At 46.6% G+C, this 69,881-nt stretch overlaps 5 protein-coding genes across 7 annotated transcripts; 2 read left to right on the top strand and 3 right to left on the bottom strand.

The window, feature by feature from the left end:
• The first annotated feature begins 145 nt into the window (after positions 1–145).
• LOC135386103 (uncharacterized) lies at positions 146–21,935 on the top strand. The gene is made up of 22 exons (XM_064615831.1): positions 146–246; positions 1,104–1,211; positions 2,995–3,104; positions 3,169–3,216; positions 5,324–5,473; positions 7,987–8,049; positions 12,148–12,425; positions 12,481–12,663; positions 12,718–12,828; positions 13,975–14,129; positions 15,922–16,168; positions 16,225–16,335; positions 17,447–17,521; positions 18,082–18,230; positions 18,289–18,347; positions 18,402–18,453; positions 18,622–18,689; positions 19,621–19,721; positions 19,776–19,838; positions 21,491–21,598; positions 21,652–21,716; positions 21,770–21,935. The coding sequence occupies exons 2-22, from the start codon at positions 1,117–1,119 to the stop codon at positions 21,918–21,920; spliced, it is 2,442 nt and encodes an 813-aa protein (XP_064471901.1). The 5' UTR covers positions 146–246; positions 1,104–1,116; the 3' UTR covers positions 21,921–21,935.
• A 17,084-nt stretch (positions 21,936–39,019) lies between these two features.
• LOC135386102 (serine/threonine-protein phosphatase 2A 65 kDa regulatory subunit A alpha isoform-like) lies at positions 39,020–50,657 on the bottom strand. Of its 2 annotated transcripts, none has more exons than XM_064615829.1 (13): positions 50,509–50,657; positions 49,704–49,794; positions 49,382–49,482; positions 49,172–49,313; positions 48,957–49,047; positions 47,632–48,050; positions 45,293–45,449; positions 44,118–44,340; positions 43,928–43,988; positions 43,696–43,850; positions 42,301–42,443; positions 42,143–42,234; positions 39,020–39,652 (listed from the first exon to the last, which is right to left on the bottom strand). In XM_064615829.1, the coding sequence occupies exons 1-13, from the start codon at positions 50,590–50,592 to the stop codon at positions 39,642–39,644; spliced, it is 1,770 nt and encodes a 589-aa protein (XP_064471899.1). In that variant the 5' UTR covers positions 50,593–50,657; the 3' UTR covers positions 39,020–39,641. The 2 variants fall into 2 exon arrangements, with proteins under 2 accessions (XP_064471899.1, XP_064471900.1); XM_064615830.1 differs by having other exon boundaries at positions 39,020–39,710; positions 50,509–50,656.
• Positions 50,658–51,935: 1,278 nt separating this feature from the next.
• On the bottom strand, positions 51,936–54,021 carry LOC135386104 (small ribosomal subunit protein eS19-like). The gene is made up of 4 exons (XM_064615832.1): positions 53,986–54,021; positions 53,675–53,745; positions 53,122–53,222; positions 51,936–52,239 (listed from the first exon to the last, which is right to left on the bottom strand). Exons 2-4 carry the CDS (start codon positions 53,743–53,745, stop codon positions 51,968–51,970), a joined length of 444 nt encoding a protein of 147 aa, XP_064471902.1. The 5' UTR covers positions 53,986–54,021; the 3' UTR covers positions 51,936–51,967.
• Positions 54,022–54,261: 240 nt separating this feature from the next.
• LOC135386101 (large ribosomal subunit protein mL37-like) lies at positions 54,262–64,901 on the top strand. Of its 2 annotated transcripts, none has more exons than XM_064615827.1 (8): positions 54,262–54,336; positions 55,068–55,276; positions 57,596–57,711; positions 58,626–58,848; positions 61,237–61,355; positions 63,805–63,990; positions 64,334–64,479; positions 64,577–64,901. In XM_064615827.1, exons 2-8 carry the CDS (start codon positions 55,098–55,100, stop codon positions 64,814–64,816), a joined length of 1,209 nt encoding a protein of 402 aa, XP_064471897.1. In that variant the 5' UTR covers positions 54,262–54,336; positions 55,068–55,097; the 3' UTR covers positions 64,817–64,901. The 2 variants fall into 2 exon arrangements, with proteins under 2 accessions (XP_064471897.1, XP_064471898.1); XM_064615828.1 differs by lacking the exon at positions 54,262–54,336 and adding an exon at positions 54,392–54,683.
• A 1,020-nt stretch (positions 64,902–65,921) lies between these two features.
• LOC135384034 (transmembrane protein 218-like) lies at positions 65,922–68,757 on the bottom strand. The gene is made up of 2 exons (XM_064613285.1): positions 68,642–68,757; positions 65,922–67,734 (listed from the first exon to the last, which is right to left on the bottom strand). Exons 1-2 carry the CDS (start codon positions 68,749–68,751, stop codon positions 67,428–67,430), a joined length of 417 nt encoding a protein of 138 aa, XP_064469355.1. The 5' UTR covers positions 68,752–68,757; the 3' UTR covers positions 65,922–67,427.
• Positions 68,758–69,881: the final 1,124 nt, after the last annotated feature.

The raw sequence follows: 69,881 nt of genomic DNA, 5'->3' as shown, positions 1-69,881 counted from the left end.
ACCATATAGTACGAGCAATCAATCAATCGATGAATCTATCAATAATCTCCTACATATCATCTATACACCGCGTTTTCCATAGTGTGCTAATCCTGTGATTCAATCAGTGTTCTGTGGCCAATTGCCAGTGAGCTATGCGCCACTTCTGACGGAGAAGAAGACGACGAAGCACACGCTCCCGTAGTCTGCGATATACACGCGTACATTCCTGGACCGCTCTCAGTCTGATCGGACCGAGCACCAAGGGCAAGTACACCCTTCTCTTTCTGTGGCAGGCCTTCCAATTGATGCCAATACACACTTCTCTTTCTAGCTTTCGTTGGCTACTGTCTACTGTCCATTCTACTGTCTTGCCAGAAATGCATTTTTAGAGCGCATTTAGTGATTCATGCTCTTGCTTCTTTCTCGGCCTCCTTCTCATAACCTTGCAGTCGAGGGCCTCTAGGATCTGCCGAGGTTTATTTCTTGGATTGCCAAATTTGGGGCATGATGGGAATCTGGGGGGACGGGGGTGCAGCACGTGCAGACGTTCGATGTTGTGACTGCTGCGAACAGCGCGCCGAGCCTAATGCGATTAATGGTTGTCTTTAGTTAAAGTCGCTCAATTTTACCTGGGATGATAGTTTTGTCGATCTTCGACTAGTGTTAGACGTGTGTATGGCCCTTACATTGATTGACATTTATTACATGTGGTCCCTGACTACAAATTTTACAGCTAGCGTGTTGACCTTACGCGTTCATTAAATTTCGCTTCGTTCGTACAACGCCCTTTCGTAGAAGCGGGGAGGATTTGTGAGATTTAACGAGGGGATAGCAGAATTCAGGCCCATCGTGTCCAAATACGCTAGCAGTTTGTTGTCAATGACAACAGGCCCAATCGTCGTCGTTTTTCTTAGTTCACTTTCAACTGTGAATGCAAAGTGACGTGCCTTCTCTGACCTGTGGCAACCGTACACGCTGCATGCTCAGCCAAAACGTCTATCTTCCTGTCCCCTGGCTAAAGTATCGCTGCATTTGTGAAACTAGCTAGTGTTATCAGCTTTTGTGGATCCGCCCTGGGTCCCCGTGATGTTGGCGCCGTAATTTTGTGCCGTAACACACAGGCTACCCAAGAACATGGGGGACGAGTCCGCCATGTCAGGCGTGTCTGGGATGTCCGGCATGGAGCCAGGACCAGGTGGGGCACCTGGTGCTGGGGCACCCACAGCAGAGTAAGTCATATCGTGCTATTTTGTTGTGTAGCGTGCTGGGGGTTGAAAAGGTCGCGCATGATATTTAACCATTCTCCTCATGCACTACCCTCTTAAAAAAAGGGTGTACTTTAACTCCTTTCCTTGCCACATATATAACGCCCTTTTGGATAGTACAATTACGCTGAAAAGGGTGTCCTCCTCACTCCCTCAAGGGAGTAGCATAACACCTTCTCCCTGTCGGGGAGTAATATTTCTCTCCAGTAGGGAGAAAGGTGTTATGCTACTCCCTTGAGGGAGTGAGGAGACACCCTTTTGAGCGTAATTTTACTCTCCAAAAGGGTGTTAAAAAGGAGTTAAAGTACACCCTTTTTTTACGAGTGTATGGAGAGATACACACTATGTATATGGATACACCCTGAGAAAAGTGTGAAAAGCTGGTAGGTGGGTTGACCTATAGGTCAGCATAACGTCAAATTGCTACAAAAAGGCGTACGCACCACTCGCTTCCCGAATCTGAGGGGGTAACCCTAGCAATCGTGGTGCCAGAGAGCGAGGTAGCAGGCAGGGCCGGCGTCTGCTTTTTTTGTCCTGGGCCCCTCTCCGAGATTTGCGTCCCCCGTCCGCCCGTGCGTTCCGTGGGTGATGAAAAGCGAAAATGAATTGAAACTGTACCATACGGCATCCATGAAACCTTTATTGCTATTCTATCGAAAAGATAGGCTCGTACACAATGGCTTAATATATGCCTCGCAAATACGGGCTAATAATGCATCCATCTTGCAATGCAGCAGAGGTTCACAGACTGTCATCGGTTTGTAGAACGGCAAACACCGTGAACTCCCAGCCACAGTTTTTGTTACCCCTCGGCGTACGTCTGAGGAGGCAATCGTCCCCCCACCCCCCACCCCTGCCACTCCCGCCCACTTAGACGCCGGCCCCTGTAGCAGGCAGAACTTTGCAACCATTTAGGCACCACATATGCCGCACCTATTAGGATAGGCTTGCCTATCCACCAGCTAGCCAGCATCTACGCATTCTATCCAACTATTACCTCCTAAAAGGTTTATTGCTCCACCCTCTTTTCTAATGTAAAATATTGTATTGTATTGTATTGTATTGTAACTATCTTCCAGAGCAGGCACACTCTTAAAAATGAACTTCACCACATAGCACGCTCCTAGCCAACCATCACCCCGAATGATAACGTTCTCGCCTTAGATTTGTTGAAAACGGGAGGAGGAGCCTATTTTGTGCCGTGCATAATGGCACAAAATAGGCTCCTCCTCCCGTTTTCAGCAAATCAGGGGCGAGAACGTTGTCATTCGGGATGATGGTTGGCTAGGAGCGTGCTATGTGGTGAAGTTCATTGTTATGTGGTGAAGTTGGTTGTGGTGAAGCTATGTGGTGAGTGCAGCTTATGCTACATGAAAGGCGCGTGGAATTTAATTGGCAGCAGATTAGCGGGGACTATTTGGATTTGATTGGGTTTGGATTGCGAGAGGTTCAGATTCAATTCTGGATCCGAATCGCCTTAGGCATGTGGATTTCGACCGTGCGCCTTCGATTTGCTGTTCTATGGTACGGCTCCGGCTTACTCGAACCCAATAACCAGATGTGATAACGCCGCGTGAGAGATGCCCGTTCCATGTCGCGTGTTGTAGCTGGCTCAGGGTTTCTCATTCCAACGGCAATGGAAGTAGACAACCTCCCACGGACTGCCCATATATTCGAGATTCAGAACATCGGGAGCATAAGGGACCTTGCTTATGCACGTCCCTTTGTGATTCTCTTATTTCGCCAGGGGCATCGTAAAAAAGATGTCTACGTACTGGTTCTTGATTGGAGCGGTACCACTCGTGTTGTTTCTCCTCGTTGCCATACCAAATGTTCTCATCGTTCACCATGCCTCATGTACGTACCTCTTACCTATACCTCCTATAGGTACGCATCTCCTCAATTCGTGTTTCTGTTCCAGCTTACGTAAACGCGTTCTACTGCAACACACCCGCCTGCGCGCAGATGGGTAAGTTCAAGGTAGCAGAGTATGCATATCACTAGCACCAATCACTTGCCCAGACCGCTGCATCATGCGACCACCTGGGGACAGGAATATTTGGAATGACCAGGCAGCTTTCGCTTGCATTAAGCAAGAGGCGCGGCACACTTAATGCAGAAACTTCTCCCCCTAACCAACCAAATCGTAGACTCTTTAGGTTCTCGCATTATACGGATGCGCCCGGTAGACCTGCGCCCTGCCTCATCGCGGTTGCTAATTTCTCCGTTTCTGGATCATCCACACTCTTAAAAATGAACTTCACCACATAGCACGCTCCTAGCCAACCACCATCCCGAATGACAACGTTCTCGTCCCTGATTTGTTGAAAACAGGAGGAGGAGCCTATTTTGTGCCGTGCATAATGGGCACAAAATAGGCTCCTCCTCCCGTTTTCAACAAATCTAGCGCGAGAACGTTGTCATTCGGGGTGATGGTTGGCTAGGAGCGTGCTATGTGGTGAAGTTCATTTTTAAGAGTGCATGTGTACGCATAGCACGCACCTATAGACAACCATCTCGAATAATATCGATATCTGCACTGATTTGTTGAAAACTGGATGCGTAAGCTATTTTATGACGTATGAACAGCGTGACGACGCGGAGCGCATCACGTACTGCGCGTCGCGAGCTACCGCTGCTCGTGACACGCGGCGCACGTGAAGCGCTCCTCGGCGACGCGCAATACGTCAGCCGCCGTCGGGGGAGTAAGGAGTGCTCTACACTTTGCGGTGGCCAGCGAGTTGTGACTCCAGCTGACTTTCTTCTTGGGCCTACACTCTTAGAAATGAACTTCACCACATAGCACGCAGCTAGCCAACCATAATCTCGAATGATATCGTTATCTGCCCTGATTTGTTCAAAACGGGAGGCGTACGTCTCTTTTGTGACACTTATGCTGTTTATAATTGCCACAAAAAATGCGTACGCCTCCCGTTTTCAGCAAATCAGTGCAGATAACGATATCATTGGAGGTGATGGTTGGCTAGGAGCGTGCTGTGCGGTGCATTTTTAAGAGTGTACGTTTGAGGGTACCAACCGTACTACACTCTTAAAAATGAACTTCACCGCATAGCACGCTCATAGCCAACCATCATCTCGAATGATATCGTTATCTGCCCTGATTTGTTCAAAACGGGAGGCGTACGCCTTTTTGTGACAATTATGAACAGCATAAGTGTCACAAAAAAGGCGTACGCCTCCGGTTTTCAACAAACCAGGGCAGATAACGATATCATTCGAGATGACGGTTGGTTAGGAGCGTGCTGTGCGGTGAAGTTCATTTCTAGTGAGTGTACAGTAGCACCAACCAAGGGAGCACGGATTGTCTCTAATCAGATTCCAACACGCGGGTATGGTTGTCCACTACAAAATCTCGGGTGGTATTTCTGTTGCGCTGCGCCGAATCGCGTCCGACTATGATGAAAGGCGTATACCGGTGATCATTTTTAAGTGTGCTTCTTGTATCGTATCGGTGTGCATGGTATCGTAAACCGGTACCGGAATTCCGCTGCCGTTATGTAATTCATCGGTGTAGTCATGCCCACAACGGACGTCAGTTTGCATTCGGCCACTATCGGTAGCTGGAAACCATTTCTTTTCATTTTACGTTTCAGTATTACGTTTAGTATTAAACGCACTGAAGCAACGCAATGTGTGCAGTCGATAGATATATCGACATCGATAATGCATCCACAGCGTGTCGCCAACGGATGTACAATGCAGTGAAAAGCATGATGTCATCGGGAATGGTGATTGGCAGTACACTCTTAGAAATGAACTTCACCACATAGCACGCTCCTAGCCAACCATCATCCCGAATGACAACGTTCTCGCCCCTGATTTGCTGAAAACGGGAGGAGGAGCCTATTTTGCCCATTATGCACGGCACAAAATAGGCTCCTCCTCCCGTTTTCAACAAATCTGAGGCGAGAACGTTGTCATTCGGGGTGATGGTTGGCTAGGAGCGTGCTATGTGGTGAAGTTCATTTTTAGATGCATCAAAGCGTCGGAGAAACTATTTTGATGCCGGTGTGCCGCAGGAATAAGCACTTACTTGACCCTTTCTATTTTTCTAGCTGGCTACATCGAAAAGGCTGAAAAAGGCGCTAAACCTTGCGATGATTTCTTTGCACACGTCTGCGACGCCGTCGACAAGGATATCTCCATGGATGATGCTTTAGTACACAGCTACGACCAAAAGAACCTGAACACTGACAAAGACGCTTGTAAGTATTCCTACGCTCTCGGTAATATACAGCTTTAGTGCCGCATACCGTGATATATAAGCTGCCTCCCGTTGTCGCATTCCACCCAATGTGTCTGTCCCACTGAAGGCGTGCTTGTAATGTTATGGCAAGTTCAGGCGCGAGCTCGTAATAATGCAACGCGTGGCAATTGCACGTGGCCACAGCATACTATGGCGCCCAGTGAACCAACGCGAGGCTAGATACCGGCAGTGCTGGCAGGAGCAATACAGAGGACCACAGGACGATCGAGTGCGGTCGTCGCATTGCAGCCAATATGGATATTAATCCGACGTAATAACCGGCCGGACGTTGGCCATAACCGGCATACTGCACGGGAAAGGGTAAGAAAAGGTGGGAACATCTGTAGTGGGCCAACATACTCTTAAAAATGAACTTCACCGCATAGCACGCTCCTAACCAACCATAATCTCGAATGATATCGTTATTTGCCGTGATTTGTTGGAAACGGGAGGCGTACGCCTTTTCTGTGACACTTATGCTACGCAAAAAAAGGCGTACGCCTTTTCTGTGACACTTATGCTACGCAAAAAAAAAGCGTACGCCTCCAGTTTCCAACAAATCACAGCAAATAACGATATCATTCGAGATTATGGTTGGCTAGGAGCGTGCTATGCGGTGAAGTTCATTTTTAAAAGTGTAGTGTCTGATAGAGGGTGTAAAAGTGAGGGAAAAGCAATTATCATATATCCAAATTGCTACAAAAAGGCGTATACGCCCCTCATTCACCGCTATCCTAGCATTGTCGAATAAGGCGGGGATTCATCGGACAAAAGCTGTGAATGCATACTGCACCTGCTACCAACAGAACCGGGGCAACGGGGTAGTGTAGAGCACATGTATTCTGATCGCTATGCCATGGCAGCAGGAGGCGAAGGTAATGTGACGGGACAGGCCTTGTGCGTGGCTATGCTTTGCCAAGAAAGCCAGCGATGTGGTGATATCCTGATATGATATCGATATCATTACGGACGCTCCCCCTATGTCAGACGTTGGGACTGGAGTAACATTAGTTCTCTGCTGGTTGCACGTCGAAAATCCTCTTGGACGCTTGCCAAAAGGAACTTTTACAGCAGTTGTTCCCGAACTGTGGATCGCGACCACGCCGTGTCGCTATACACTCTTAAAAATGAACTTCACCGCATAGCACGCTCCTAGCCAACCATCATCTCGAATGATATCCTTATCTGCCCTGATTTGTTGGAAACGGGAGGCGGACGCATTTTTTGACAATTATGAACCGCATAAGTGTCACAAAAAAGGCGTACGCCTCCCGTTTTCAACAAATCGGGGCAAATAACGATGTCGTTCGAGATGATGGTTGGCTAGGAGCGTGCTATGCGGTGAAGTTCATTTTTAAGAGTGTACTGCGTTACAGCAGCAGCACGCCAGGAGGTATACATGCAGGGTATAGGATGCTTTCGATGCATCACACGCCCGCCCCGCCTTCTCGCCTGCTTTCGCCCTTGTGTACGAGTACCAAAACCGTCCGTACCCAACCGTCTATCGCGGCACACACCGACGCCCCGCTTTTCATTTTCTTACGCTCGTGGACCAAACGAAAACCATCTTTCCGTGCCGGAAGCGCAGCGTGAGACGGCGCTCCTATCATTGCGGGAGAACTCTCGCTCGTTTGATAACATACATGCACTGAGATCGGCAGCGTTCATAGCTGAATTTACTTCACAAGGGTTCTCACTGTGTCGGTTAGGCTGACCCTCTGTTCTTAGTTGTGCCGAAGACTCTCTCGGCGATGCAGGCAATGGCAATGCGGTGTTGTAGTCAACGAAGATGGCTTACAGCAGTTAGCAACAGTTAGCTTGTACACAAGACAGACTAGTGTACCACAAAGTATCATGAGAACAGGAAGATTGTCCGGAGGGTGGGGATTCTCCAAGGACACAAACCGCTAGAACCGATGTCAATTACCAGTAACTCACCACTGTAATGACATTACTACTTGCAGGTATGCTGACACTGACATTGTTGTAGGATTTTGTATGCGACAGCTATAAACAGCTACGACTACAAGAACCGATGCGCATGCCACGGCCTTCACGAAGCCTTTCGCGCAGTCAATTCAGTTACTACACTCTTAAAAATGAACTTCACCGCATAGCACGCTCTTAGCCAACCGTCATGTCGATTGATATCGTTATCTGCCCTGATTTGTTGAAAACGGGAGGCGTACGCCTTTTTTGTGACACTTATGCTGTTCATAATTGTCACAAAAAAGGCGTACGCCTCCCGTTTTCAACAAACCAGGGCAGATAACGATATCAATCGACATGACGGTTGGCTAAGAGCGTGCTATGCGGTGAAGTTCATTTTTGTGTAAGGCATTATGAGGCGCGCAGGGGTTTTCCGCTTGAGTTTATGCGGTTGCAGTCGTCCCGTGGTCTATAGTCGTGGTGCTTTCACGTAGAATGCATCGCATGTATCATTAGACCCATGTTACCATTTTCTGTTTACAGTTAAAGCAACTCCTCCACATATTGCCTCTTTCATCGGACAGCAACCTATTACCAGAAACTGTGGTAAGTACTCGGGTAACCCTACGCGTGCCAGAGTATAGGACAAGGGCTGCTCGGTCGCACGAAACTACGCGCGTTTACGTTTCGACGGTCTGCATTTACAGCGAACCAGCGAAACTTTTGAAGCATCTCTCATTGATGGTGCGGAATGGGTTTGTTGTGTAGCGACCGTGACCCAGGAAGGACTGAACGACGTGGACGAGTGGGCGTAATTCTCCTGTGTTACTGGGTGGCGGGGCGTTGTTCGAATGGGATCTCACGATCTACGATATCTCATTGGGCACCTATTTCGTGTGTACTTGACGTCACCGTTACCGTATTCGGTATGAAAATCACAATAAGGCGTACGCCCACCTCTCAGAAGCGATAAACCTGTCATTCCTGCACTCTTAAAAAAACTTCACCACATAGCACGGTCCTAGACAACCATCATCCCGAATGACAACGTTCTCGCCCTAGATTTGTTGAAAACGGGAGGCGGAGCCTATTTTGTGCTCATTATGCACGGCACAGAATAGGCTCCGCCTCCCGTTTTCAACAAATCAGGGGCGAGAACGTTGTCATTCGGGATGATGGCTGGCTAGGAGCGTGCTATGCGGTGAAGTTCATTTTTAAAGAGTGTGGCAACGCACAGCGTGCTATGCTGAGTTTTCGCTTTATTGATTTGAGGAGGTACAGCGGTTGGCGCAGAATGTTTTTGTTGGGGAACCGGATGTGGTTTGGCGAACCAAGTGGCCGTCCAAGATACCAAGTAGTGTTCCTTGGTGACTTCGGTGTGGGAATCGATGACATCGCTCTGGTTAATAATGTCGGCGCTATAATGTGCCACAACTCGGAACAGAAACATCACATCACATCATGGCACGCTGTACGCCAACCCTGCCACGAATGAAACCTCCTCGAATAAGAAGCGATAATATCATTCGGGGCAACGGTTGGCGCACAACTGTGCTATGCGGTGCTGTTTTTACAGTGCTGGAAAGAGCGGCTTCCGCGGGGAGGCGGGCAGGGGAGGCGTACACCCCCTCTCTTCGCACACAGACGCGCGCAGTAATGATGTCATCAAATCGCCGCAGACCAATGCTCTGGCAGCCTATGCGGCTGGTCGTTATACGGCTGTCGAAAGTCGTTATGCGGCTGCGCTGTGACGTTGCCGACTACGGTGAGCAGCATCACCAACCACCTTGTGGAAAACGCGGGGCGTATACGTAAGTAAACATGGCCTACTCGTCAGAGCGATGTATTCGGGATGGTGATTGGCTACACGCATACACTCTTAGCCAGTCCGCACCTGTGAACTGGAGGCGTACGTGCAGACTTCGCTGACGCTGATCGGTGCTATCGCATATCGAAGCCCGTATTTACCTGTTAACGCGGGCAAACGCACCGCGGGCGAAGTGCCTGCACGCTGCTCCCCTGATTCGTACGCCTTTTTACGAGGCGCACGCCCAGCGCTTTCCGCAATTCAAGGGGGGTAACACGGGATGATGGTTCGGTAGGAGCGAGCTATGCGGTGCATCATCACAATCACCATCAGAGCCATCCGCATGCATTGGCACACAGGGTTGAGTGAATAGCGAAAGCAGGAAAGGACATGGAAAGGACCATCATATGAGCATACTACGCTCATCTCATATACTGCATAGCACGCTCCTAGCCAACCATAATCTCGAATGTAAGTCTTTTTACCCAAAAAAAGTGGGTTAAGAATCAGGCTTGAACGATGTCATTCGAGATTATGGCAACACTCTTAAAAATGAACTTCACCACTTTTCTGTGACACTTATCCTGTTCATAATTGTCACAAAAAAGGCGTACGCCTCCCGTTTTCAACAAATCAGGGCAGATGTAATCCGGTATGATGGCTGGCTAGGATTGTGCTACGTGGTAAAGTGAAGAGAAGGAACATCAAAGCATCTCCTGCGGGCTTGCGGCTCTTCCTTACCTTCCGTCACCCTCGTGTGTCCACGGATGAACGTGAACCGGATGAACCACGCGGATGAACGTGAAATTGACTGTCGGATAGCTGATTCAAAGAGCGCATTGGTGCACTGCTCCGCGCAAGAAACATGTAAACCGAAACCAACTACTCTTCACCACATACCACGCTCCTAGCCAATCATAATCTCGAATGATATCGTTATCTGCCCAGATTTTTTGAAAACGGGAGGCGTACGCATATTATGAACAGCATAAGCGTCACAAAAAAGGCGTACGCCTCCCGTTTTCAACAAATCGGGGCAGATAACGATATCATTCGAGATGATGGTTGGCTACGAGCGTGCTATGCAGTGAAGTTCATTTTTAAGAGTGTAATTACTCTAAAGTCAACGCGGTTTTTATAGGCGATATCCCAAGGCCACCTAGCGCCACCTGTTCACGAACTACTCAGCCGGGGAATTTTCGTGAACACCCTGTATAACATGTAGCGTATATGTTATAGTAGGGTTCGGATTTTTAGACCTAAATGTCGTGATCGGGATCGGAATGGTCTCCATTACATAACAGCCTTTTTTGTTGAGTGGTGCATTTTGCTTTTCGTTTCTGCCCGTTTGCGCCCTTTGTTTTGCTCGCAGTTATTTTTTACGTTTGCGTTGGTTCGCTCAGAAGGAGCTCATGTATGTTTGTAGATTTGGCCTCTCTGGGCTTTTTCAAGATCTTCGAGGGCGGGGAACTAAAATTATTATTCAGTATACAGGGTGTTTCAAAAAACGTGTCATTCGGACTTTATAATAAAAACGGGGCAACGGAAAAATACGGGGTAAACGGCATTTGTGTGGAAACTGAATTTGCCATCTTGCAAAAATATTTTCATTTGATTTTAATTAAAATAAATTTCTTTAATTGAACTTCAAAATTTCCCAAGTCAAACCTAACGTTTTTTTTTTTTTTTTTTTACAGAATTAGAGAGCCCGTAGCGAACTTAGTCAGATCCACCAAGAAATCCGGTCGATGTTGCAAATGGAACTGCCCAAAAAAAGTCCCGAAATTGAGGCTCAAGTTTCGGGTATTCAACGGCGCACGAAATCAGACGCAAAGATTCGTGAAGAGGAGGACTTGCTCCTGCCCCCATGAAAGATAGAAGATAAAAAGAGCGGGAAAAAAGAGGCGGAATCATTTTTGTTTTGCCGCTTATCAACGTATGGTGGAATGTCACCCGCCTTGTTATCGGCGCGTTTTGTGCTGCACGCCGGTCCGGCGATAGCTTCATGGGGGCAGGAACATGTCCTGCCCTCCGCGCATCTATGCGACTGATTTGGTGCGCTGTTGAATACCCGAAACTCCGAAGCCTCAACTTCGGGACTTTTTTTGGGCAGTTCCCTTTGCAATATCGAGTGAATTTCTTGGTGGTTCTGAGTTCGCTACGGGCTCTCTAATTCCGTAAAAAAAACATGAGGTTGACTTGGGAAATTTTGAAGTTAAATTAAAGATTCAATTTCTTTTAATTAAAATCAAATGAAAATATTTTTGCAAGATGGCAAATTCAGTTGCCACACAAGTGCCGTTTACCCCGTATTTTTCCGTCGCCCCGTTTTTCGTCCGTCGCCCCGTTTAAGTCCGAATGACACGTATGTTACGGGAATGTGGACACATTTTTGACGCAGATGTGTACGCCAAGATATCCGCGAACTGAACCTGCGGTGCTGTCGCCATTGTGGATTTTGTTCAAGCATTTGCGCGCGCATACAGCCGCTCAGTTTAGCGCTCCTCTGGGTTCTGCGCTCTCAGATCCGCTCTGGCAGCTTTTTCCAAATCGCTGGAGTCTCCAATGGCTTATGACGTTGCAGACTGACTCATATTTGTTCGCGAATCTTTCCATGTTCGTTCTGTCTTTATCGTCGGCCGATGCCGCACATAGTGGTGTCGCAGATGGTGGTGGTTGGCGGTGGTGGTGTCCCGGATATCGAATGCAGTGTGCGCAGCATGGTGTGCAGCGCAACCTTCCCCCTCTCCTAACAGGTTGTCAAGCAAGCAGGTCTTTCGATGGGGGGTAGTTAGTGACCACGTTCTCCCCTCGGTTGTCCTGCTGCATATGGACATGGGTAGCTTAAGGTTTCGGCGTTTGGTGGATATGAGGTGGATTTTTTTCTGCTGTTTCAGATAGTAAATCAATCGCCGTGATCGTGAAATGGCTTGAAAGCTTGAGCTTCTCGAAGGTGAAAACTATCAAGACACTACCAGCAGCATCAAAACCACCCTACAGCTTCCCCTATGTTCTTCCCTTGTCTGGCCCTCCCCCCCTAAGTTTTGAAAAAGCTTTGGTCACGGCGCACCAGTATGGCGTCGACATTTTCTACCGCCTGTCCCTGGTACATAGTCCGTGGAAAGACGTGGGCGCCGGCATCAACTACCCCCAGCCAGCCACAGTGGAAATTGAAGTAAGCCTGATTCTATAAACTAAACTAAACTAAATATGTGACAATATTCTTGCAGATTAGCGCACCAAGCGAAGAGTTCGATGCAATGCATCTAGCACAAACTAAGAAACTGACCCCTACCATAAAAGCTGTGCTGGAGAAAATGCTTCGTGCGGCAACCGGGAAAGGGATTAATGATGTAACAGAAGCTAATACTCTGGCCAATGCGATTGATGCGTTCGACAAGTCCCTAGAGCCGGTAAGGAATCTACTGCACATGATATAATTGACCTCACCAATGCGGTTTCTACAGCTCATCGCCAACTCGACGGATTTCGATTCCAGAGCTGCGCCCGTGGTTTGGACCTTAGATGAACTGGCTAAGAGCAACATAGAAGGAGCGACGAAAGGAGGCCCCGTCGAAGTGAGTCACTGCAGGGGGGTGCGACCACATTCTTGGTCGGCACCTGACGCCCCCACCGGAAAAAGCGTTGTGGTGTCCCACTCTTAAAAATGAACTTCACCACATAGCACGCTCCTAACCAACCATCATCCCGAATGACAACGTTCTCGCCCCTGGACAACGTTCTCGCCCCTGAATCAGGGGCGAGAACGTTGTCATTCGGGATGATGGTTGGCTAGGAGCGTGCTATGTGGTGAAGTTCATTTCTAAGAGTGCAGGGCCCTAGTGCGACGTAGTCTCCTGTAAACATACGTAAGACCCATAGAGCAACCGGTCAAAGCGTCACTTCCCGCTTCTCGGCGCCACCTGACGCCGGAGAGACTTTTAAGCCTTGTATAGGGTGGAGTTGCGTGGAGTGAGGCGTACAGACCCTGCCAGTGGTTTCTTCAGTAGTGGCCTGCGTGGGCCCCCAAGCAAAGAAATGCTCTGCGCACGGTCATGGCTCTGTCATTGGGCTTATGAACTGGCGCGACACCAGCGTACGTAATACCTGTTCAGTAGACCTGTTCCTCTCCCGAGAGTGCACGAGGCTACCCCGAGGACAGAAATTAGTTCGGGACCTCTGTTCTAGAGCGTCAAATCATATGCAAAATGGAAATGAATGCGAATGCTACGGAGCTAGCTGCGTGGCCCGGGGTACAGAAGCCCGCACTGTAAACTGAAAAACACCCTTATGGGTGTAAATGGCTTGTCCTATAACTGACACCTCTTTTTACACCACATGGTCTTAGAACACCCTTTTCAGAGGGTGTATTCTGTGTAAGACACCCTTTGAAAGGGTGCTTTTCCTTGAAAATGCTTTCTTTTGCACCCTTTAAACACCCTTTTAGAAGGGTGTAAAGTTGTTAAACACCCTCCTAAAAGGGTGTCTAAAGGGTGCAAAAGAAGGCATTTTCAAGGAAAAGCACCCTTTCAAAGGGTGTCTTACACAGAATACACCCTCTGAAAAGGGTGTTCTAAGACCATATGGTGTAAAAAGAGGTGTCAGTTATAGGACAAGCCATTTACACCAATAAGGGTGTTTTTCAGTTTACAGTGCGGGTCGGGCCCGTGCTGAGCTGAGGTTATGGTATCTGCACTGTTAATTGCTGCGCACTTTCGTTGCAGCTAAACCTCGCTAGTTTCATCAGTTCTGTCACCGGCAAAAAAATCGAAAGGGTAATTGTGAGACATCCGAAGTACGTGGTAGGCCTTGCAGACAACATGAAACAATTCATGGCTAAGCATTCGGGTACAACGTTGCCCAGCAAGGACTTTCTTTGGTAAGTGCCTTCGTATTCCCTACGCAAGTCAATGCTGCTATGCTCTAACGCGTCCTACGGCCGGTTCATTTAGAGCTAGCATAACCGTAATCAGTTTGTTTGTACGTCTCTGTGCACAGTATATAATATATATATATATATAATATAAATAAAATAATGGACGACACGACACGACGACGGACGACAAGATTATAGGAAAGTTATATTGACGTCTCGACAGTGGCACTGTCTTCGTCAGGACAAGAGGTGCAAGGGTTGCATGTTGCTTAAATAGGTTCGGTAAGTGACGTACCCTTGCACCTCTTTTGTCCTGACGAAGACAGTGCCACTGTCGAAACGTCGACCGTTCTTTACCCAGGTTAATATAGAGCTTTCCTGTAATCTGTCGTCCACGTAGCCGTCTGATATATTTACCTCTTTGACCTAAAAATAATAATAATTATATATTATATTATAATATATATTATTATATATAATATAGTATATACATAAACTTTCCTTTCCTTCCTTCACCCCCAGTGTGAGTGAAAGAGCACAGTGCCGCCTCATGCGTCGAAGATTAGCTTTAACCTGTGGAAACAAAACAAATCCATCGGGTGACTCTATCGCAACTTCCCTTATCTTGGGCTGCATCCATGACGCCAAGAGGCGGTAGTGTGCTCTTTCATCCTCTCGTATTGGGGACGTATTGGGACTTAGGAAAGACTCGTCTCGAGATGCGCAACGAATAACGCACGCATTAAGACGCATGCATTAACGCACATTACACACTAGGTTCACATTACACGCTACATTAAAACGCAGTAAGGTCTCAAATGAATTCTAAACATAGAAATGATTTGATAAAACAAATGAAATGATATACTAGGGGCAGTCAAAAATGGCACGTCGAAGCTAGTTGTCTTTGTGACGTCATACTTTGTGACGCCATGTCCAAGATGTAAGTCTCCTTGGAGGTTTGCACCTGAGCAACATACCATTCTCGTGTTCCTGACCAGCGAGGGCAAAAAACCTCAAAACATTTATTGGAGGATGAAGAGACTGTAGAGGACGCTTGCATGTCGCTTCGGCAGGTTTATGGATGTTGCACAAAGTTCAAATCTGGCTTTCAAACTTTCACTGCTGCATGTCGCTCTGAGCGACCACGTGCTGTAGACGTTGTCGCTGGAGTAAAGGTGACCGTGCGCAAAAACCGGCGGGTGGCTATTGAAGTAGTTGTCTAAGAATTGTCACATTATTGTCTACATTAGTCATGGCTAGACCCACCAGAAGGTTCATGACGAGCTGCACTGCTGTGAAGTCTCCACCAGGTAGGTACCAAGGCAGCTCACCGCGCCAAACTGACATCAGTGAGGCCGCAATATGGTGCCAAGAAGCTCTTGGGGATAGCCCTGACGGCGGTGCATGACTGAACGCTATGGACTATATTGAAAAATGATCGATATTTTTTTTTCTATTTTGTGTTTATCTGCGTCTGAACAAAGCGGTTCATATCCAATGTCTGAAGATTCATGGTGTTTGCAGCTAGCCAAGTGCAACTAGTGTGCTTTATTTTTCAGAACCCATACACCCATATACACACCCATACACTCATAGGGGTTTAAAAAATTAAAAGGATGCGGTGTAGTTCATTTGTGTTGCTTCATAGTTAACACTATAGTGTTCACCATAGTGTAGGGGCCCCATCGCCATTAGGGCCCGACGGTCAGTGTGTAGGGGAGAGCCATCGTCATTCAGGATGTGGCGAGATCGGTTCTGTGTCGACTGCTGCTAATGATTACTGCTGTTTCAGGAACATTTTCGTCACTTACATCGGCATACGAATGGTTTTGGGCGTGTTTGGGATGCAGAGTGACCTAACCGGTGTCAAACTGGACTCTCCGGCAGCAAAGTACTTTTGCTATTACCAGATGGACGCCCTGATACCCACTTTGTTCGCCTCTGTCGTTGAACCTGCAATAGCGAAGCGTTGGACAGCCTATAATGGGATCTTAACATACGACGCCAAAAGACGAGCACCCTATGCAGCACCGTTAAAAGTTTGTATGTTTGTGCCTCCCTTCTATGAAGTGAAAGTTGCGTCATTCTTTAATAGCCTCATGCCGCGGTACGGATACTGGTCGAGGACGTGCGTGATTCAATAGCAAAAAGCTTTGCGTTGTCGACGACGTCCAACGAGAAGTCTCGGATGAACTTGTACCTCAAGGTGAGTAATCTATGCGTCAACCTCGGGGATGTTGCATGTGAGCGACGTAGCCGGCCTGGTGCTGTCGTCCAAAGCCGCTGGAAGGTATCCAGAAAGGGGGGGGGGGGGGGGGGGCAGTGGAGTGATCGCTTTCCTATGCACAGTATGAGACGGCCGATATAGGACCATGTAGATGAATCCCGTTCGGCTACCCCGCTCACCCTAACCCCAATAACTGTGCCCCCTAACCAACCGTAACCAACTACCCTAACCTGCAGTGCCCCCGCATTGCATTGTCTGGGCATTGTCAGGGTACAGGACACGACAGATGAGACTGCGGGGCTTGTTCGGGATGGGGTGTGCTGGTGCGATGGTTTTGCGTGCGGTGCTATTCCTATACAGTCTAAACTCGTTATTATGACACTCGTTAATACGACATCCTCACTTTTTAGGGAACCGTTCTTCATCCCATAGAAACACCATGTAACTCACCCTCGTTATTATGACAACTCGTTAATCCGACTGTGACCGAAATTTTGAGGACGGACCAAGGAAAACGAGTGTATTCTGCCCTCGTTATTATGACCGCAGACTGTTATGACCGACCTCGTCGACCATGAAGTTTCGAGAAGGAACGGCGGAAAACCCCGATGTTCTGCCCCAATCGTGACCACCGACTGTTGACCCCGCGGCTACCAAGAATATCAAGTGGCCCCGGGCGATGCATGTGTGCACGCAATGTCGTACGAAGCACACCCCCGTCTTCAGAATTCGTTAGTCAGTCATATACATAGTCGTAGACACAAGCAGTGAAGAGGAATTATGTGCACCTGCTCGCGTCAACGTAAGGGATGCGACCCAAGCGCTCAAGATGGCTTTGCAATTCTTCGAGCAGCAGAAGGACATTCAAAATGTGCATGCTATTTGTAACGCAACAGTGGAGAGCTTGTGCTACGAAACAGACAGTTCTGCCGGATTTCTTTCGCAAATTGTAAATGAGCAACTGAATCGTCTTCACTTTGGGGGGGGGGGGGGTTTCGTGTTTCTCGTTAATAATTTCGCTTTATGTCCAAAATCGGCGGGAACGGATTTGGTCATATTAATGTGTGTGTGTGTGTTTTTTTTTTTTCAGCTCAAGTCAATGAATCTGGTAGTGTTCTATTTGAACACTACAGGTGACAAGCAAGACCTGTCTGCGTTCGAGACGGTATGTGTCCATGGAAGCACTAACCCCTGTGTACCTTGCACGCGCAATTTGCACGCGCATGTTGCTCAGTAGTGGTATAGAACTATGTATACGTATGTAGTGTACGTACGTGTATTACGTTTGCTATGTATACGTATGTTATGCTATGTATACGTATGTTATGCTATGTATACGTATGTTATGCTATGTATACGTATGTTATGCTATGTATACGTAGGCGTATACGTAGTGTGGCGTATGGCGTGCTGTGTGCATGTAACGATCTGATTTTCGTGTTCACTCACTACTACTGTTCTACCACTACCTGCATAGCAAGTTTGTGCTGATTTAGGGTATACACATAGCAAACATAGCTATGTTTGAGCTTGTCTTTGTTTTGTAGCGGTTCAGTTGTTGTGCAGTTTCGCCTATGCGCTGCATTGACGCTTGTTTGACGTTTTGCCTAGCCATTTCGAGCCGGGAGGTATAGAGAGCAGATACACACATGCGCAGCTTCTAATCCCCAGGACTGATGTGGACTTGATCTTGCTAACGTGCTAACGGGTAACTGTTCAAAACAGGAGATCGACGGCGTAGCTGGCGGCAAAGCTACGGACGATGGAGTTCCAAAGATGCGAAAGAAACTTATGGAAGCGTACTGGAAGATCGCCTCGAAGAACACGCCTGCACTACTCGCTGATCCCGGATTTCTTCAGACTTCACTCTTCAAGTCAAGTCTTCAGTTTTCTAGATTTTTGAAACTAAATATTCTAAATTTTCTCCAACAGACACAGACTGATGGCCACACGATTATTCGGAGCCTACAGCTACGGCACTAACTCATTATGTGAGTCCTTTTCATTATGTGAGGCTGTGGTCAAAACCCACACTTTCTCTACAGATGTTTCCCCTGGGGTATTCTCAACGTTGCACTTCAAAGACAGCTACTCATTGTGAGTTGCTATAGATCTTGTTGTTGTTGGCATCGCCATCTAGTCCATCTTGTGAGACAGTTGGACCAGCACTGTAGTAAGACGCTAACCAAACCTTGTGCCCTCAGCAATAGGCGTATACGTCTCTGGCACCGCAACGGAGTGATGCGGTGATTACGTTTTTCGCAGCATGCTTAACTACGCACGAATAGGATACTTCGTGGGAAGAAACATGCTCAAGGCCCTTGATCAGAGAGGTAGGTATGTTGAAGCTTTTTAACCATGCAAGGCGCACTGCCCCCACCAGCCAGACTTCAAGATACCTTGAAAAGTATTTGAAATAAGTAGCAAGATAAGTAGTAGTAGATACCTTTGGTTGGCGTCGTAGAAAAGAACGTGAACGTGAGTGGTTGAAAGCATATTATCGGTTTCCCAAATCGTCCGAAAGTTTGGCTAGGGGAGTGAACGCGGCTCTTTCGTATGACTGACCATTGTTGCAAAGTAAAAGCATGTCAAGCAGGGGTGTCCTAGAAGGCTAGAACAGATATTTAGGTCAGAACTCTGCTGCAGCTGCAGGGCACCCATGATAAAACCTTGCGGGTCAACGCCAGTGAAAAGAAGCGATCCGAAAAAACATACCACAAATATACAATACCTCAAATATACCACAATATACGATGCACAATAGAACCCTAGCCCAACCAACAGTTACGTTAGGATGAGACCGCTGGGATCTCACGACTCCGCGTTGGGCATCGCCAAGTAAGAACTGGCTCTTCCTCCGTCGTAAGGCGCGTAATTTCTAGGCGACTTAGTCATCACTGCCCGATCCATGCCCGACTTGTACCCGAACGGGAACGCTCACGTCAGCGCAGTGATTTGGAGCGATGGAGAGGCGCCGATTTTCCTACCAGGTAAACCGCTTTCCGCCTTCGTCGGCGTAGCTTTCGAGGAGCGCCTCTTCGGTTTCGGTCGAATTCAGCGATGGATATTTCAAGATTACACACCGATCTGTATCTCACGCCTGTATCTCGCCACATTACGGTCAGCATTGGGGTGTCGCCCCTGGCGTTGTTGTTCCGAGAGAGCGAACCGATGTGTAGCGGTACGCGGGGGCTCTTTCATACCTGGAGCATCGTCCCCGCCGTACCATGCTTCTCGTCCATACTATCTGTGCTTTCTGCGTAGGGGGAAACGTGTATCCCGGCGTTCATCTGCCTGGAGACTGGAGAGGCTCTCACACAGCAAAGAAGTTCGTTGACGTACTTGAGTGTTTTGCCCTGAAAAAGGTGAGTGGCCACCATGCTGCTTGTCACGCTTCTATGTCACGTATTCCTACGTAGCTTCCAGTCGGATCGTTATACGATACAGTCATGGACTCAATAGCTGTGTCACCAGCTCTCAGGGTATGTCGCCATCTCTCTATACAGTATTCTTGTTAGCCACGCGCCCTACCTTACCTACCTTTGTAGTGCATTTGTGTGCATTACCAGTGTAATACTATACAGGGTGTCCCAGCTAAATGCCTCGAGTGCCCTTCAGTATATGCTATATTGCAATTGATTTCAATTGCAATATAGCATATACTGAAGGGCACTCGAGGCGATGTCGAGGCTTATAAAAGCTACGCAGTTGTCCCAATGAGAACATCTGGTCCCTTCATTGATCATTGCGGTCTTTCCTTCACCTCCAGTATGAGTGTGAAGTATGCCGCATCATGCGTCGAAGATCAAACCGGTGAACTGACCTTACCCTGGGTAGCAATTTCTGCATGGTGTTGGGGTATTTTTTTGCGGATCACGGATTTTTGTTCAGAAAACTGCTCCGGTATCAGGCGAGTCAGGGGACCAGATGTTCTCATTGGGACAACTTCGTCGCTTTTGTTGCCTTAGGAGTTGCCTTCAGCGTATGCTATATCTCGGAAAAAGTTCGGAAAATATGTTCGTGTTTAGCTGGGACACCCTGTATACCATGAGCGGCGCCGCACAAATGGCAGAGGAGAGGAACCGAGAATCCGGCCGAACCGAATGTTACCTGCGACTCAATCCGTTCATCGTAGCAGTCCGCGGTCCCGACGAAGAAACAGTTCCATGCCACGGTTACTATACGGTACCGTCTCACATGCGCCATCGCATACCAGATAAATGGAACTAAACCGGCACCTACCGATGGTACCTCGCGATGTCCAGTTAACATGTCCATCGTTTGGACGTGCGACTAGACAGTACAACGCTAAGCACATCACACATCGAAGCACATCAGCGTGCGCGCCTCGAAAACATCATCGGGAACCGCTGGAACAACGTCCGGGTGTGGTGCACGGGACCTCTTCGGTGAGGCCCGGCGTAGGGACAGCGCGACGGTCAGTGTAGGCAACGACGTTACCTGGCTCCTGTTTGATCTGGATGTCGGCTGAGCTGGCCCACACTGTAACTGGCGTCCACTCTGCAGTAGTACAGCTTGGGACAAAAGTTTACGGAACACCGGGATCTCCAATGGAGCGGCAAACTAGCAGCAAAAAGGAGTGGACATACGTGGAGAGATGGATAGAATAGCCCGCCACCCGTTTCCAGACATGCACAAGATACTCAAACGTATTTAAGATAAGATAATAAATGTATAAATACATGAAAATTAAAGTAATTAAGATACAAATACTAGTACAAAATACTTCAAAAATATTTGAAATACAAGTAAAATACTATTTATCCTTGAACGCAAAAAGTCATCGGTCACTGGTCAATGCGGCAAGTTCCCGCTATGTCATAGCCATGACCAGCTCCGGTGGCGCAGCGGTAACGCGTGCGCTTGGAGACTGGGAGGTCCGCGGTTCGAATCCGCGTGTTTCTCGAATCGAACCTGAAGTCGGCCGCTGACTTCTATTCCTCGTCTTCCTATTCGATCGCTTCTGATAGATAGCAGGGAAGGGCTCCGATGAAGAAATACGCAGGTGCCGTGTTCCGTAAACTTTTGTCCCAAGCTGTACATGGTGCCTTGCGTAGTGCAGTAGGAGGCCGTGTTATGTGCGAATACAGATTCTATATCTTCTCTCATTTAGTACTACCGGACGATAGCGCTGCAGCGAGCGTTTCCTCAGCCGGAATATCGTTTGGATAAAGTAGAACCAGTTTCACAAAATGCGCTCTTTTTCTACGGCATGATGACGGTAAGAAATGCCATAGTGTAAATTTTAACGTGAACTGACAAGGTCCCTTACAGCCTCTATGCGAGCTCAAAACATCGCTCGATTTCACGGGGGCCAAACCGGGGTCTTTCCCGGCGAGGTAGGCGTCCAATAGATAACCTTATAGCAATGACAAGTGTGCTTCACTTTCAGAGTGAACGTAATGCTTTCTGGTGACAAGTATTTCCAAGAGACCTTCTGCAAGGAGACACCTGGGAAACTCGCCAGCGACATGAAGGCACTGCTCGGGACCAGTGATAAACCAGGATGTTACTTCTGGAATAGTACAAGAAAGAACTATTAAAGGTCCGACACTGTATCTGTCATTGTGACTGTCCTGGTTCAGGCATAGTAACTACGACCTTGTGGTTGTTCTGTACCAAGGCGTTGGATGCTATGCGTAGCTACAATAGCCACAACAGCGGCTTCGTTGACGGTATCGGTTGACATGACGATGACGTTGCCATACCACGCAATACACGCAGGATATCTGCCCCCTCTATGGCATGCATGCATGGCAGTGCATGGCGTAGGCATGTGCGTATATTACTACGGTGCTTAAATACTCCGAATACAACTTAGGACAATTTCTCCCGCTTGGGGCGATCGCGTCTTTCGGGGGGAGACACCTTCATGGAGCAGACATCTTCGCAGCACTGTGTGAACATTTAGTAGCGGAGATTCTCGATTCTCGAAGCGGTACCGGTACATTTCAGTTCAGTAAATTTTGCAGATTTGCCGCATATATTCCGCGTACTTCCGTGGCTGTGATGGTCGCACAATCGCTCAATCCAGTGATATATTGTAGGCTAATGACTCCATCCGTAGGTATTGCGTGAGGGCGACACTTCCGAACGCGAGGTTTTCCTCGTAGCAGTAACTTATCAGGTGATTCTATTCCAGCGCAGACAGAAGACTTCAGAAGTAGTACGTAATAGAAATCCTGGAGGTATGAGAGCCGAGGGATACACATGCTATAAATCGTATGGCTCGATCGTTAATAATCTTGCCATGCACAAGGTTTAACGTACCGTAGAGAGCAATGTTTACGCACTCGTTGTGAGACACAAAACCAGCAGGCACAATGATTGGTGCCTCCTGAATGTTCCTTTGCAGAGTCCAACAAGATTCAAGCCGAGTTATTAAATAGAATTTCCTGTTGCTGAATTGTGGCCTTGAATTTGACTGACAAGATTCAGATGTCAACTTCAACGGCCACACTACACTGAACTTTCCACCGCATTGCACACTCGTAGCCAAACATCATCTCGAATGATATCGTTATCTGCCCTGATTTGTTGAAAACGGTAGGCGTACGCTTTTTTTGTGACAATTATGCAGAGCATCAGTGTCACAAAAATGGCGTACGCTTCCATTCTGGCATTCTGGACGATGGTTGGCTAGGAGCGTGCTGTGCGGTGAAGTTCATTTTTAAGAGTGTATCATCGCGTTAAAATATGGAATGGAGTTTCATTTGGTGTTCAGAATGGAGAACAACACTGTGGTATCTGGTAAAAAAGCTGGAAAGAGATAAGCAGTGGGAAGAAAATCTCGTGTGTTAGCCTTTCTCAAGGAAATCGCACTATACATGCACAGCCATGAATGGGCTCTAGAGTCCGCAATTTATGGTCCGCAGAAGCTTTTGACGCATTGCAGAAGCATTGCAGGAAGAAAAAAAAATGCAAAAGAGAAACAGAACAGAAAAGAAACATCACCCCTCCCTCTACCTGCTACCGGTGCAGCAAAAACTAATAGGTATGAGCGGACTTCCTTTACTAAGCCGACTTTGCATTACATCTTTCGTCCCAAGTTGTTACATGTTATTGTATTGATGTCATGTTGAATGATATAGATTTGAAAATTTTACGGTTCTTAGTGTTTGATGCTATACATGTCACACAGTGAAGGAGCTCAACAAATCACTCTCATCGTCGTACGTCAAGTTCCCCTTCCAAGAGGAACACACAGCCATCACGAAATACTGCACGCTCGAATCAGGCGAAGTCTCCTTTATATGTGTAGATCATTCTTGTAGATAAACTTCAAGGATATTTAAAAAAGAACCTCTGTTTACGCACTCAAAACGCAAGCACAAAGGAACACCCATAGAAACACTATGCAAGCCACTCGTGCAGGCACCAGCAGACACTAAAGTTTCCCCCCGAACGAATGAAGTTCTCCCGCGAGTGTCCTGACCAGAAAGAGTATTGAGTGACCGTGGTATTACCGTTCTCGGCCAAAGTCGTAATCTGTCTTGGGTGTGTACACCCAGGCACATTGCCGCACCGTTGCCATCATAGACAGGACTCAAGCACCCAGCAGTGTTTGTTTGAGCTAAGCAGTAATTTCGCTTACGGAAAGCACTTTATTACAGGGTAAACGTACCAGGTGCATCATGGTGTGTTGAGTGAAGCATAAATTCAAGCTTATCCGATTCAGTGTTCCCCACACACCTTGAAGAACAGTTTGAGCAATATGCTCATCAAGAAATATAGTTCATCTGTCCTGTTATTTCTTGTTTCTTAATTTCGCGTGCCAATGACATTGCATGCAGATAATTTCCTGCCATATATCAATAAAATAAATTGAATACGCAATATTGTGTTTTGGTTGCTGCGTAGCTCATTCGCTGTTCGCGGGTACGTAGTGCCCAAGCACCACACAAATTTTCAGCACAGGTACTCACGAGGAAATATAAGTTATGTCCGAAGTCAATTTCGAAGTAGCAACTGACGTTTAATCGAAAAGCACTACCAAAGCATCATAAAAGGCAATTTAGGAAAAACAATTGACAGTCAATGAAAAAGCATTGGCCAAGCATCAATTGACAGCCAATCAAAAGACATTGGCCAAGCATCATAAAATGCAATTAAGAAAAGTCTATTGACAGTCAATCAAAAGACGTAAACAACGAGATTTGGCCGAGGCAGACCACACTTAGGGACGACACAAACATGTAAGCCTCAGCGCCTAAATCAAAAGACGCTGGCCAAATATCAATCAAAAACAAGTCGGAAGTCAATCACCTTGCGATGGGTGGCCAATTGACATCTCACTGCGTCCTGTTGAGTGAGACATTTAGCCAGTGAATTGAAAGCACATTCGCATTTTTGTAAGGGGTTACGCTAGCTGATAGTTCCATTAACGTTACTCTGATACGCACCTAACTTGTGAAATACAAGTTATTTGTGCTCGATGTAAAGGTTACAGCCCATTCAAAGGTTACATGCGGACGTGCGATAGCGGCATATGCAGTGAACGATATTTAGTTCCGTGAGGTTTTTGGAAACTCGTGACATGCGTTTAATTTGTTTTCAGTGGTTCCATTCTTACTCGTTTTTTTTTGCAACTGAGCTCCACAATTTTTTTTAGTATTGTGATTTTTTTTATTTTTCCAAAAAGATGCGCGTGTCGAGCTTACTCTGCTTCAGGTACAGGCAAATCGGCATCCGCGAGTGCATAGTTATGATTACCCAATACTGTTAGGACACATTTCTCTGTGGTGTGCTTCTTTTATTAGGAGTTCGTGCAATGTTCTTAGGGACGCCTCACCTCGCCTTCCTGTGTAGATGGCTTCACTGAATAACTTTAAGATAAAGGTTACAAACCTAGCAACGCAGTGGGTGGGTATAGGTTATGCTTTAACCTCTGTGTAAGAGTTACATGGGCAGCAACGTGGAAAGTGACTACAGGTTATGCTTTAACCTGTGTACAAGGGTTATTCAGAGTATAGGTAACATAGTTACCTCTAGAAATAGAGGTAAAAAGTTTGCAAGTTTTTTACTTCTATTTATGGGTTACGGACTTTAGAGTGTAGTAATGGCTGTAGTGTACCGTTGCTGCCATGTGGTCTGTCCGCCTTTTTATATCATGTATGTTTCTTTTGATGCTTCACAATTTTTCCTCATACATTCTAAAAACAGGAACTTCAACGCATAGCACGCTGTGCTCCAACCATTGCCAAGAATGATAGGGGCCAAGAGGGGGGCGTACGCCTATTTGTGGCAAAAAAGGCGTACGCCCCTCTCTCTCGAAATCGAAAGCGATAACCCTATCATTCTTGACAATGGTTGGAGCACAGCGTGCTATGCGGTGAAGTTCTGTTTTTAGAGTGTAGCACCATGGCGAAGCTTGGTTGCCACCAGTATGAAATTTGATGGGTACCTTGAGTTCGTCACCAGACAAATTCTCTTACTCTCACAAAACCTCGACTGAGAGCTCGTATATTTTCGTATATAACGCTATATTCCTATTTAGGAGAAGCGAACGCAAGGCAGGTTCTTCATGCGTATACTTATGTCGGCGCGCGCGGGAGCATGCTTAAATTGTGCATGGCCGAGCCGTTGCGCCTATGCCTTCCGGCAGCGTCATTCACAAACAAAATGTAAATGCAGCGTTGTACCCGTTACCGAAATAATGTATCGCGATACCGATACTGGTTACCTGAGTAAAAAGTATCGAAAGTGAACGAAGTACCGTTACTAAAAAAAGTAACGCGATACGAAAATGATGCAAAATAGAAATATCGCTTACGTGTACAGTTTTGCAGTAAAAAGACAGCATGTTTCATATGTAGCTTGGACACGTTATGCTTGACTTCGAAATCGTCTTCTGCCAACCTTGCAGGCCGTGGTCTCTCCAGCAGCTGACAGAGGCTAGTGTGACACTTATGTTAGGGTCAGGAACACACATACCGTGGAGTGCAATGACCAAGGACTCCTATCCGAATGAAAAAAATGGCTAGGAAGCAAGCGAGCTGGTGAAGATGATGCATAATGTAAAAAACCCCGAGACTAGGGAACACGAAGGGACAGACACAAACACGAAGTCTCAATGAACACGAAGTCGACGACGAATGAACACGAATGAACACGAAGTCTTTTGAGACTTCGTGTTTGTGTCTGTCCCTTCGTGTTCCCTAGTCTCGGGGTTTTTTACATTATGCATCCTATCCGAAGTTCACAATACACAATATATGTGAGCGTGGTTCAGTGCGACACAGCAGCTTAGCTGTGGAATCCAGAGCGCGCTATCAAAGACTTGACCTGTGTTCGTTGACCTCAACTATCTTGTTGAACCACGACGTGCAGTCTCAAAGAAGCACAGTGGACATGTGTTACGGAGCACGTAGGAGTGTCCACTTTTTGTCGAGGGCTAAGCGGACCATTCACAATGAATAAGAGTGAGAAATATGGTCAGTGAAGAAACGGGGGGAGGGGGGGGATAATAAAAGTATCGGTAACGATAGAGAGATCGCGTTACCATAAAATTGTAACGGAAATACTTTTCCGATACCGATTTGAAAAAGTATCACGATACCCACTCCGATACCGAAAAAGTTACTGTAACGGCGATACGTACAAACACTGCGTAATGTCATCCAAGTACATCCAACGCAACCGGGTCCTTGCAGGCATGATCAATGTGTCAATGTTTTCTTGACTTCAAGCCGATCATGGCGACGTACCTGCGCAGACACTTCAATAAATTGCCAAAAGCGAGCTTTTTGGTCCTTGTTTTAAGCAAATGCTCGCAGACATCCCCCATTCTGTGCAACTGACTCCTTATTTTGGCGGCATGTTTTGAAATTGTGCACCCTGCACTCTTAAAACAAAGCTTCACCGCATAGCACGCGGAAAGGCCAATCATTGTACAGATTGATACCTCTATCACTCTTGATTTGTGGGAAACGCAGGGCGTACGCCATTTTGTGACAATTAACATTTCTGCATACGTGTCACAAAAAGGCGTACGCCCCCTTTTTCAACAAATCAAGGGACAGAACGATGTCACTCGGGCTGATGGTTGGCTAGGAGCGTGCTATGTGGCGAAGTTCATTTTTAAGAGTGTGGCCGATTTTTGCAACACTCGAGGTGACGTATATAGTACTTCGCCTTCGACAAAGTACTGTCAATAGCCCAGACTTGTGCCCGTTACTCGAAAAAAGTAATTGATTACCGTTACCGTTACTTGTACGGAAAAGTAACTGATTACCGTTACCAATTACTGGACTCCAAATGTAATTGAGCAACGAGTAGAAAAGTAACGCGTTACTCCGGTCGTTACTCTGCATTCACGCTAATTATACCCGTCTTTGTGTGCCTCAGAGGGGGGGAAAGAAAGAAAGAAATCGTTCAACAGCGGAACGACTGAAATAACACGAAAAACAAAAAACGCGCAGGACAAGTAGATCTGTATGTCTACTGTATTTATCGCCTGGGAAGACGTTGACCCGATTGTGGAAGAGCATTGCGTGGATCTTCCCATGACTCACTACACCTCCAAAGCTACCACAATGGTACCACCACACTGGTGTAGTAAGAGATTAGGGAGAGAGACCCTGAAATTCCATAACCTTATTACAATGACCTCCGCTTGGTATAGTAGAACGGTCCAAAAAAGGCTCACTGCACGACGGTCTTGACTTGGGGCAGAACATCTGAAAGATGAGTTAATCTCTACCGGAAAAGTAATCAATTACTGAGTAATCGATTACTCAGAAAAGTAATTGATTACTCGAAAAATTACTTTGACAGTAAAGTAACTGATTACTCTAAAAATTACTCATAAAGGTAATTGATTACAAGTAACGCAATTACTAGTAACGCGTTACGCACAAGTCTGCAATAGCCTAAGATAACGTTGCCCCATTATACCCATTACCTGCTCAAATTCACTCTGGAAATCACCGATCCTGTACCGGTCAGTTTCTGATAGCTTTGTCATCAGCCAAGACTTCGTAAGCAACGCAGAGGCAGACAGAAGATGTCGAACTTTCAACTTACTATCATAATAGCAGAGCAGTCATGGGCAGTATGTATCTTCGATACTATCTTTCGATACATTTTGTGTATCGGAGTATCGGTATCGAAAATACGTTTTTAGTGTATCGTGTATTTTAACGATACTCGATACTAAGAAAATACTCAAATATTGAGGCTGCTGTGAGACTTAGGGTCGGCGGCGCTCGCTCAGGCGGTAGTACAAGCCCGGCCGCAGCGGCGTAGGCATGTAGACCATAAATTCGCTCGAAGCTTACGTCCGCGTGCGCTCCATCTTCAAGGACGCCAGGAGAGAAGGCCCTGGCCCTGGTCCGTGCTCTGGGACGCGGGCGCGCGCGGCTTCTAGTTGGTTCCAGTTGGTTGGTTGGTTGGCGCACTGAAAACGCTCGGCGTCATCCATATCGGCTTAAAGAGGACCAACCTCACGGCTTCTGGAGCTGCGCTGCCCGATGTCCCCCTGCTCAGTGCGCAAGGGCACGTCCACTTAACTTGTGGATTCCACGTCTGTTATGCCGAAAGAATAGCCGCCAGCTTAGTTTGAGCACTGTAGCCCGTTGTACAGCTCAAAATTCACAACGACCAACTAAGAAAATCAAGTATGTATCAGCTATGGCTGACAAAACTCCGGTGCGCCATTTTGGATGAAAAATATTTTACTGTCACGTCGTCAGAATGTGTCGTCGTCTCACGTGCCAAAAATGGAAGCGATCGTTTCAACGTACCCATGGCTTCAGTCCTAAAGTTCTAACAAGGCTAGCTGCTCAAACAGTGCAGCTTCATTAAATCCGTGCGGTCGGAAACGTTTAAGTCCTTTCAGAAAGAGTGCGCTATAAAAATACACTAAAAGTTCCGGAGAATTGTTTCTTTTCTTTTTTTACTTCCCTAATCATATTACCAGCTTTATTATATTCGGGATTTCAATTATGTATCGAAGTATCGACGCTACAGTATCGAGTATCTGTATCGAAAATCAATTTTGGTTCTGTATCTTGTATCGATATCAGAAATACAATTTTTGAGCGTATCGAGTATCAGTATCGAAGATACTTTTTTGAAGTATCGTGCCCAGCTCTGTATCAGAGGTTGTATCAGGGGTTCTGCGCAACGCAGAACGAAGAAATCGTTTGATTGTGAATCGTTTGTGTGTGTTGGAATCGTTTTAATCAAGCAAACGCCCAAGCAGCACAATGTACCGAAAGTCGAGTGCAATAGGGGTGGACGGTATGCGTCTTAGCAATGTTCTTTAGTTTCACTAGTCTGTTCAAGGCCTTGCACCTACCCGTCCACCCCTATTGCACTCGACTTTCAGTACATTGTGCTGCTTGGGCGGAAAGATCCCCTGAGATCGCATTTGTGAGATTCCCTCGCGATACCTGTGTACGAATAAACGACGCTAACATGAACCGGTGCACCACAGTAAATCAGCACTGTTTTCAGAAACTCCCCGATCAAGCGGCTCGCCTATAAGGTGAAGTAATCGCGTGTTTCCAGCGGCTTGTACGCTTGCACGATATCAGCTGTGCACTGGCTCCGCGAAAATATTATGAAAAAGTACAATTATAAACTACAATGAGATTGAGATCGGCGGCACACTCTTAAAAATGAACTTCACCACATAGCACGCACCTAGCCAATCATCACCCCGTATGACAACGTTCTCGCCCTAGATTTGTTGAAAACGGGAGGAGGAGCCTATTTTGTGCCGTGCATAATGGCACAAAATAGGCTCCTCCTCCCGTTTTCAACAAATCAGGGGCGAGAACGTTGTCATTCGGGGTGATGATTGGCTAGGTGCGTGCTATGTGGTGAAGTTCATTTCTAAGAGTGCATGTCTTGTGGCTATAGGCTGCCCAGTTGTCGAAGTAAAGTGCAAAGAGATCGTCATGTTGTATGCTGTTCATAAACAACTTGGTCGTGTAGCGACACTTGTCTGATTCCTTCATAGCTCAAAATTATTCGGGTATTGTGGGAGGGGAGCGGTGTAGCAGTGCAACACAGCCGATGTCGCACTTTCGGAAAGCATTCACCCGGCTGCATTCAGTGTGTTTTGATGCCATCAACTCTGCGCATGCGCAGATGGCGCGTCTTGTTTGTAAACAGTAAAGTGGTGTATACATTTTAAACGAACGAAGAGATCACTTCTTTCCGTGAGCGTTTGCGCTGCTGTCGTGCGGGATTTCGAAACTTCAGGCGCGTTATTTTTTTTTTTTTAACCAGGAAAAAAAAAAAGAAGCTGAGTGTTGCTACATAATCACGGATAAGATAATCGAAGACCCTCTTCCCCCTCTACAACTCCGCCATTGACAGTTTTCCTGTAGTTCCTGTAGTTAAAAGGATCACCAATTAATTTCAATACTCGAAACAAGGAAGGAAAAAAAAAAGATTTACTAACATTACACGCTAAGTCTCGTTCTAGTGCAATGCACCATTTTTATAAATGAAACGCCCTGCAATAATAGTGAAAACAGAAAGTGTCTGAGGTATGACGGCATTGTGAACGCCATTTGTACCAGCGATACTCGTCTAAAAATAAGTCTGGCATTTGAAAGCGATGAAACACTTTAAGAATCCTTATCAAGCTCGTCACGCAGTGCACGGTATCACCAATAAAAAGGAAGTGACCCGTGATAGGTGTTCGCTGTCTCCTATCTTCCTCCTTCCTTTCGCATTTCATGCCTCCTCTCACACATACACGCGTACAAACGTAAAGTTGTCTTACTTACACAACACGTGCTATTAGGCTAAGCGCACTTTAAGGAGAAATGTCCGCGAATCTTGGGCGTGGTAGGCAATGTTACGAGTGCTTGGTTGCCACGGTGCCGTCTTATGTATGTATCATAGGCGTACCGAGAGGGGCCAAGGCGCGCCATGGCCCCCCACCTGGAACTCCAGGTCGCTTCTCAAAATTCTGCACTTTTTTAGTCATATTGCCACGAATCATCATCGCGAAACTTCCAGGGCAGGCACGAAACGGTACATCTCATCCCGGTGCATGCTGAAGAAGAAGCAAGAAGCTTCCAGACACATCGCCTGCTCTCTGGCAAACGCACGTACTGTTTCTAGACTTTTCGGCGCGACGCTTAAATGCTTGTGCGCTCCAAGCTGGAGCATTCATTCTTTGGACTCAGTTGTGTTCAGAGAGCTATCACTCTTGTGCTTTTGCTACCAAGTAGTTTAATAAACCGTTTGCTGTTTATTCGACGACTCGCCGGCCCATTTCGCTTCGTGACATTTCTGGTGGAGGTGCGGGGCATTCCTTGTCCAACGGCCTGGAAGACCAACTGCGACAAAGCAGAAGACAGCTTGGTCTGCCTGCAGAATTCGCTCCATTAGAACCCCCTAAACGCAAGAAGATGACTGCGGAGACCAGTACCCAAGTGGCGCAAACTGTTGCCACGCCCATAGCCCCTGCACGGTCGCCGAAGACATTCAGCGGGGAGTATTACGACGACGCGGACGATTGGGTCGACCACTATGAGCGGGTCGCCAAGTTCAACAACTGGAGTGACGACCAGAAGCTCGTCAACGTCTATTTCTCCCTGGAAGGCACCGCGAAGACATGGTTCGAGAACCGGGAGACTTCGCTCACGTCCTGGGACGTCTTCAAAAGCAAACTCCGCGAGGCGTTCGCTTTTCAACAACGAGCTGAACGCGCTGAACATCTGCTCCAGAGACGGATCCAGCTGCCAAACGAAAGCGTTACAGGCTTCGTCGAAGATGTGTTGCGGCTCTTCCGGCGAGCTGACCTCAAAGCATCCCAGGAGAAGAAGATTCAGCGACTCATGAGGGGCGTAAAAGAAGAAATTTTTCGCGCCCTGTCCCGGGATCCACCCGCTACGACCGACTCTTTTCTGGACGAAGCCGTCCGCATTGAGAGGACCCTGCTCTCTCGCGCTACCGTCAACGAACGACACCAGGGCTACGAGGCTTTCTCCACGACCGCTGGCCTCGACGTCGGATCGCTCAGACAGCTGATTCGAGAGGTGGTACGCGAAGAATTGCGAGCTCTCCTCTGTCCTGAGAAGGCTCAAGACCCTTTGTCTTCGATCGGCGCGATCATCAAGGACGAGGTTCAGCAGGCAATCCAGACATCGTCAACCGCCAACCCCGACGCCGAAGTACCGAGACCAACCTACGCCGCCGCTGTGAGACAGGTGCCACCTACTCGTCCGTCGTACTACGGAAACCGTTGGACGCCTCCTCGGCCTGTCCAACCTACTCCGAGCGTCCCGCCACACTCTCAGCCATTTCGCAAAACGGACGTTTGGCGGACACCCGACTTCAGACCGCTCTGCTACCACTGCGGAGAGGCCAACCACGTCTATCGTCGATGTCCCTACCGACGACTTGGCCTTCCCGGTTTTTCACCCGACGCCCCCCGCCCCCAGCGCGGTAGTCGCCCCGCCGCAATTGAAGACTATCTACGGCAGCAGAATGCTCCTGCTGGCTCGCGACGCGACATGTCCCCGAGCGTCCTCCACCGCAGCAGGTCGCCAGGAAGAGCACGTCCACCGTCACCGGCAAGACGACCTGTGTGGCGCAGCCCTAACCGGGAAAACTGAAGACTGCAGCTCCGGGAGGTGAAGCTGCGGACCGACGACAAGTTACAATTCCTCCAACTCGACGAACAGCAACGCAGCACCAACACGACGCTCGAAAAATTACCAATAACCTAAAAATACTCATCGACGGCCATGAGATGATTGCGTTAATCGATACCGGAGCCGACGACTCTGTTATAAGTGGTAGGTTGGCTAAGAAGCTTCGCAAGGTGCAAACAAAGTGGGATGAGCCTAACATCGGCACTGCTGGTGGACACGTCGTAACACCGACTGGCCGATGCACGGCAGTCATACAAGTGCGTGACGTCCAGTACGTCGTCAGCTTTGCCGTCTTGTCGAACTGCCCACGGGATGTAATACTCGGAATGGACTTTCTAGTCGAAAACGAAGCAATCATCGACTTCACAAATGGAGTTATCTCTTTTAAAACACCGGAAACAGCAGACGACAAGTGGTGGGCACGAATGACCCGGAGAAACGAGCAAACATGGACGTAACCGCCGTGACGACTGAGCACGTGAACCTGCCTCCCTTGTCGTCAGTCCTTGTGAGCGCTACGTGCGAGAGAGCACCGACTGGCTGTTTGTTGGCTGAAGGCAACACGCAACTTCTCCTCGAACGAGGAATTGGGATAGCAAGAGGAATTGTGCCCGTAAGAAACGGGATATTCGAACTCCTGGTCACAAATGTTCGCCCGGAGCCACAACACCTGGCGAACGGCACGAAGATAGCCGTCATCGTAGATCAATACTCCACCACGGATGTTTGCCTGATGGACACTGCTCGCATCGCGGTCACCACGGAACACGAGGCCGAACATTTCGACGTAAACCCTCAACTCAATACAACTCAAAAGCAAACCCTTCTTCAGATGCTCAACGATTTCAGTGACTGCTTCGCTGCATCGTCGAAAGTAAGACAAACGCCCATTGCGAAGCACCCCATCATCGTCGACGAAAAGGCCCGCCCAATTCACCGCATGCCGTACCGGGTCTCCTGCAAAGAGCGAGAAACGATCCGAACGCAAGTAGAAGAGATGCTAAGAGGTGACATTATCCAGCCGTCGACCAGTCCGTGGGCATCGCCTGTGGTACTAGTGAAGAAGAAGGACGGAACACTCAGGTTCTGTGTCGACTACCGGAAACTCAATGAGATAACGAAGAAGGACGTCTACCCGTTACCGCGCATCGACGACACGCTCGATCGCCTTCAAAACGCAAAAGTTTTCTCTTCCATGGACCTCAAGACGGGGTACTGGCAAATTGAAGTCGACGAACGGGACCGTGAGCAGACTGCCTTCGTCACTCCGGATGGACTTTACGAATTCAAGGTTATGCCTTTCGGCCTTTGCACAGCACCAGCGACGTTCCAGCGCGTTATGGATACAGTTCTCGCCGGGTTGAAGTGGCAAACCTGCCTGGTGTACCTCGATGATGTTGTCGTCTTCGCTAGAACATTCGAAGAACATGTTGAACGGCTAAAGCAAGTCCTCGAGGCTATCAGAACTGCAGGGCTGACGTTGAAGCCTCAGAAGTGTCGATTCGGCTACGAGGAACTTAAATTTCTCGGCAATCTCGTGAGCAGCGACGGCGTACGCCCCGACCCCGAGAAGACGGCGGTCATCGCAAATTACCGTGTTCCTTCTAACGTGAAAGACGTTCGAAGCTTTCTTGGCCTTTGCGCCTACTACCGACGGTTCATTCCGAACTTTTCAAGAATTGCGTCACCCCTGAATGCCCTCACGAAGGACGGATCCACGTTTATCTGGAGTGAAGCCCAGCAACAGGCGTTTGATGAATTGAAGACGCGTCTACAGACCGTACCCGTGCTTGCCCACTTCGATCCAAACGCCGAAACAGAAATACACACCGACGCAAGCAACGATGGTCTAGGAGCCGTGCTCGTCCAACCTCACGACGGCGCCGAACGTGTCATCGCTTACGCAAGCAGAACGCTAACCAAGGCAGAGAAGAACTATTCGACGACCGAAAAAGAGTGCCTTGCACTCATATGGGCCATCACAAAGTTGCGCCCCTACCTGTACGGACGGCCGTTCAAGGTGGTAACAGACCACCATTCTCTGTGCTGGCTGGCTGGTCTAAGGGACCCCTCAGGACGCCTAGCGAGATGGAGCCTCAGATTACAGGAGTATGACGTAACCGTCACTTACAAGTCAGGAAGAAAACACAACGACGCCGACTGCCTGTCCCGAGCACCACTCCAGCGACAGGACAACAGCCTCGAGGACGACGACGCCTTCCTCGGTCTAATGAGCGCGACTACCATGTCTACCAAGCAGTATAACGACCCCGAATTGAAGACACTCGTCGACTATCTGCAGGGCCGCGTCGACAATGTTCCTCCCATCTTCAGAAGATCACTCCCAAGTTTTTCCCTACGTAATGGTGTCCTCTACAAAGAAAACCACGCACCACAAGGCGCTACGTGGCTTCTCGTTGTGCCTGGGGACATGCGCATCGAGATTCTTGAATCCTGCCACGATGAACCGTCATCAGGTCATTTGGGATACAGCCGGGCACTGGCCCGTATAAGGGAAAAGTACTACTGGCCAAAACTGGCCAAGACCGTACACCACTACGTAAGGACGTGCCGGGAATGCCAACGACGAAAAACGCCGCCGGTACGACCTTCTGGGTACCTTCAGCCAATCGCACCGCCGTCGGCGCCGCTGGCCAGACTACGGATTGGTCAACAACAACGAGTCGATGAAAGAAGATACAATTTGCGCCGACGAGACGTACGCTTCAGTCCAGGCGACTTGGTATGGGTTTGGACGCCGATTCGACGACGAGGCCTGAGCGAGAAGCTACTGAAGCGGTACTTCGGTCCCTACAAAGTACTTCGACGCATTGGAGACCTGGATTACGAAGTGGTACCTGAGGGCAGCGTTCCCTGTCGACGACCCTCGAGGACTGAAATAGTTCACGTCGTTCGACTCAAGCCGTACTACAGCAGGTAGCGCTGAAGACTGGCTGGAAGGAAACAACATCAAAAAAAAAAAAAAGGGGGCGAGAAGAAACGGCATCGAGACGATGCCCCGTCTACGGAGGGGGCAATGCCACGAATCATCATCGCGAAACTTCCAGGGCAGGCACGAAACGGTACATCTCATCCCGGCGCATGCTGAAGAAGCAAGAAGCTGTATATATGTATGTATCTGTTTCTTATTGCTTTTGGTATGAGACAATCACTTGGCCAATCGAAAGTCGAACTTATATGCAGTGCTACACCATTCCACGTTTCCCTCTCCCCAAGGAAACATACCGAGATTGGACCAAGCTTGGCAAGAGTTTGGCTGGCCAACCTAGCCGTGCTTGGCAAGTACTTGGCCAACGAGCTCGTTCTTGGTGTACGTCTGTCCCCTGGACGACGGCTTGCAGAACCTCGGTCTGCCTGTCACTATGCAGCTTTGCGCCAATGTAGGCTTGCCGAAAGAGTCGTTGGGAAACTAGGGTCATCCGACTTTTTGTCAAAGCGTCTTTTCTTGTTTGTTTCGAGTAGCAGCTGCGTTGTTTTCGGGTTTCTTTGCAGTGCAGAGCCGACATTGGCCCGTCTATATTATGCAAAACTCTCAATAGTCCGCCCGCAAATCGCCGCACAACGTTGTTCGCCAACAACTGTGAGCGACATCATACTGACGGTGGTCCAAGATGCAGTGGCCGACTAAGTCGCTCGCCGACCAAAAACCGACCATTGGCCAATGGTTGGCAGTCGGCACTTTCCTCTTGGGTAGAGAACAGGACATGGTTTAAAAAAGCGGCTGTGCGTTCTTTTTGATGAACCTCTTCGCGATGAGCACCCGGTGTTGGCCAGACGACGCATGCCAAGGCTTTAACGACACGTCAACAAGGTGTCAGGGCATGTTGTGGGCCAGCGTCCGTTGGCCAACATACTCTGCTAGTGACATTGGCCCGTGCTTGTCTCAAGCATTCTCGGCCAATAAAGTCGTTTGCCGACCGACTGCCGATGGTCGGCCGATCATCGGTAGTCGGCAAATTCCCAATGGGTTGCAAAGAGGAAGCATGCAAACTGAAGCATGATGTATGTTGTTCCTCTGGCTTTCAGACATATGTCGGCACAGTTCCCTTAAAAGTCTGCCCAGGACGCACATTCCCCCAGGGCGTTAAAGGAGTACAGAGGGCCACCCAAAAAAATTTCAGATTAAGACATCTGATGAAAGTGTGTGTGTCACTATACCGAATAGCGCGAAAGGTTTTGATGTGTGCAATTTGTTTCCCAGAAAAAAACTCGCATAAACATAGCTCCGCGCCTTCACCCTTAACTCGCCACTCCAGCTATAACGAGGATGAGGAGGTATGATGGCACGTCACCGATGACTGCATAAGGAGACTCGTTCTGGTTTGCCGGTCAGTGGGGGTCAGCGCCTTGTTCTTTGCCGCCGTAAACCTGTTTTGCCAGTTTTCCCGGAGAATTGGGGATAGAAGGAGCGGCCGAAGCATTACCGAGCGAGGAGAAAGGCTTTATCAGAACCCCGAACAGCCGAGTAGCAGACGACAGCGGAGTAGCAGACAACTTTTCTCTAGGCCAATCAGCGAGCGTTCTCCTTATAGCGTCAGCGCGAGGTTCCAGGCAGATCACAGGCTGGTACTGCTCTTCACCACCGTTGCGCACGGTCGCTTTTTGCGGCGTATTTTAAATTCAATTTCCGCGATTATTATGACACTGTGTTGTAAATTACTTCGCATGGTGCATCTTACTGGCCTACTTAACAGTTTTATAAGAAGAAAACTGGGTGTTAAAAATGACTTCTGTGCTACTTTAAGTCGTGACGTTGCCCACCTCTGAGGCCGCAAACGGCGAGCCCTTTCATCAGCACCACCACACTGCAGAGTTGGAAAAAGGAAGAAGGGGAAGCATGTAAATGAGGATCGTGCAGATGACGTCACGCGCAGCCTTTGAGCGCCTTTGAGCCACGTGACTCGGGAAAACATGGGGATGCGTCACAGGCGTCACACCGCGTGCCGAATGAGCCAACAGCTTGTGTTTTGCGCTGGTAATTGCATGCACACTGCAACAACTCACTTCAGTAACTCCGGTGCGGCAATATGTTTTCCAGAGTCACGTGACCAAACGTGACGTCACTGCACAAGCCCCATTGAAGCTTGATGTATGTGGTTCCTCTGCTTGGGAATGAATGCGAATTACGCTAGGAACGGACACTGCCGATGAAGCTGGAAAAGGGAGGGAGGCAAACTGAAGCGTATTGTGTACGGTTCCTCTGTTTTGGAATGAATGCAAATTACGCGAAAGAGGAAGGTTGCAAACTGAAGTGTGACGTATGTAGTATTTTTTTTTAAATTCCGTGTTACCGCCGTGATGCAACTGTGGCTATCAGCAGCATACAGATGTGGACAGTGAACAGCAGGAAGGAGTGGGGGACAGGGGAGGTTAGTATGCGTTCTGGGCAGACTTCAAGGGTAACTGTGCCGACAATCACCTGGGAAGTCTACGGAAAACCTCAGACAGCACAACCGGTGGTAGGATTCGAACCCATCACCTCCTAGTCTTCAGCACGACATTGGCTACCATCATCGAGCGGGACGCCTTAACCCGCTCAGCCAATGCCGCTGGTGTGTCGTTCCTCTGCTTGGTAATGAACATCGATGATGCCTGGAACAGACACCCAGATTTGAAACTGCTGCTGGCCTTCATGTGGGTGCTGGTGGAGATTTCCGAAGGAAGTGATGTGTTTATCTCTTGCTACGAAATAACACGAAGACCAAATGGTCTCATGAAAAAAAGCAGTTGACATCTTCATAATGGTTACATCATTACGACATACTAACAGCCCCAGGTGGCTCTACGTAAAGAGTAGTCGAAACTCTGTGGTTGCACGTCATGCATGAGTGCTCTGTGTTACGCATGTCGTCGTACCAGCACTGGGCAGCATCTCCGGCCGGTCAGCAGTGTGTAGGTAGGCAACGTTCCAAGTTGTGATCTATAAGCTGTGAGGTATACTTGTACTTGGTCCACTACATCTCAGAATACAGAAGTTACAAATCAAACACCACTGCAAGTCAGCTGACATGAATTTATTGATTCAGCCTGTTTGCTAAAATGAAAAACATTTCTCCACATATCAGTGTATTCTCTCATCAGTGAACAGAGTTAAGCACAACACAAAATATGGAAAACTACAAGAACACACAAGACCATTCTGCTGCCCTCAACACTACTGCATAAGATGCTGTTCTATCATCCCCCTTGAGAGTCTGCTTCACTTTGTTTCCAGGGTAAAACTTGGAATTGGCCATATTTATCAGAGGGTGCTCTATGACTGCTTTCACAAATGTCTTCCAGTACACTGTACACATTAAAAAAGAAAATGTGAACCAATCCTCCAAGCTCTTAGTCTGTACAGACATTCAGGACAATTCTACATGTGCAGAGAGTGGGTGAATTAAATACCTATTTTGGACACTGAACTAGCAGAACGTTGAAAAGGCGACCAAATATAGAGCACCCCCCCCCCCCCCCCAGTGTGGAGAAATGAATGTCCCACGTGTCTGTAGGTAAACAATGTGGACTGTACACATGTATAAGCAAACCAAATGTAGTTGGGAAGTCCCAGCCAGGTCTACAGCCACGTCGGTGATTTATTCTCTTGCTGGAGAAAGTGGCATAAGGGGGGAGGATGGCTCACTGGATGACTGGAAGAAGCAATGAAAGCAGGGTTTCTTGTCGTGCACAGAGAAGTTCTCTAAACACCTGAACCAACAAGAGCCAAATTAAAAAGTTAAAAACGTAGAAGGCATCATACACTTGGAGCAGGCCACTCGCACAAAAGCAGAAAAAGTGAGGTGGACGCCAGAAACCCTTCTAACAGTTTGAAATGGCATGAACTTTCCATATGCCAAATTGCAACCTCATGCTAAGAAATGCAATGTGGTCTCCTTCAAACAGGTTACCATGGCTGAGGCTGAGCCCTTGTGAAGCAGAACGGACCTCCCAACAATGAGGTTTAAATGGTTTGAACACATTGTTGCCCTTAAGCTGTCCAGCACTGCACATAGCAGGCACCAGTGACACACAATCTCTGCTAACTAACACACCTTTTTATCCGTTTATCCACTCGTTTTCAAATGAGATATGTTGTCCTTGGTGTAACAACTTTATTGTTATAGTTCTAGATGCAAATTACTACAACACTGAAAATTGCTACATGTGCCATGCAATGTACTTGCTGGAGTTCAGCACGTTTAAAGGAGCATGGAAAGAGGGGAGAAAATTTTTTTCTCATTGACCGCGTTCAAATGTGTCACCACTGTACAATCGCCGACCGATTTTTCGGACATGCTCGATTTTTCGGACTCGTTCGCGGAACGGGTCCCATAGAGGTGATGTATAAGAACGTCCAAAATTTCGGACGCCGTGCAGCTCCGTCGCTCGATATTTCGAACTCTGTTTGCCCAACCCGCGAATTTCTCTTGGGGTGACGGAAAATATTGGTATCATCTGAAATTCGTATCAAAAGCAATCAACCAACTAAAATATAGAGGCAAAAAAATAGGCAGTGATGATTGTTGACTTTCCATTCCTCTGAGTAGAAGAGGTCGGTCGTAGCGCTTTTGCGTCTTCGTTTTTGGCCAACGGCCCAGCACGTGCTATCCGCCCGCGAGTCGCGGGACAGCGTTGTAAAGCGAGCTTCACCTAAAGCACGCATGCGTTAGGTGAAGCCGACTTGCAGACTTGATGACGGCGGTGTTTCTGACAGCGTACATTGACGAAATGTCGCTTCGGGAAATAGAAGCTAATGTTATCAGGCAGAGCGGGAAGCGCGTTAGGAAAGCATCGACAAATTTTTCCATCCTACTAGGGCTTAGTAAAGTTTATTTTGAAGCGAAATTCGCCTTTTTTCGGACTGCTCGATTATTCGGACTTTTGCGCGATCCCCGCCGAGTCCGAAAAATCGGACGGCGACTGTACTATGTTTTCACACCATAAATACTGTCCAAGCGGACATATCACGCCCACGGCAGACGTTTTAATCCCGCGCTCGCACGATACTCTCCGCTTTTCTGTAGAGGCCACGTGGCAAGCCAGAGAACACGCGTCACGATGTGATGAAGCACCTGCATCCACTCAGAGGAGGGATCGCGGTGTGGCGTCGGCCGTGTGCACATTGAAGCACATTAAAGAATTTTAGGTGACCGGCAAGACTAGGTGTTCTACTATATTGGAAAAGTGGTCTGACCTAAGTGGTGATTAATTAAGGCCCCGGGTTTTCCGCGATTCCACGAAACGTTGCAGAATACGGAATTTCGTCGCAGAATCCTTCGTTTGGCGCGGAATTTCACCGAATCCATTATTCTTAGGGATGTGCGGATATTCGAGTTCTGGAGTTCGAATCAAATAGCAATCGCACAAAGTATTTCATTCGCAAATCGAATACCCAATATTCCGGTTTCCGAATATCCGACTATTCGGAGAATAGGAATGACACCTCCCAAGAGTGGGCTTCACCTGACGCTTCCCTGCATGAGGTGAAGCCTGTTTTACGAAATCGCATACGCTGCAGGACCAAAACAGACACATAGTACGCACTTTAGCTTAAGATAACATTAGCACAAATTTATTGTGCACACTTCGTCTGAGGATGGGGCAGCGTACCTCCCGTGTACAGTTTAGTGGCGGCAGGGGGGAATTTTGATTTGATGTTTGGGAGTTTGCCTAGACTCTTAAATAATGCCCACAGCCCAGAAACAAAAACGATGCCCTAAAGATGTAACTTCCACAGGGCATGTACTGTAAGCTCCTTCCTATAAAGTTCCTATGAACTCTGTAGATGCCTAAACATATTTCAGCAGGTACAAAATGATAGCGGGCGACAGACATCATTCTTTGTCAGAGAACACAAGATATCATGTATCTAATGCTGAGCCGCGACAGACAGTGCTTCGAATCTGTGATTTTATCAAATATTTTTTGTTACCACGTTATCGAAGAAAATAAAGTGTTTCCCATTTCAAGCAGGCGTTAGACTGATTGCCACGGAAAATCGCGGAATTTACAAGTCAGTGCCGCAGCATGCTAAATTTGCCGCAGCAGGAAACCGAGCGCCCGATGTTATAATGCAAAGAGTTACCATAATAAGTTTCACAAAAATGTTCACTAGTGCACACACCCGTAGTTTTACTCACCAGCAATGGCTTCAGAAGCAAAGTACCGCACATCAACATCTGTGTCCGTGTTTAGCTTTTCTAAGCAAGGCTTCACCTGGCCTTGTATGGTTCTGTAAGCACATGAAACACCAGTTCCTTAAAATTGCTCAAGATAAAGCGGAAGAAAGGGCACATACGGTGGATCCAAAATGGGTGCTATTCGCTGGAGCGTCTTCGCAACGTTGAAGCGGACATTGGCGACATTATCCGTGGAAAGGTTCAGAACAGTGGTTAGCATCAGCTTTGAAGTGATGTCACCTCCACACGCCTCTGACAACACCTGAAGAGAAAACAAAAGTGAAGTATACGGAGCATGAAGAGAGATATCACATTCTCGGTGGCTTTAGAAAGATATTCAATCCTACGTGGGTACACTTTGGCAGGAACTTGCAATATGGTGAAAAGACAAACTCACTCTTCAGCGTTACGTTCTTAAAGGAGCAGTCTAGAGGCCCACAACTTTGTTTCTGTTTTTGGTCAGTATGGAATGTTAGGCGGCCGAAAACAGTTTTCCCACAATTAGTGCAACCATAGCGAAATTGGGACACCTGCAATAGCTCCCCGAACCTCCCGTGCGCAAAACACCCTCCTTCGCCTTCACGACAGGCACGTGATGAGAGCCACCACGTGCGTCACTATGTGACGCAAGTGGTGAGGACGCTCCTCATTGGACCTGGGATCACATGATCGAGGTGAGCAACATCGCGCAGGCCGGAGCGTCTGCTACCGCTTCGGAGATGCCATGCATTCTCCGGCTATGTGATGTCCGAAACGGAGGGTTTGAAGGCTGTCCACGACACAACCACGTTTTTTTGGGACCGCATACACCACGGGAACAACGAGTGGTGCAGCTCGAAATTAACTGCGCTTGTACAGCGAAAACCCCGTGTTTCTCCACAGTGTGAAGCCTGTCCGACCGTTTTCACCGCGCAGTTGGTTCAGAGGCTAACAGGTGGCGCCACAATACTGCCGCCATCGCTTGCTTTCTGCTACTGTGAATTCTGAGATTGCACAGAAGCCACGGATATATTACTCTTGTGATCGTAATCTTGCTTTCTCAGGATGCATATATGCTTTGTTTTTTTTAAGAAAACATGATACAAATCATATAAAGAATAGAAGTCAACAAGAAACAGCTCGCAATGTTCGTAGCAGACGGTTTTTCCTACGAACGAATGAGGGGCTCTAAACCTTGACGTCTTCAATCCGCAAAAGTCCAAACCGCAGCGAGCTTCTCTGCTCAAGTATAAAAGATGCGACAATGCAAGGTCTTCTAGCGTCCTGCAGAGTTAGGTACCAGACAAAAGACGTACAGCCTGGTTTTTACAGTACTCATTACCATGTGACTGTTATCCATTCTCATACCCGCTTTGCATGTTATGCCAAAACCATAATACCTTGCTAACGGAGACTCTTTTGCGTTGCACGGGCACCAGATACATTTTGTGGTACCGTATTTGCTCGATTGTAATGCACCCTCGAATGTAATCGTGCACATAGGTTACCTGCAGTGCCCCTCACAACCAACTTACATTTATGCAAAATAAGCAGGTCATCCTGTGGAGGTAGTTCTGGTCCCTTGACATGGACAGCACTTTGGGAATCACCGTGTTCGTTGCCCAGTCTCGTCCAAACTTCTCTACGAGTTTCTTCAGGTTTTGCGTGGCAGCCTCGCGAATTGCAAATACTGCGCGAGAAGATTAAGAACACGTACAACGTTCTGAAAGTTGTACGCTTCAGCACCAGGAGAAAAAAGCGACATACCGTGGTCTACAAGCCAGGTCATACAAAGGGCATTAAGCTTCTCATCAAAGAATTCCACTCCCTGGCAAAAGAAAAAATGGAAGAGCTAAGGCACATGGGCACCTCGGTCATAACGTATGCTACGAGGAAAACGTGTAGTAAACGCGACCTTGTTTTATAATTATTGAATTTGAATCAAGAAGCACTTTACCAGTTGTCCTGCCAACAGGGGCATGTACTCAATGATGGCCAGACGAACCCTCCACTTGGAATCTTCAGCCAGTTCCACGATAGCTGGTAAGAGGCTCTGTGACAATTGCTGGATTCCAATGACCTCGTTTACACAGTCAAGGTTGGAAATTATGTTCAGCCGCACTTCCGGGCACTCATCCTTCAGCTGAGACAGGAACAATGGCAACAGGTGCTCCACCGTGCTGGACAAAATTAAGCGCTTTAGCTCCCTTTTTTAATATTACAAGTAGGGGTGTGCGAATCCGAATATTTTAAGTCGAATCGAATCGAATGGGGGAAAAAATTCCGAATACCGAATCGAATATTCATGCAAAATTTAGAATATGTGACTTTCGCCCTAAAAGTTTCCATTTTGTGGCCCATGGCTTTAGTGTAATTTTTCTGGCATTAACTGTCACAAGAGAGACACGCAATTCTTCTGATTGACCCCTACTCTTTAATTTTACATGAGAGTGCTTCCTGCTTTTCAGGTGAGCCTACACTTACTGGAGTACGGGAGTGGTTGCCTTCATTTCAAAATTTTATGCCAGGCAGTAGCATGTTATACGGATGAGGCTGCAATTGTTTCGGACAACCACAGGCCATTTGTGAAACAAACGAATTGGCATCTTGCCTCAGCTTTGCCATGAACACCCTTTAGTTTCTTTGCACTCGCCCTAGGAAGTTGCACTACTGAAATTTTAGATGCAAAGGACATCTTTAAGAGACCCTTCTTGTTCGTGAGCTGTAGTCATTATTCGAGAGTCCTAACTTTTTAAAGGCAACCCCACAGACATCAAATCGAAGTTCCTCATCAGCACCACTAAACTGCACGTGGGAGTGGCATCACCCCTTCCACAGACTATGTCTACAAAACTAACTTTGGATAACGTTATCTTAAACTAAACACCGTCCCGCCTGTGTTGGTCCTGCAGCAAGGGCAATTTCGTAAAGCAGGCTTCACCCCATGCACGAAAGCATCAGGTGAAGCCCACTTTCGGGTTCATATTGGTGGAATAGTCGAATATTCGAAAAATTGAATACTGGATATTCGATTCGCGAATCGAATAGCTCGCGCGTTTGATATTCGAATCGAATTCGGGAATTCGAATATTTGCACACCCCTAATTACAAGCTTAACCAGCATTGCCTCACTTGTTCTTTCCCAGTATGGGAGAGAGCCCCATGATGACTGAGGCAAGAGCAGACTTCACATGCTGGTTGGGATCTGAAACCAGATCCTTCACGCAGGGTAGGATATTGGTCATGATCACTTGTTCCTGGACATCTGCAGAGAGATTCTGGCAGAAGTCTGCAACAGAGGGCAAACTGTTTTCAACACTGTGCTCTTTGGAACTGTTGACACGTGGAACACTAAAACGCAACCTCGGAAAAGCGTGCAACGAAGAAGGACGCCACTAGATACCCCACTGTTGCCGTTCCGGATCACTTCAGCACGCTAAGTTTAGCGGCAAAATGTTGTTGTTGTTTCTGCGAATGAATCTAGTCTTTACATGTCCAAATAAAACGCGTATAACAACTTGCTGTGTCATGTTTCACTTTTCGGTCCTGTTTTTAAACGTGTTGAGCGATCGGAAGGATCTAGTGCACGGCTGCGTGGCATCACATAGTGTACCTGTCGTACCAGGCGCCGCAGGCGCAGTCGTCCATTTCTCCTTCGGTGACTTGGCCTGGCTTGGATTGTGCTTCAACTGGATCTCTAGCGCACTTACAATCCAACGCAAGCCAACGTCTGATAACAATGGGGTATCTAAGGGCGGCCTCCGGCATCGCACGCATTGGGATAGGAACAAATACATGGGAAAATGGTGACCTTGGGGGACCTGCTAAAACGTTAAGACAAGGCTACGCTATTTCCCTGCACACAACGTCTACTAGACACTTTCAGAGAATGTTCCCCGAAATTAGCACGGAAATGTCAGGAGTTATACTGGAGGATCATGTCTTAGTAAGACTCTGGTACAAATGCGACGAACAGCAGTTCCATTAAGGTTATTTAGCAGACATCACATTGCAGTATCCCAAAATAAGATATCAAAAGCTAATACACAACGTCTTCAGAACAAGCTTCCATGTGTATTTGCATCGTATGAACAGCATTATTCAGTCTCTTTTCTTGTATCTCATCGCTGCCCTGTTATGTGCGTGTGGGCCGTTGGGGAAAATGCCTGTCGCAGTAGCATCGGAGTAACGATTAGTATGACTATTCAGTGTTTAGTGGAGCAAATAGCTACACTGGCTATGACATGTCAGACATGCGTGCACAGTGAGGTTGGTGAGGCACTGTCACACTGAAGGGAATAGATTGTGGTGCACAGAGAACATTAAAGATTTTCCGCAAAATTCGGTGCTTTCTGGTCACCTCTGGCCAGTGACAATTAAAATGTGGACTGAGAAAAGAAAACAGGTATATATTGTATGTCATATTTCTGTTTGCTAGATATAGGTGACTGTGTATGCTATGAATCTCTTATAATTAATTGCCAATACTGGACCGGCATGATTCTCTCTACTATTCCATCGAGTTCCTTTACACCCGACTCTGGCATGTGTGCAGTAGACCAATGTGCATAGCGTAGCATGTTTATCTAACTATGGGAAAGGTTCTGCTGGTGTTTACCCGCTAATGTCGTGGTGGGGATCCCATACGACAACAGGGACAGTCCTGCAACTCGCAGGACACCACCCTTATCTTTTAGAGCTATGGCATCTTACCTTGCTCGTCTAAAAACCTGCACTGCTACATATCAAATTCCCTTTCCAGCTGTTTAACCCTCGATAAACACCAGTTATTATTAATTTCCCTACCTCTGCTGCCCACACATTTATTTCGTATGGACATGGCACATCGTGGCCATCCAAACTTTCACCTCTTAACATGCCCATTACCCATAACCAAAAATTTCTCGTCACATTTTTGCACGTTTCTACTTAAAGGGTGATACCTTGTAGGCCGCACATAGTTAGCTTGGAAACCTCGAAAAGATGCGAAGGAAATGTTGGAAGAAAAATTGCACGTGTGCGCTTCACACTGAGGGGACCAAGTATAACTTGTAGAGCCTGAAGTTTTAGGGTTTTACCCGATTCTTCCCCGAATTGAAGGTTGCCTCTTTAGGGTGAAACCCGATTTTTACCCGGCAAATTGCCCTTACTGGGATGTCTGTAGGAATGCACTGACTTACTTGTTTGGCAGCAAACGCAGTTACATCACCGTTTGCACCAAACCAGTACAGTTAGTTTGAGTAACTGAGCCCGATTTCTCCCCGAATTTAGCATACTGGAAGTTTTTTCACCCGAATTCACAAGAATTTAGTGCACATGTTTATTTACCCAATTTTTACCCCCCAAATTTTTGAAAAAATATTTCCCAAAAACTTCAGGCTCTAAGTATAAGCAGTAATAATTGCCCAAAGCACTCTCGGGAGAATGCTACTCCACCATCCCCATGGTAACAAGCACGGGAAACATCGTACCTTTCACCTTGTGTGCAGCCGCAGCTCTAACCTCTGCCTCACAGTCCTTGAGCAGGTTTTGAAACGCTGGCACCAAGTCCGCGCGGGTAATGTCTGGCCCAACTGCCCTCTGAAGGTCGGTGAACTTATCGGCCACCATGTAGCGCACTCTCCAAGACTTATCTTCAGCAGCCTGGCGCAGAGTGGGCATCACAAGCTGCTCTACATCCTCGTGCGGAAGCAGAGCAGCCACTGCCACACAGGCCTCCACGGCAAGCAGACGCACAGAGTCCTGCTCATCCTGAGCCAAGTAGGACCACAGGGGGATGAGGTCGGTGCGCACGTACTCCAACTCCACTACACGGGCGAATTCTCCAAGCTTACTGGCTGCTGCACGGCGCACCATTGGCGTGTCGTCTTGGCAAAGCGTTCGGAAGTGGCTGCAGTGAGGCAGGAAGGCCATAATGGCTCTCAGGAGCATGTTAATATATTGGGAGATTGAGTTCCCGCAAAATATATGTTCATGTGGGCAGCTTACACAGCTAATCCCTCCAACAAAACTGATTTTAATAATGAGCAGGCCGGGATAAAAAGGAACGAGGAAAAGGAACGTAGATTTTAAACCGATCTTGTCAGTCAAAGCCCGATGTTTCAGTCTTTTTCTTTTTTTTTCCCTTAGATCTAGGGGCAAAGACTGTACGTTACCCTGCAGGGAAAGGTCTCACAGAGTCAGATTAAATTTTTCTGGCTGGGTGGAGAACGATTCTTGGCTGCATCCACATACACAACACACGTGTGAGTCATTCCTGATGTGCGTTCAGAATATTTATCTAGGAATGCAAGGTCAAGATCTAGGAAGAGGCGAGCAGCTGTTCATCAGATGAACATGACACAGATAAAAGAGAAAATGTGTTAACAACACACTAAAAGTTTCCAATCCTCGATACATTATCTCACGTCAGAAGTGTAGGATGCAACCAGACGAAATTTCCTGTTTTCGTCAGGACAAAATCACAAAAGCTGATCACTACAAATTATACATCATGGTGGAACAGTTAATTTCTGCTAACAAATTATCATGGCAAAACAATAACTACTAACACAGAAAAGGGTTAAAATCAGGGCAGTTCGGTAGTCAGTATTTTAAAATTGCTAATATACCCCAGTGTTGCATCATCTTTTTGCTCCCCGACACTGGGAGATTTTAGAGACTTTAAAATAAAAAGTAATATAACTACTCCGTTACTACCAGGTCCTTTACGGAAAAGTGGTTATCTTCCACAGCACTCGCTGGCACCATCCACTGAAACGAACTCACGTAATTGAAACAAGTAATTCCAACTTACGACCGAAGCTCAGCCTTCACAGTCGTGGAGACTCTCTGATAACAAACGCTGAAGAGACCACATGCTGACGTCCTCGACGTAAACCAGTCACCTGTCACAAGAAAAGTAACTAACTTGAGACTAACCTTTCAACGAGATTCTGAGAACTCCGTGTATCATTACACTCTCACTGTGCTGCTCCGATACAAATTTTGTAATGGCTTCTTTGTACTCACCTGAAGCCAGTCTGTTGACAAGGGGAACAAAATACTGCTCCAGGTCAGTAGGGCTATGCTGCTGAGAGATATTCCTCAACGACTCCACAGCTTTGTCTCTCACTACCGTTTCTTCCACTGTGGCCAAGCTCTCCAGGGGTGGCTAACGAGGCGTACAAGTGAATGCAATCAGATATATAGATATAAGGGTGAACAAGAGAGGAAACTTACAAGCAGGCAGTGGACAAACTCCGGCCCACCAACCAGAGAAGTAAAGTTGCCCAACTGTTCCGCAAGAGCAAGTAGCACTTCATCTTCATCATAAATAGTATCTGCAAAAAGTGCGAACTTTGTAATGTAGCAGTTGAAGGTCAAAACTTGACTGCTAGCAATTAAGTGTGTGTGCAACTAAACACATGCAACACTTAGAGGTGACCAATCTTTGGGACAAACAATAAGGAATCTACATGACTTGTTCTATGTGTTTGCTGCATCACTCTCTCTCACTTTACCGCGACAACTATCACAGGCCTCAAACACAGGCAGAACTTACCTGTGAGGAAAGGGATCAGTTCACTTCTTGTTCTCTCGACACCCAGAGCCAGGGCAATCGTAGACAGCTTTCTGATGCTGTTGAGGCGCAGCTGCACAAACATGCAAAAGGTTACAGCTAAGGCAACGTAGCTGGTACACAAGACACCATGTAGTGCTCTGCACAAGGACGTTAATTTTAAGGGGCGTGCAACCATGACAGTACCGTTCAACGTTTCAACACCCACGACCCAAAATCGCTTTTCCTCCTTTTGTTGCATATCTGCAGTAAACAGTGTTGTAGCCACTGTTTACAAATTCAGAAACTTATTGGGCTAGACCAGGAATATGCGCAGGATACAGCATTCATCTCAGGAGGTGTTGGAATTATGTACGAGAAGTGTGACACCCGTATCTGGTGTTTTTTCGGGCTTTCTTGGCAGGTATATTTGCCAGATTTGGGAGGGGTTTCTTGATGATAGAATAGGGGGAATTCCTGAGCTGAACAATTTCACAAGCAATGTTTCCCATGTTGCATATCGAGAAACGCAAATGACAGTGCTCCTTGTGATGTTTGCCGCCTACATCAGCCGGACTATCAAGTTTGAATTTCATGTGAAGATACGGTAGTTTATGCCGTGCAAATTACTCCACTTCACCCCGGAGCCAGACCGGCGAAACGTATATAACGAGCTTTGTGCTGGAGGGACAAGAATATTCACTTATACGAGGATCAGCACGAAATGTCGAGCGTTAGGGCTACGACACCGGATGCGAGAAATGCGGTTCACACACGAGTTCTTGCAAACAGGTTAAGAAGAGCATACCTGAACATCTTCATTTCGTAATTCGTCTATTAAAACTGCAATTGGGTAAAGTGAATCATCCGTATTTGTGTCGCTTGCAGCCATTTCCACTTAATGCAGCTACGAAGAATACAAAACAAGCACAAGTAAAGTTACACAACGTTGCCAGATGCGGAATGATGAGCTGCCTAGAGATAGCTACCAAAAAGATAGCTTGTGAGTGCATGTGTGCGAGAACGGCGAGAACATAAAACCACAAAACTTACCCACAACTTGCATCCCATAAATATTTGAAATACATTACCTTTCCTGTCTCTGCTGCCTAGATATATTTTTGGATGATGTGGTGATGATGATGAAAGGGCCCGCTCCACGTATCTCCGACCCCCTTACATGGGCGCTCCCAGAATTTTTTCCATGGTGGGGAGGTGCAACCCGTGCAACCCACCTCCACCATCTTCTTCTGGAGGCGGACGTTACGGACTGTACGGTTGTTCAAAGGTTCCTTGAAACTTATTATGAACAATCATCACGACCTATGATCAAAGAGCACGCTATTTTCTTAAGCGATGGAGCTCCGATGAGGGGGGGGGGGGGGGGGGGGGGCACAGCCTACTTGCATGGGCATACCGAGGGGGAAAGGGGGGCCTGCCCTGCCCCCCTGGAACTCCAAGGTCGCTTGTGAAACTAGTGCACTCTTTAGTCATAGGTCGTAATAATTATTCTCAGATGTCATGATAGGAACCTCTGAACACCCACACAGTGTGCAACGTGTGCACACATGCAAAACATGCAATAGGGGGGTGGGGGCTTGCATTCTTGCCCCCCTGGAAAATATCCTGGGAACGCCCATGCCTCCTTACCCTCCTACACCTCTCCAACATCTTACAATACTGCCACCCACAAAAAAGACAGAAGATGCCCCAGCATCAGAAAATCCAGAAGTCACATCCCCCTCTGGAAGTCCAACACTCCCTAAAATGAAAGGGTATGTCACGATACCTCAGCATTCCCTGATCTCAAGATCCACAATACCAAATCCACAAATTGCAAAATCATCCCTGGCTTCGAGATGCTGGGTGTCAGAATACTGGGGCCTTAATTGGGGCAAGGGGGACAGTCCCCCATCCCCCCCTTTTCATGCAAAAATGTTCAGGACAGATGCCTGCACTTGTCCAAACACAGATTCGGTACCGTTCAGACACATAACACATTCCAATACTTCTCTTATTCACATCCAGAAATTGCTAACATTTCCAAGAGCATGTCTAAGTGAAAGCCACCCAACATACGTGAAGTCATTCTGCATGCTGTTCATTCACACGTTGTGAGCATCCCAAGAAAGCGTGTGGCAGCATTTTGTTAGCTTTTGATTTGGGTCCGGGCTGTTTTAACAGACTGACGGAACTACACGTTGAATCATAAATGATTACACAGCTCTTACAGAGGGACAATAAAAGTTTATTCACGCTGACACATTTCACTTGGCCTGCTGTGCACTCTTGAGCTTCAGCTGGGCAGCGATACGGTCAAGGTCCTTGCGGCCCTGGCTGGTGAGCTTGCGGCCACCGCTGGGGTCCTGTTCTACGATGCGAAGTGCCTCCAGAGCCTGCAGGGCTTTCCGGGAAACACTGGCAGACGCTGCACAGAAATGGGATGGCCGAACTCCCTTGCGGTGCCGGCCACCGTAGATCTTGCGCATGGACTTTACTCCTGCTGGTGCACGCATGTACAAGTGGCGGGCCACAGATGCTGCCAAATAAAGGTATAGGTGTTATAAGGTGCAGAGAGTGTGCTGAGTAACAGAGTAAGTCCAGGGTAGGGTAGATGAGTACAAGCGTTATGCTTTAGTATTCTCTTAGACACTTCACTCTGGCATCACGTCTCCATAAGCTAAGATGCTAACGAGGCCGTACTAAATTGATCAAGTGATAGAAAATTTTCATTTTGTTGATTGCACACGTCAACTTCCTCTCACCCGTAGGAGTTTCCATGCTGACTACCCCCTTGCTCTCTCTCCCTATCAATATATATGGTTACATATGCAACAAGATTATCCCCCCCCCCTCTTCATTAGCTACTTCTCCCATAAACATGCCAACAGCTACTGCACAAATCATGCAAACATAAAACACACAAGCTGTGACCTCTAACACGATTCGAGCACCTAGTGGCAAGATCTGAGGCCGATCGGACCGGGGGGAGGTCCAAAGCATCATATTGGGGGGGGGGGGGGGGGGTCCCCTCCCCGAGATTCCAACGAACCATTATCTGTTTTGTGCATCCCTGTAGAAAAGGGGGTTTGTAGCTGTTGTGAGAATGTTCTCCCTGTTGCCTGCACCCAGTAACTCTGTTGGAGCTCCGAAAAATAATTTTCTCTTGTTGTAGATACTGTGTGATAGTCTTTACACAAACGAGGTGATATTTTCTGATGCGCTAACTGTAACAACCACACTTTCAGTATATTTGTACTTGTAAGACTATACCAACAAAGGTCCCATGGAAAATTCTATACCCCTCAGTTTCACGCACCAATTTAAGATAGGGGCATGAAGGGCTCGTAGATACCAGATACGGGCGTGTAATTTGCGTTATGCAACAGGCATCGCGAGTGCCTCACCGTGCCATACTCACCACAACGTGTGTAGAACCAGTCCTCATCATATGGAGCCAGTTCTTTGTAAATACCGGTCTTTACCACATCTACCCAGTCAGGGACACGCAGCTTGCCCGACCTGCAGGGGACAGAAAAAGGGGGGTTAACAAGGTTGATACGACCCAAGTCAGCAATGCAGTTGCGTTGCATGGTACTGCAACACGACTGAACAGAAATAAGCAAATTTATACTGAGCAGAAATAAGACGTGACAGGTTTTCCTCAGATGCGCCGCCACACTGGCAGGCAAAGATCCCACACACGTAAAGCACGTTTGTGTGCGCGAAATTTTCTAGACAGCCTATTGAGCTTAGTAGCTTCGAGCAGTACAAACGATGTCACACAACAATCACTTCCATTTTTGAAATGGGTTTCCAAGTGATGTAACTCGCAGTAACTCGTGTTTTAGGAGCAATGTATACTGTAGTAACCACAGTGCTGACAACTCGTTACAACAGCCTACCGATTGAGAAGGTGCTGTCGAAGCAGCTGCAACTGGAGACCGCGGTGTGCTCACCGCCGAGCTACTCACTTTTTGAAAAAGGCGGCTAGGTCCCTGACGAAGTCGTGCTGGTCCACGTCTTTCACACCGACAGACGGCATCTGCAAAAGAACAAGGATTCGCGTGTCAGGACAAGAACAAGCGGACTAATAATGTCGGCTTCACAATCACGTGGCAACACCACTGCGCTAAGTCGTATTTTGCGACTTAAAAGTGTTTCGCAGGCGCGACAGGCATCCCCTGCTGTATTAGACAGTCACATATTCCGTTCTAAAGAATATATATGCTGCTTTTGACAATAAGTCCTACAATTCAGGAGGAAAGCTTAAGCCTAAACTTACCGTGTGCAAGTTCCTAAAGAAAAGGAAAGAGAAAGACCGCTTAGGCTTGACATTCCAAAAACGAAAAACGGGTTGCGCCGCCTATGCTATGCTAGTGGCTATCATGCTATGCATATTGCTTATACGGCAACAAAGTGTCCGAATAAGTTAGAAATCATTTGAGGAGCAAATATAATTCGCATAGGTGTGATGCTTCTCGTGCTATATTTTAGATATATTTGTGTGTGCGTTCATCATAATGTATAGGCCATGAACGGCAAAATACAAAATGCACCAGGCAACTTTGTGTGCGCCGTGCCTTGTGTGCATGTTTCGGTTCGGAGCTGTGTCTCTGTGCGGTAGCCGCATTCGGTAAATAATTTGTTAAACGTTTGTAAATATCGCACCTCTGCTAGAGCCATTTGTAGAAATGGCACACCGTTACACATTCATAATTACTGGGGATGTGCCGTTAAGGAGGGGACTACTGCTTTGCAATTGCTCGCACTCAAATTTCATATAAATTTGGTTCAGTATCGTGACCACTGACTTTAGAAGACGAATGAGAGAAAAGGTTATAACAGTGGCTCGTATCAACAGTTTTGTGTCAAAGAATAAAAGATTAGCAATCGAATGACACCAGCATCAATGTGAAATGTAGTCTCATCTGTACAAGAAAAGAAAAAAGGAAATCTTTAACACTGGTTCGTGCAGCTTGAGTAAGCCATCAGATATTTTGGTTCCTTATTTGTTTTCCTTTTCCTTTTTCGCTGTGGCTGCCCTTCGCATTTCCCACTACATGATTTTTACTTGTTTCATTTGCAAGCGACATCCAAACTCTCTTGCAAACTTTCCAAAACTGAGTACTCACAAACTTTGCAAAGTTTAATACGTTGGGAACGAATAACTCAAATGATGCATTGCAGAATCAGACAAGGTGGACAGACGATGAGTATGTACATGAGAGATCTTGCATGTTTCTTACCTCTAGCCACTGGACACCACTGTTACTACACTAAATCTCTCTTTCACATCAAAATGGTGAAGCGGGATACCAAGCTAAACACTCACCCCACTGTAACTTCTTTTCATTTCCTCTGCAGCCCATTTGCTCTACCCATACAAGCTTCACAATGCGGCTAACCCATGTGCTTTACAAGCAACGGGTGCACTACCTCTTTGACAAGTTGTGGAAGGACAGGAGAACCCTGCGCCGTGTGGATGATTTCGGAGTGCCGAAGCCCATACTGCAAGAGGGTTTTAAGGTGTTCGATGCCTTGGAAGTGACTAAGACAGAGGAGAAACTGGAGCCGTAAGTGGTCTAGCTCCCGGCATTGTTATTTTGATCAGGGAAGGGTAACAGACATATTTTCATTACCGTTTCCATTTTTGTTACTGTTGTATTTTTGTTTCCGTTATCCATTTCTGATACCAGCTTTTAAATTCTGTTTCCGTGACGTTTGTATTACTGTTTCCGGTTATGGAACGGCTGTTACAGAGGCGGGAGGGCAGCGCGTCCGGCTGTGTCAGCACCCAGTTTTGCCCAAGTGCTGCTTCGGTGTCACGCGTACACACTACACATTTAATTTTACGTCGCTGGGATCCGCATGTCTTGCAAGATTTTTTAAAGAAATATAGGAACATGTCTTCTGTCACTCTGTGTCCCGCAACCCAAGATGGGCGTAACTTTCATCCATTGTCGCATTCATAGGCAGACGCTCTCAGTAGTAAACGATACTGCCACAGCCACGGTGAAATGGAAAAAAGTAAATAAATAAATCGTAGGCTGTCATCCTCGTGCTATGGTGTAGTTGAGTATGTGGAGTCTATATTGTATAAGTCTCATGTGTTGACTTCATAGAGTTATGAGGACTGAGACGAGTTAGCTAAGCGAGGGATGCGGCCTCGAGATCCAATATTGTGCTTTGTTTCCATGCTCTCGTGTAGTATTTAGAGCATTACAGGGAATGGAGTCATCAAAATACCAAAATAAAATGAAAAGTCACTCAACTGTCATTGTACAACAGGAATAGCCATTACCCGAATTTTATACCGGACGATAATTTTCGTTTCCGTTCCTGTTTCCGGTAATGGAGGCCCGTGGTATGTGTTTCCGTTATCGTTACCATCTCCAATTTCGGTAATATACTGTTGCTGTTTCCGTCACAATTACCGTTACCCTTCCCTGATATTGATACTCCGACTTCTACTACTTCGGATTTCTCTCACAACGTAAACTCCCAATTATTATTATTAGACACCCATATTATTATTACCCATTATTATTATTATTATTATTGTTTAAGGTCTGCGAGGAAGCTGCCTTAAAGTGGACTGAATCTCGTGTCTTCAAATCCCACCGAATTTATGCCATTGGTCTCTCACGTAATGTTCTAGAATATTTTTTCCCCACGCAAAGCGTAAGCATGATAAAATTAATTTCTTGTTTAGAGGAATATGGTGTCAGGTGATGATCCATCGAGGAACACATCTGGCAACATTGCTTCCCGAAGGTCGATTTCCGTCTCCGTTAGGGGATGTCGGGCCAAAGCGAGAATGCGGGATGAGGGACTATCCTCGCTGAAAGCCTGAAACACGCACATGCAAATGAGCCGAAACCGAAGCTGCTGCGGCCGGGGATGAAGGGAGCACAGCGCACATTTCGCATCAGAGGGTCACATGATTTGGAGCTAAGGTTGCCACCCGGCCGGTATTATACCAGCACGGCCGGTTATTTGCTTCCTCTGCCAGTTGCCGGTAGGAAGGTGATACCGCTAGCCTTTTGCCGGTATTTGTGGCTCAAGACCTTTCATAAGGGCTTTTACGGGGTTTTTCCTTCAACATTCCACTGCAGCTTGAATAAATCTGGAGCACAGACCAAACTCCGCAGTCACCAGTCGTTTTCTAGTTATTCATTATTATTATTATTCATTGTTATTATTATCATTGTTTTTCATTATGTCTTGTGTTCGGAGGGTACAAGAGCAGTGGTTGTGCAAAGCTGTTGGTGGTTGTGTCGAGCCAGCTAGAACGTTCCTCACCCACTTTCCCTTTCCCATGAGCCTTTCCTCCTTTCCTTCTATTCCACCTCCTCTCCCTCAGCCGGTATTTTTCACTCCGAAAGGTGGAAACCCTATTTGGAGCGATGGAGATGATTAGAGACTCGGTGCCTCCATCAGCATAGATGATGTGCAATCATGCAATGGTTTTTTTTTTTTTTTAATCAATTTCAGCTTATTTGCATGCCGAAATTCAGCAGTGGATTTTTGTGACACACGCTCTTTTCTGAATTTTTAAAAGACAGAATGGCTATCAGTGAGAATCGTCTCCCATTCTCCCATTCTGCTATCTTGCTTTTGCCCAAGATTCCCTAATGAATGAGTTAATTAATGAAATTTGGGTAATAGTTCATCTTCCTCGTCGCATAACTCAGCTGCAACAATGACCTCTGTGCTGCTCTCGTAGCTCTTTTATGAAAATTATGTAAAGGTTAAAAATGAACACCCTGCATTTTGCATTTCGAGCCTTTGAGTGAGGTTGATCTAGGGTACGGAAGAAAATAAATATGGTCTATTCTCGTTCGTTGTGGCACTTAGAACTACTTTACGAGTATGTGTCACGTTCCTCCCAGATTTGAGCTCCCGGAGCCTTACTGTGAGCCTGTGACAGCAGCTAAGGACAGTCGTAACCCCGACTGGCATGACAAGGAGGCCTATCTTATCCACAAGAGCACAAGGCTACTAGAAGGCAAGTTTCCTATTGCATTAATGGTAGTATGCACTGGTGACAGGGGGTGTAAATAGCATGTCTCCCCTTCTTAATCCTCTTTTAAGGGCTTCATGATTTTTGAACCACTGCTTCGGTTTCTTTCCTCATCAGGGAGGTAAACATACCAGTTTTTGTCAAGTCGTCATAAAAGGAAAGCCCGAAACTTCCCACAGGTTAACAAAATTAGAGTTGACAAAGTTTTTCCTAAAAGAATCTCATTACCAGTTATGCATGTCATGCTCAAACAGGGTGTCTACCAACCTGGAAAACCTGGAAAACGGAATAGTCAGGGAATTTTGATGTGACTGGAAAAGTCAGGGAATTTGGCTGAAAAGCAGCTGAAGTCAGGGAAAATCGCAGACAAGTGCCGTGATGATGCGCAGCAAATCGCGAGTGCCGATCGGTGGTTGAGAGGCGATGCCGCAGCAACGTTACTGCGAGTAGCATTTCACCAGTATGACAAGCTCTGACGCAGAAAAGTAGGGTAGCCTCACTAATACTTAATAAATGGTCTGTTTTATGTTCGATCTGGTATCAAAACGTATGAGCAGGCACCAAGTTCCCTTTCGTTTTTGGCAGGGAATTCGCTTGAAATAGTGAGCGAAAACCTGGAAAAGTCAGGGAATTTGAAGGCTGCAGTTTGGCAGACACCCTGTTAAAATTGCTCCGAACGCAGCTGCGTGGTTCTTGAGAAATAGGAAAACAACGGTCCACACCCAGCTTCATTTAGGGTGACATCAGCACGAGTATTCTTGTATATATTGCATTACGGGTGCTTGACGATTGTATGGGTGATCATGACCTGTTCAGGAACTGTCTGTCAACTGGCTCGAGAGTAACAAGAGTATTTATAAAGTGCATTACGAATGTGTGACAGGATGTGCTCTGCACAGGGGATAAACATATGTGCCTCCTGACCAAGACGCTACGGTGCGAAGGGACCCCTAAGCCTCTACAAGGATATGAATCTTCTCAGCATGAAACAGCAGCCTTTGAGGCATTATGGCGTGTTCATTTCGGAGACTGCTACCAAATAAAGCTGCCTCGGAAGCTGGATGTTACTAAACCTCATTGGAGATTCCCCCGGGAGTTTGGTGTGCCCATCCAAAGGCGTGTGTAAGCACTGCATGCCCCTTCTATTCTTACAGTCGTTGTTATTGTCTAATAGAATTTATTCTCAAATTTGCTTATAGGGATTTTGAAAATGAGGATAGGGTTTCTATTGTAAAAGGAGTGGTCTAGTGTGAGTCTTGAAGGCGAGACCGAAGAGTTTGTGTGTTTGGTGCAGGTTTTGAAATTAACGGTTTCACTCCTGTTTAGCTTTAGAGGGCAACTTTGTCTGTCTACATCTCCTTTTTTAATAGCCATCATTACGAAATTAATATAAAAATAACACAGAGCAAAACAATGTTCTTCGAATGAGATCTTCAAGCCATAGGACAGACGGTCGCCATTCCTCAAATGAGTGGTGGTACAATTCATTGAATCCTGCTCATTGTTTAGATGCTGTATAATTTATAATGATGTATGCCCGTACAACTGAATACAACTGAATATAGGAATGCAAAATGAAAACTGAAAGATACCAAATTTTACAGAAACTCTGGATTCCAATAGACACTTCCAAAAATGCATGTTGAACGCAAAAAAAGGAAACTGGATTCTGTTCTACCCCTAGATTGTTTTGCGAATAAGGCAAGTTGAGGCAAAACAGCTCAAGAAAGGATAAAAATGTTTGGATACTGTCTCGAATGTGGCTCGATGTGGCAAGGACTCCGCCTGCGACATTGAGTCTCCAAGGGAAATGCTCGCTCTGAAGCGACCCTCCCACTGTATGAGGAGGGTTGACACAGGAGTGAAGTGCAGTTGCACAGATGCAGCATGGCGTTTCGGGCTTGCTTTCACTGACTGCAAGAGCGTAGATTGGAAGCACTTTATGAAGACAATATGATAAACAAAGCTGAGCCATTCCATGGCAGGTGATCCAAACAGGGTGCTCGACCATCACCAATATTTTCTATAAAAAAAAGTGTGCAGGTAGAGGGTCTATGTGGAGGTATATAGTGCTCCAGTTCTCAGCACAAAATATATTTTCTTCGATGTTAAGAAAGCCTAATTGGACGGGTCAAGTCAGAAAAGTGTACTTCACATTGGTGCTAGTTATTGCCTCATGCTTCATCCTACCACCTACAGTTCGTGATTTTTATGTCATCTGAAGGTGCTATATCAAACGCCATGTCTGCATCTGAAGGTGCTTTGTCAGTCCGAAGGTGCTGTGCCAAACTCATTCGTGTCCGTATGCTGCATTGAGTCATGGAGGAACCATGCAGGCCGTATACCACGGCTTTGGGGTAGCCTGTTTCTGATATAGATGACACAACACAGAACTTAAAAGGTATTATACTTTGCATTGCTCAATCACAGGGTCAGCGATCCTTTTTAATTGCTGTGTCGTGAGGAAACTTGGCACCTCTTGTTTTTAACTATTTCGTCAATATTGTATGAAAGTAATTGCACAACGGCAATCTTAAGGACTACATTAGGGTGTTTGTTTGTTAGTTGTGAGCATAACATTTACTTATTGAGGTTCGTCACAGAAAACGCCTGCTCGCAGATGTGTGTTGACACAGTTGGCTCTCTAAGTAAAGCCACAAATTACATTGCATTAAATTACATTACATTGCACAAATTACATTACGCTTGTATTATTATTAGACGTATGTTGTACCCAACATGGACAGGCTTGTCTGCGCCAACATACGTATCTTCAGATACTTTCGTCCAATGTAAGAATGAAGCTGCACCAACTTTGGCCAACGTGTTTTTATCGGCGCGTCACACAGCAGGTCAATCAGTTCCATTTATTAGTCGTCAAGAACTCTGTCAACAACTGCGGAAAACGTCGATCCAAAAATCTCTGTTTCAAATCTCCTGCACTCGAAGAATCTTTGCTCGAATCCACTTGAGAGATCACCAAGCCTGTGGGGCCCGTCATGTTCATGCAAGGAAGAAATACCTAGACTATGTTGTTGAGACGTGAGGGCTGTTGTTGAGAGATGTTGTTGAGATGTGAGAGGGCCCAGACATGACCCATCCCTGGGTCCTGTAATTTCTGTCTCTAACAGGACGAGGCTCAACGCCTCATCCTGTGCTCTTATTGTCAGTGATCGCACATGCACCTCATTCCCGCATCAACCCTATCCCAGGCGGTATGCAAGGCCCCTCCGAGCGAGCGTTTCCATTGGAGATGTAGCGCCACCCTCACGTAGGGAGATACTATGTCAATAGGGAGGCAGAAAAAACGCGTGTCAGTCAATATTCGAGACAATGGCCAGATATGTTTTACTTACTCTTGAAATTTCTCGTCGTATTTCTATTCAATGTGATATTTCTGCAGCTTTGCCATCTCACTCTTTTTGTTTACTTTGTTCATTTCAAATGCACTGATATGTAATCCACGTTGGTTCTCTGACACAAAGAATTTCATTTCTCTCATTTCAAAAGGTCACTTGTCCTGGACAATTTCAATGAGTTGTGTGAAAAACTGACTAGTCATGAACCTGGAGCCATGGAGCATGCTCTCTTCAAAGACCTTTATAGCAGAGTTTCCCTTCAGAAGGATGGTAAGCACTGTGTTCAAGATGATAGATGGGTAGAGAGACCAAGATGCATGTGGCCCAAACAACCAAATCTTCGCTGAATTAATATGTTGTATAACTTGAATCAACGCGGGCTGAGATCTCAACCTTCTGATAATTTAAAGGGGCACTAAATAGGTATACAAGGTGCACTTCATTTATTTATTCATTCATTCATTCATTCCTTTATTTATTTTTATAATTAAATTTATTTAAATTAAAAAGTCACTTGAAGCTTCTTTCAAATGGGGGATCACACAATCGGAGGGTAATGAATTCCATTGATGGTACGCACAAAGAATGTGTATTTGAACACATCAACATGTGGGATTAATGGTTTTATTCATTTGGCATGATTTAACCTTGCAGAGTGGGGTGACGGATGTAAAAGATACTGTTCTCTATCTACTTGTAAATGCCCATTGTGTAAAGAGAACAGGAGTTTCAGTCGAGCTATTTTACTCCGGAAGTATAGTAGTTCTAAATCTAGTTGACCAATCACTTGTGTGACGGATGATGTCTGACGATAATCACCTGTTATTAAACGGACTGATACATGCTGAATTATTTGGATTTTTAATACGTCCTTTGTTTTGTGAGGGTCCCACGCAATTGAAACGTAACCCATTCGAGAGTAGGTCTCGCTAGAGGCCTGTAGGCATTTAATTTTACAGTTTGTGAGACAGTTTACATGACACAGTTTCCTGAATACCTTAGCGCAGATATATTCAATGTGGCTGTTCCAATAAGGCTCGAAGTGATTATGAGACCCAGGTATTTTACTTTTGTAGCGGTTTGAGCACATCTGTTGCCGACGAAGTACTGGAATGTCATCAGTTGCTTTTTTTTAGTGAAATGAAGTGGAACTGTTTTGTCAACGTTGATGGCCACTGTCGACCGTGAACTCTACTCTGAGAGTATACAGAGGCCTCACTTAGCACAAATTGATCAGACAGTCCTTATGGTTAATAATCCCACAATCTTCTGCAGCAGGTTTCACTAAAATAGAACTACAAAGTTCAGAGGCGGTATAATGGATATAGAGAGAAACAATGAATGGCATGTTACTGAAGTTTTCCAAAAGTTATGGGCACAAAAAGTACATATAATGCCTAAAAACGAACACAGTATTCACTGCACTGTTTCGTACTCATGTCACACACTGCAGTGTCCTGCCGACAGTAATTGTACGTCATTTTCTCATCCCATTAAGCAGTTAAAATACAGGATGCTTATAGTATACATTAGTTTATTACACTTTGGAAGTGAGGTAAATTTGAACCAGCTTTCCAAGATAGCATGTTCAAACTGTACTAGAAGTCCACAATGTTCCATTTCATGTGTACACTATGCTTTCAGAGCTGTGTTGCACCACAATGTGACCGCGATGTTCCGACACCCTGTTCTCCTCGCGTGCGGCAGCATGTCTCAACGGGCTTGTCTCAACTTGGTTAGGTATCCGAAATGCCACCAACCTGTGTTGTCTTGTACGCAGCGTTGTAACCTGCCCAGGACACGCGACATAGAGATTGACACGGACCGCTATTTTTCAGCCCGTCCCAGACATTCCAGAATGAGGCCCGCCCTGGTCATAGACTCATAGTCCGTCAAAGAATGACCAGGCTCGCCCAAACGCCTGTTAAAATCTGCCGAAAAAATCACTCCGGAATATCCTGTGACACTGTACAAGCACACACTGACCAACACATGACGACCTTTATTGGCTGTGTAAAGTTCAGTGTGCAAGAAAGGATGTCATCCACACATTTCAATATTCACAGCGCTGAAAAGGGTCCAAACACTGGGGGTGGACATTCATTATTCCGAAAACAACAGACACACTGACGCCACAACAAATAAAAACAGTTTAAAACAGTTAAAACGTTATTACGCTTCGGACTGCCGCACCCTTCTCTTTAATAAATAACGAATGGCTGATTGTCGGGCTCTTTCATTCCTAGTGATGGGTCACTTATGAGTCCCAAAATGTCGTGTTTTTTTAACTGTTTCTGAACTGTTTTATTTGCTGCGATGCTGGTGTGCCTCTTGTTCTTGGAATAAAGAATATTCACAATGCACAGAACATTCCAGTCCCGGCCCAGAGCCGAACAGGCACGGGTGGCCCGAACGCGGGCCGGTGGGTCTCTGTCTGGCCTGGCCCAGGGTGTGTCAATCTTTAAATGTGATGTATCTGTTCTCGAGGAAGCAAGGAGAGAGTCGCACGGATACGCTTTTTGAATAGCGTTGTTTCTTTGTAAATATGCTTGCTAGAACTACAGGAATAAAATATTAGGATATTGCGAGCCACATGATAATTGAAGAATGTTTGGCAAGCTGTTTAGTTCTCCTTTAATACGTGTCAGTGGTGTGGCAGAGATCTTTTAGACTTCTCAGGGCAGAGGGAGCTGTTTCAGTCTACCATGTATACTTGCAGACGGCAACCTGATGGTTTTCACGAGTGAAGTGGACAGTGTGCTAACGTCGCAGAAGCCACTGGCGGCTCATAGTTCTCCACAAGAAGTAGCAGCCACTGCTGAGGCTCCTCTACCAGACCTTTTTCCTGCAAAATATACACTGGACCTGGACACAAGAAACATATACCGCATGGACGACTTTTTTCGTAAGCTGTGGATTGGGTTTGATACATCGTCAGTCTCGCCGTATGCGAATCATATTTCAGTTGCAGTAGAGACACTAACTCGTAGGAAAGGAGTTGTGGAAAAGTTGATTATATCTGCTAATTGACTGTAAGCATTGACTGTAGGTGCACCAGCCATCTACGCACGTTCACTCTCAAAGCTCTGAAGCCTTAATGTACGTGCTAAAAAGTTTACCAGCGATAGAATAAGTGTATTTTCATGTAGCATAATGTTGGAACAATGCTCGGTATGCAGATGCCCTCGGAGAAATATTGAAGTAGACCCCCCAGTTCATGAGAAGAAAAAAGCTTTTTTGCATTGCAGCTCTAGGGGGCAACAAACCAAGGCACATCCATACGTTGCATGTGACACACCCCTACTACTACTTCTGGTTTCCTGAGCAGAAACTGGCCAGGGCTATTCTGGCCTGCTTCACCTTTGCTGCTGCACAAGCCAGACACATCTATGGGGTTAGTCTCATCCTCCACCTTCTTCCTTCCTTCCTTTATGACACACCTGTGCAAGTACTGTATGTAAAGAAAATGTTCAAAATTGCTTTCTCTCCAGGTGGACACCTTGACCCCACCTGAACCAGTGGTAGTTCAGTGTACATACAGTGATGTAAACAGTATGGGCTTCCTAGTGTACCAGCTGAATACTCTTAACCTGGCTAACAATGAAGGTGTGAAAAACCAGGTTTGGGTGGAGGAGGCACAGCCACTGTACTCAACCTGCAGTCGTGAAGAGGGACTTCAGGGCCACAACGGGCTCCTCTTCGACCGTTTCTTGGCATTCTACCGCAGCTAATAGCAGGAGCTTCTTAGCTGATTGATGCTCTGTATAGTTCATAACTCTACGTTATTACAATAATAAATTTAATTTGTCCACTATACATGTTATGCTCATTGCTGAGCTTTTCTTCTTTTCTTTTTAATGAAAACAATGTAAGTATCCTTAGTCAGCAGCAGCTTAGCTCAAAGAGAAATGTTTAGGTGGCACACCCTGTAGGCAGCACCCCACTTTCAGCAGTTTGTTGCTGGTTACAAAACTGCTGGTTACACCAGCACGTCCCACATACATGGGACAATGGTAGAAAATTCCCACAACTGCAGCACTGCTGTTACTATTCATTACTGGACATTGTGCAACAAAAACTAACAATGTGCTTTTAAAGGGGCAATGAAATGACGCTAGGCTTTGCTGGAAACCCCGCTTCATTCATCGTGCAGTCTATCAGGAGCTACTTATGCAGAATGGTGTCTTCTAACCATTCAGCGCAATTCACAGAAACTTTCTATGAGCTGTGCGGCGTGACCAGCATGAACTCCTGTCGTGACTACACCACGTTGTGTCGCTGTGTGCAGCGTGATATAAATGTCACGGAATGAAGTCAACATTGCTCATTCACCCGTGGGCTCTATGAAGGAGTTCAGTGGTTTGTAGAAGGGCTGCATAGCAAAGACTTCTTTCACACGCTATATAATCCACCACAGCCAAAAACAAAAAATTTATGGAGGGAGGCTTCCAGTGCTCCTTTAAGGGGGTACGCGGGGATCAACTCGCGAAAAATGACAAAAAAAAACGGATTTTCTGGAAATAACATTTTTAGTGACAAAAATCTGTCTTCTATATGATCCCAAAGTATTTTTGCTCAAATCCGCCTCAAAGTGCCCCAAAACTCGTTTTTCTGAGGCATGGTAGCAGGCAATATCGCGAAAATGACGAAAAATCGTCGTTTTTCAAACAGCCGTGTCTCGGGAACGACATCAGCGAGCGACGTCATCTTTGCACCAATCGACAGTACTTTTAGTCCTCTTCAAAGTTCCCGCGCATCCGAACTTCTCCAGTGAGAAGCGCTGTGACGAGGTCCCGAAGCCGTGAATCGGGGCCGTTCGGGCCTCCGCCCGAAATCCGTGCTACGTGATTTGTGCGCGCGTTAAGATTGGCCGCTCCTCGGTTGCCCTTGGCAACCGGCTCCGCTGGCCGCCAGAGCGTCTGCTCTTTCTCACGAGGAGATTGTGATCGCAACTTCGGCAACTTTTAGTTCTTATTTCTTGTTGTGTTTTCGAACGTGGACGATTCTTATATAAGAGCTAACAAGCTAACAAAAGCCATTGGACACGAGTTTACTACCTTGTCAGACTTTTGATCAAAGGCAAAAGCAGTCAAAGTGCATCAAACAAAGCGCCAGGATGGCAAGAGAACCTGTGCACAAAAGGACGCAAAAGACGACACTGTTGGAGCCTTCTAATTTGCACTAAAAAGAGCGTGAAACTTTGCACTTCATTTTCTCAAAACAGCTTTTCGCTCTAACTGCTCCGCTTGTGAAACTGATATCTCCGTAACGACTCGGTCTATATTGGTGCGGTCTGTTTTCTTACAGTCACTGAACATTCCTAGAGGTCGTGACATTCTTATTTTTTTCAGGTAAATCAGTTTATAATTTATGCTATCGACGTTTCTATGCTAGATGCGTCAGTTGCGACCGCATGCTGAAAAATGAAAACCAAAAATTGTCATTGTGGAAATTGAAAAAACTAAGAATGTCACGACCTCAACCATAGATTTGGGGATGCACACCAAGTTCAAGCTGTCTTCTATCACATTTTTCAAACTCTGCAGGTTCACAAAATGCAACGATTTTGTAATTTGTAAAAATTCGTAAAAAAAATTTGGAAGTATCATATTTTTTCTCGTAAATTCATTTTAAGGGCATTATCAACGATGGTGCAAATTTTCGTCATAATCTATTAAGAAACAAAAAAGTTTGTGTTGATCCCCATGTCCCCACAAAGCATACCATCATGCAGACCTACTACAGTCGCCGACCGTTTTTTTCGAACTTGAAGGGGACACAAAATCAATTTGAATTATCGGGCAGTTTGAGTTTTTAAACAAGCGTTTAATTCTACACGAGCTTGCTTTGCTGCACGGACACGAGATAATGCTTTGCGGCCAATTTCTGCTAGCGTAGCCTTGTCATGATACACTTCCAGGAGCGTAGTGACGGCGGTAACGGCCGTAAGGATCGCCGCGGTTGACAGGGGCGCAACGTCTGTTTTTGCTGTTGGAAGACAAAATGTCGTGAGGCATGCTCGGAGCGAAATGGGTACGAAAAAACAGGCAGTCCATCCAAAACACGATCTGAAATATTGGAAACGGAAATACATTGGCTCTATGGGGCACTTGACAGTGCCAAGAGTGTTGTCTGAAAAATTGGAAAATCCGAACTTTGGGAGTCCGAAATATTGGTCACTGACTGTAGTATTTGTCGTGCCAAGATTCCGATCAGCAGTGCATCATGTGTATCTTGAGTTAACGCAAGTTCACATCAGCAGAAATACAAATGCAACGTTAATTCCTGTTTGTTTTTGTCAGACCCTGTCTGCCTCTGTGACACAAACATTTTTGTGACAGACTAGCCTTCTGACACCTCTGATCCTCTATGTGTAGGTGAACCTAGTTGTACGTATCCCCTGAAGATAGCCTTCGATGTTGGAGAATGCAATGGTCTCGCATGTATCTTTTGTGCGCAGTGAGTCTTGATCAAGATAGCAGGCCCCACAATCATGGCCGCTATCCCCACCAGTACTAGCAGGGCTAAGCGCCCTAGGAATATTGGGTCGGGCTTCTGGTGGACCAGGTGTACAGAGGTGAGGCTTTCCCGTGGCATCACCAGCAGCACCACACTGAGAAGTCCCACGATGAATACCACAGCTGCTCCACTGCAGAGAGAACTGTTCTCAGACTTACTCCCTGGGGACGAAATTATAGCTTCACTTGGTATAGTGAGATTATTTTGAACAAAATACTGTTGTTCTGCTCTGGGAGAATGTCGTAGTATAATCCCTCTTGGTAAAATTGGGGAAGCATTATAATATGTACCAGCAGAGCTCTCATCATGCATGCTTGTGTGTTTTATCATAATCCCCAAGTCCCTAAGGTCGAAAAATGGAAAATGCAGCGATAGCAAAAGCCTCAATCAGAAGCATCCGATATTTCAAATGGATACTGTTGTTTTATTAGGCATAAACAGTGTGCCCAGTACAAGAACGGTCTCTGAAATGTTGGTGGCTTCCAATCTGAGACTTTTGCTTTGCCCCATTTTCTGAAATTTTAGTTAAACGCAATTTGATTATATAATTGAATTGATCTCTAAAATTTATGAAGTTAAAGCCACATTTTCTTGCCAGTCTATCATCTACTATAAGATGTCAATCAACTATCTCAATCTACTATAAGATACGCTACCTGTAATGGTAGAGTAATTCTTGGCAGAGAAGCGAGCATGGCTCAGCAATTGTGCTTCTCAAAGAACCAATTTTTGCACACTTTTTTCGAGGTGCTACAAAGCTCTAGGTATACAGGCAAAGAAATAAGAGGTACGTCGCCACTGCATGCGCACGCAAAGAACGCGCTATTGGGTTGTGACGACCGTGAAGCTGTCCGGCAGGCTTTCCAGTCTGCTTGGATTCATCAGTCACAGAACAGCGCGCAGAGGAACGCGAAAAGTTAAGTAAGCAAAAAGTTTTGCGATCGAATCGTTTGTTGGCATTGCCACTTTACGAAAAAAAAAAAAAAAACGGCATTGATCTTTCCACAAACGGTGCGCAAATGTACACGCAAACTTACTGCAGGGATCCTTTGAGCTTTGTAAGGTAGACGCAAGCGAGTAGAGAGATTATCCAGGTCACAGCCAACAACGAAACACCAATGCCGACGCCGAACACCCGCAACGACATTTTCCCGCCCGCTACACATTCCGCGTGCGGTTTTGTGTACGAGCGCGACGTCATGGCAACTCAACAATTTTTGCCTGAAGCCAGGAAGCACGCTGTGGGAGGGGAGGGGGCAGCTTTTTCCTTTATTGTTATTATTTATTTATGGTTTTAGCTTAAACATTTCTCTTCATCCCCACACATTTTCTCGGGTTATAATTTTCTCGGGTTTTCTCGGGTAATCCAGTGCCGCTGTGGCATAACATCTGTTATATCTTGTTAAAACGTACTTGTCTGAAAATTGCGGGGTCAAAGCCATATCGCGGGGGAGCTTTTTCGATGTCTTCGGATCGCTTTTATCAAGTTTCAGTCGCGAAAAATGTTGAATTTTCTCAACGAAACTCCGAAATTTGCGAAATCGACCACATTTCTTCGCAGGAACAGAACGCGCATGTCAGATTTACCCCATTCCGTTGCAAAATACCTTGCTTACTACAGTGGTATCAACTGGGAAAAAAAGAAATGCAAAAAACCGTCCTTTCGGGTCGTGCATATTGTCGTCCGCGCTCAGATCTTCGAAAGGCAAACAGGCCATCGGACCCTACCGTTCATCTTTTCCTTTCCCATACTTCTGCTGATAACGGCAGCATAGTTACAACGCAAAGTTATCTGACACAAAAGTGGGAAAGAAACAGGAAGACGCTGGTCACCGTTTTCCTTCCGCCGGAGACGGAGCTCGGCGGAGGCGGGCGCGCTCGCTCACGCTCAGTATACCTGCACAGCGCGTCACGCGCATGATGTCGTTTGCGTCGTCAGGCATCATATGGACACTGCGGGAAGGATAGTGGGGACGCTGTGTTCCGAGATACAGCGTAGGCCGAGGCGGCGTGGCTCGCAGGTGTGCCGCCATATTGCTGCGTGAGATGCAGACACGCTGGCTATGGTAGCTAGAAAGGGTGGTACTTCGACCGCGCCGCTTCTCTCGTACATCGGAGCACGCCGCCGCTGGAAGACGGCGCCAGCGGGCGCTGGGAGTCTGAGGTATGCTAGGTTCGCCGCGTTCGCGCGTACGTTTTGCTTGCGTCCCCGGCCCGCTCGTCTATTTTTTTGCCTTTTTAGCGTTTTGTGTCTCTCAGCAAGTGACCACTTGGTTC

The sequence above is a fragment of the Ornithodoros turicata genome, chromosome 2, assembly GCF_037126465.1.
Source record: "Ornithodoros turicata isolate Travis chromosome 2, ASM3712646v1, whole genome shotgun sequence".
Classification (NCBI taxonomy): Eukaryota; Metazoa; Arthropoda; class Arachnida; order Ixodida; family Argasidae; genus Ornithodoros; species Ornithodoros turicata.
The sequence above is the reverse complement of the archived record's forward strand: the minus strand, read 5'-3'. Positions and strand labels throughout refer to the sequence as shown.

What these genes read in the sequence shown, in the direction of transcription:
- LOC135386102 (XM_064615829.1), bottom strand. Translation starts at nt 50,592, where the DNA reads ATGGCTGCAAGCGACACAAATACGGATGATTCACTTTACCCAATTGCA. An exon ending in GGCTGCACACAAGGTGAAAG is followed by an intron (nt 45,450 to 47,631) that starts GTACGATGTTTC and finishes CCTCTGTTGCAG; the next exon opens with ACTTCTGCCAGAATCTCTCT. An exon ending in CCCTGTTGGCAGGACAACTG is followed by an intron (nt 43,989 to 44,117) that starts GTAAAGTGCTTC and finishes TTCTTTTGCCAG; the next exon opens with GGAGTGGAATTCTTTGATGA.
- LOC135386103 (XM_064615831.1), top strand. Translation starts at nt 1,117, where the DNA reads ATGGGGGACGAGTCCGCCATGTCAGGCGTGTCTGGGATGTCCGGCATG. An exon ending in GAACACTGACAAAGACGCTT is followed by an intron (nt 5,474 to 7,986) that starts GTAAGTATTCCT and finishes TTCTGTTTACAG; the next exon opens with TTAAAGCAACTCCTCCACAT. An exon ending in CAGCCACAGTGGAAATTGAA is followed by an intron (nt 12,426 to 12,480) that starts GTAAGCCTGATT and finishes ATATTCTTGCAG; the next exon opens with ATTAGCGCACCAAGCGAAGA.
- LOC135384034 (XM_064613285.1), bottom strand. Translation starts at nt 68,751, where the DNA reads ATGTCGTTGCGGGTGTTCGGCGTCGGCATTGGTGTTTCGTTGTTGGCT. An exon ending in AAGCTCAAAGGATCCCTGCA is followed by an intron (nt 67,735 to 68,641) that starts GTAAGTTTGCGT and finishes TTCTCTCTGCAG; the next exon opens with TGGAGCAGCTGTGGTATTCA.
- LOC135386101 (XM_064615827.1), top strand. Translation starts at nt 55,098, where the DNA reads ATGCGGCTAACCCATGTGCTTTACAAGCAACGGGTGCACTACCTCTTT. An exon ending in ACAGAGGAGAAACTGGAGCC is followed by an intron (nt 55,277 to 57,595) that starts GTAAGTGGTCTA and finishes CGTTCCTCCCAG; the next exon opens with ATTTGAGCTCCCGGAGCCTT. An exon ending in AAGCCAGACACATCTATGGG is followed by an intron (nt 64,480 to 64,576) that starts GTTAGTCTCATC and finishes CTTTCTCTCCAG; the next exon opens with GTGGACACCTTGACCCCACC.
- LOC135386104 (XM_064615832.1), bottom strand. Translation starts at nt 53,745, where the DNA reads ATGCCGTCTGTCGGTGTGAAAGACGTGGACCAGCACGACTTCGTCAGG. An exon ending in CTAGCCGCCTTTTTCAAAAA is followed by an intron (nt 53,223 to 53,674) that starts GTGAGTAGCTCG and finishes TGTCCCCTGCAG; the next exon opens with GTCGGGCAAGCTGCGTGTCC. An exon ending in CTGGTTCTACACACGTTGTG is followed by an intron (nt 52,240 to 53,121) that starts GTGAGTATGGCA and finishes TTTATTTGGCAG; the next exon opens with CATCTGTGGCCCGCCACTTG.